This window comes from Telopea speciosissima, chromosome 8 (genome assembly GCF_018873765.1).
Source record: "Telopea speciosissima isolate NSW1024214 ecotype Mountain lineage chromosome 8, Tspe_v1, whole genome shotgun sequence".
In the NCBI taxonomy this organism is placed as follows: Eukaryota; Viridiplantae; Streptophyta; class Magnoliopsida; order Proteales; family Proteaceae; genus Telopea; species Telopea speciosissima.
In genome coordinates, this window is record NC_057923.1 from 45,355,106 (window position 1) to 45,427,194 (window position 72,089).

The 72,089-nt window shown below is 40.8% G+C and overlaps 2 protein-coding genes and 1 non-coding gene across 5 annotated transcripts in view; 2 read left to right on the forward strand and 1 right to left on the reverse strand.

The window, feature by feature from the left end:
* The first annotated feature begins 1,543 nt into the window (after nt 1-1,543).
* Nucleotides 1,544-56,168, forward strand: LOC122672809 (uncharacterized protein At2g34460, chloroplastic). Of its 3 annotated transcripts, XM_043870304.1 has the most exons (11): nt 1,544-1,803; nt 1,843-1,950; nt 5,482-5,594; nt 5,794-5,847; nt 5,970-6,054; nt 6,699-6,804; nt 7,255-7,341; nt 10,706-10,803; nt 32,556-32,665; nt 55,934-56,066; nt 56,103-56,168. In XM_043870304.1, exons 1-10 carry the CDS (start codon nt 1,629-1,631, stop codon nt 55,997-55,999), a joined length of 1,002 nt encoding a protein of 333 aa, XP_043726239.1. In that variant the 5' UTR covers nt 1,544-1,628; the 3' UTR covers nt 56,000-56,066; nt 56,103-56,168. The 3 variants fall into 3 exon arrangements, with proteins under 3 accessions (XP_043726239.1, XP_043726237.1, XP_043726238.1); XM_043870302.1 differs by having other exon boundaries at nt 1,544-1,950; XM_043870303.1 differs by having other exon boundaries at nt 1,544-1,950; nt 55,934-56,051; nt 56,102-56,136.
* Nucleotides 56,169-57,731: 1,563 nt separating this feature from the next.
* Nucleotides 57,732-57,804, reverse strand: TRNAR-CCU. Its single transcript has one exon. It is a non-coding gene; the product is annotated as a tRNA-Arg (tRNA).
* A 4,748-nt stretch (nt 57,805-62,552) lies between these two features.
* The window catches only part of LOC122670606 (probable inactive purple acid phosphatase 27), an 11,220-nt gene continuing 1,683 nt past the window's right edge, over nt 62,553-72,089 (forward strand). Inside the window, exons 1-10 of the mRNA XM_043867546.1 lie at nt 62,553-62,916; nt 63,012-63,099; nt 64,978-65,244; nt 65,367-65,475; nt 67,869-67,983; nt 68,404-68,536; nt 68,655-69,029; nt 69,131-69,198; nt 71,683-71,776; nt 71,934-72,089. The exon at nt 71,934-72,089 is cut by the window's right edge and continues 33 nt beyond it. Of these exons, the coding sequence (XP_043723481.1) occupies nt 62,558-62,916; nt 63,012-63,099; nt 64,978-65,244; nt 65,367-65,475; nt 67,869-67,983; nt 68,404-68,536; nt 68,655-69,029; nt 69,131-69,198; nt 71,683-71,776; nt 71,934-72,089 (1,764 nt within the window). The 5' untranslated portion in view covers nt 62,553-62,557. The remainder of the gene's footprint in view (nt 62,917-63,011; nt 63,100-64,977; nt 65,245-65,366; nt 65,476-67,868; nt 67,984-68,403; nt 68,537-68,654; nt 69,030-69,130; nt 69,199-71,682; nt 71,777-71,933) is intronic.

A 72,089-nucleotide genomic window follows, 5' to 3' on the forward strand; every position in this document is an offset into this window, starting at 1 on the left:
CACGCCCTTGGATAGACGTTTACACTCTTGTGCAGATGACTGGGCAATAAATGAATGGTTTTAAAGGTCTCTATCTTAAGTATGTCCGCACTTTTGAAGTAGGCGTCTGCTTGATAAAAGGAGATACCTGCACACTTTAGTGGACGACCTCATAGTAAGAGGCATGTTTTTTCCAAACTGAGTCCCTTACTTGAAGAAGTCTGCACTCCGGATTTGTTTTTTTTTTTTTTGTGGGGGGGAGGGGGGGAATCTTAAAAGAAATTTTGAATAGGAGAATTTGAATAAATATAGAGTCAGTATAGGGGAGTGAAAATTTTCTCTTTCCAAATCAGTACACACATGTTGTGTTTGGTTGCAAGGGAAATTAAGGGGAAGGGAAGTGAAAAATTTTAAACCTAAAAAGAAGACTTTGGTAATCATTATCCAACATAATTGTATATACTTAAAATTTTCTTACCATATTTAATAATGATGTTTTTAGGATGTAATTTTTATTTTACTTTTCAAATCCAAGGGATTTAGATACAAAGTAGTGTGAATTTCTATAACAACAAAATGAATGATTTAGAGTTAATAATAATCAAGTGGGATAATTGTTACATAAGTTTTTTTATTTATTTATTTTTAAGTTTGAAAACTTCTCTTCGGTTCCCTTAAATTTCCCTTGCAACCAAATACAGCCTAAGTCTTTCTTTTGCCATATGGAAAAGTGATTGTGGCAGTTTTGACCATTAGATAGTATAGGCCATGTGTCAAAAGACCATATGTGTTTAGGGATTGATACTTTTTATATATGTCAAAAGGTTTTCATGTTCAAAATAAAGGTTTACTTTGTTTATCTCATTAAAAAAAAAAGACGTATCGTTCCGATTTGCGAGCCCAGACACATTTAGAAATAGACAGCTTGTCAACAATTGTGACCTCCCTCTTATATCTCTCCCATCCCTACCTATTTGAGGTATCATATTTGATTATGTTTCTGCCCCATCCCTGTTTTTTGATGTATCATCCTTTGGTTAAATATTTTTCCCTCCCTTAGTTTTGGATGTATCGTCATTTTCGTTGTTTGTAGTTCTCATACGGGTCCCCTATTGTCTTGCCTTTGGGCTTCGCTCTCTTACTCTGTTTTTTTTCCCTCTTGATTAATTTTTTCATTTAACACAAAAAAAAACCCCCCCCCTCACTTCAGAGCTTATATTTGTTGAATCAGTAGTATCTATCACACAACCACATATTCTTGTTATCTTGACACTGTTGGGTTCAGTTTACAGTCCCATTACAAATGAATACAAGGTGGTGCCGATGTATATATATACTACAAGATAGGATAAATTCCTTACCCAAAAAAATTAAAAAAGAGAGGATAAATTGGATTATGTGGATGAGCTTAATTTGGCTAATGTGTGGGCTTTTGAAGAAGCTGGAGGAAATTCACTCACTCTTCCTTTCACTTTTTATTTAGGACATGAACTCAACAAACTAACAGTGACAAAGTGTTCCTGAGGCCAATATCCAAGTTTGGCATTAACCGCTTCCTCCCCTGTACAGTTATTACTTACCCTCTCTCTCTCTCTCTCTGAATCTCTGTTTGTGGAGAATCATCTCGTGGTGGGTTTAGTTGATCATTCATGGCTTCCAAATTCTCACTCAGCACTATCCCTGTTTTTTCAATCTCTTCCGCAAGATTCTCAACAAGCCCACGAAAGGTCCCTGTTTTTGTATTCCCGTTACTGAACTCTGCTGGGTTTTGTTGCTCAAGGAGCATTTCAACTCCCAGGGGAGATGCTTCAGTACGCCATGTAGTTTCAACTCCCAGGGGAGACCCTTCCGTACGCCAAGTAGTGGAGGAAGAAGAGATTAAATCCACAACCTCAGAGGATAGTCTGGACTCTCAGTCTACCCCTTCATCTTCAAAGCTCGTTCTTGTCGTCGGCGGAACTGGTGGTGTCGGTATGCACTTGTCCTCATTCCTCTGTTTTGAATTCAAACTTTATGGAAATTTTTTGGAATCCTATGTTAGTTTGATGAGTAAGCTGGGATTGAACCAATAATTGAGTCAAATTGAACCTTATAACTGTACTAGGAGAGGGCACAAAACCGTTGAGGCTACGGACGGATTTGAATGTTCTGTTGATGACTGTTGTAACCCATCCGTGGGTTTGGTGGGTAAGTTAAAATTTGCACAATGAAATAGAGTTTGGTTTTCTATTGTACATCAGTAATTCTAAGTATGGAAACCATGTCATGTTGGGGGTACAATGTCTTGTATTCCGTTGTTTGGATTTGTGGGTTGATTGTGAAGGGCCGTTATGAGATCATAGGCCTGGGAATAACCTCTCCGCATGTACATCAGTAATTCTAATCATGCCCGGCCCACCTTGTGCGTTAATCTACTGTACTGGTGGGCCCTGATGAATTAGAGGGTCCATGCGGAGTTTTGGAGCGGTAGCCCCCAAGGAAAATTTTTTGAGGACTATATGGGTATATCGATAAAATTCCTTTATAGGGTTTCACTATAAATTTGTAGAAAGCGTTTTTTCTTTGTAATACAATCTGAGAGAGGGGTGAGGACGAACGCCTGTAAACCTGTAACCCTATTCTCAATTGATAGTGAAACAAATCTCATCTCACTGTGGACATATGCAATCTTGCCAAGCCACGTAAATCCTTGTGCACTGTGTGATTGTTTGTTTGCGATTTCCATTCCTTTCTGCATCGTTATAGGTTTCGTTTTCTACATGTTATTCTTCAAATGTTGGTAATTCCTTTTTCTTAGTTTATGATTGTTTGGCAGAAAAGTAGAGAAGTAATGGTTCCTCGAAGCATATGAAAGGCAACAGAAATTTCCTAAGAAATTGTAAATATATGCAAATGAAAATTATGATAATGTCTTCAAGAAGCATGAATAAGATTGGGAAGCCCTGTCATGTAATAAGTCAACAAGCACAACAGTTTTCAAGTAGAATTTCGTGGCTCGGATCTGGATGAAGCTGGTACTGTGAAACTTGAAAATTGGTGTCAAGGAACATAAACATCAGTTTAATCTTTTGAATTGCTTAAAATTTATTTGCATTGATCAGAAGTACCATGGTATGAGATTTTAGTGAGAGATTCTGCACTGCTACTATCATATTGTCACCTGGAACAAGATAACTATTTATATTTAGTAGTTTCTTTTGTCAAAACTGTTTTATAGCTATTAATTCTAAATATTTTTCAATGCACTGATCTTTCTTTTATTTTTTCTCTCCAATGATTGATTTGTTTACTTGAAAGGTTAAAAGTGGCCTTCGAGAAGGGGTATGTCAGAGACCAAAATGGATAAAGATTGTTTTTATCCTTTCTCCCCAATAAATTCTTCATTATATAAAAAAAGGAATGTGGAAAAATTAAAAGAAAGATCCCTCCCAAGTAAACAACGTTATTTCTCACCTTTAGAATTCTCAAAATCCTCTGTCTTGCCCTTATTCTTTGCTTATATTGATGTTGTTTTCTGGATTTAGGTTAGCTGAAAACCTTCTCTTTTCCTTTCTTCTTGGTTTTATGCTTATTTTGCCTTTATCTGTTGAATTGGGATAGTTCATAACTAGAGTTTAGCCACAGGGAGTCTTGACTCTTGTTTTGTCGAGGGGACAGATTTGTAAACCCTGTTTCCACTAATAGTTTCTACTTATAGAGTAGAAAACTGTCCCAAAATTATTTGTCCTCCCTTTATCATTTTCAAAAAGACTTGACATCTCGAAGTTTTCTTGCCAAACTGCTCTACTTGCTTCACAATCGCCTCAAGTTGTAGCTGCCATTATCAAGAGGTCAGGTTACTTTATTTTGATTTCACTCCAGTTTCCCTTGAACATTGTTAGATTGATGAAATGATGGGTACAATTTGGAGAAGGAAAACCTCCCATGGTCCATTAGTTGGGAAAACGAAATATTATTTTATAGTCCAATTAATAACCCAGGTTCTTCTAAGGGCTTTCTTGAGAAATTTATATTGCCTTGGTTTGTGAATAAACACAGGGAAAACATAGGCAACACCGTCCAGGTGCCTTGGTAGCCTTGGCGGGCACCTTGGACACCTTGTTGGTGTTGCTTGACATTCAGGCCCCCTCCAACGCCTTGGGTCACCTAGACACCATGATACCTATAAGGCAAAATAAAATTAGTGGAAGCAAAGGATGCCAGACCTTCCACGTTCACCCATGGGAGGTAACTCATTGGAACTGATTAATCACTTAACATTTTTTAGAAGTAGGTCAAAGGAGAATTAATGCAAGTCATATTCTAGATGAAACTTTCATGCTTATGGTTTGATGATTTATTTTTCAAAAGTTAGCGGGAATTGGAGTTATTCCCGGTGTCTGGTAGGGTCTGGATTTTTGTGTGAATATCTACATACAAAATTTGATGGAATTGATTTTTACTTTGATTAATTTTCGAAATTGATTTTTAGTGAGTACTTTCAATCAGAAAATATATTAAATACTTATTTTACTTTTATGCAACTTAAATTGGAAAAAATGGAGGAGCCATCCTCTATTTTCTTCTTTGATTTTTTTTGGATGATCACAAAGAGTAAATTGTGTGTTTTATGGTGTCAGACTAGTTTGATAGCCATCTAGAATCGGTAGTTACTCTATTTTGAGATGCTAATCTAGGGAGTGTTTCTCAAAGTAATTACTGTAATATAATATTGGGAGATCTTTCTGGGATTTCTTTAAGTTAGTTAGATGGGTACGACACCGGAGGGCGGACCTCGGTGCAACGGTAAGGTTGCTCCATTGCGAACTAGTGGTTGCAGGTTCGAGTCAGGAAACAGCCTCTCTGTGAAGCGGAGTAAGGCTGAAAACATTATGAGCCTCCCCAGACCCCACAGTGGCAAGAGCCTCGTGCACTGGGTACGCCCTTTTTTTTAGATGGGTACGATTCCAGTGAAGCCTAGAAACTGGAGGCTCTGCCACTTTGAGAATGTACCTGTTTATACCTTAAGTAACTTTTTTTGATATTTCTGATTTTTGTTTCTGCATTCCTATTTCTCTTTTGTCAGGTCATTTCTTTTCCCTTTGGATTTGCTTGTCTTTTTTGTGTGTTATTCCATTCCCCATGTCCTGTACTGTCCTTGCATTTAATGAATTAGAGAAATGAAGTTGGCATTGAGTTCCTTTCATGGTTTTCTAATTAATCTACACTAAGAACCTACCATATAGTTTCCCTCTAATACATTTAAACAATAAAAATGAGACCCAGCAGCTACACCCTACTTTTCCTTGATTTATTTCTGTCATATGTAAGCGCTTTTAAATATACAATTCAAGTGCTTCGATGAATCATATATTTGTGTTCATAATTAGTACCATGTAGGTTTATATTAATCTTTTCTAATGCTAAAATGTACTGTCCTGTTGATTCAATATATCGGAGTTCAGTTTGATATAATTGTATATTACTCTACCTTATTATTTTTGTCACTTCTTTCTTTCTCAGGGCAGTTGATTGTAGCATCATTGCTCAACAGGAACATCAAATCACACTTATTACTGCGGGATACTTTGAAAGGATCAACATTGTTTGGTGAACAAGATGAGCAAAATTTACGGGTACCAAACTCTACAATACCACATCATAAATTTCCGGTTCATTTTGGAACTGTTCCTCTCTCCTATTTATTCAATTTTCTTTGTATAATGTTTATTATATGATACTCTTATGATCAGAAAATATTTTTTCCCTTCATAATAATTATTATCTTCTTTGGGTTATACAATTATATGTCTAAGGAGCTTTTAAATTTTGTAGGTATGGAAAGGTGACACACGAAACCCTGATGATTTGGATCCTGCTATGTTTGAGGTTTGTGTTGTTAACTCTTTGAGCTATTTGTGAGATTTATAGATTAGAAGTGGTTTCATAAATGCATGGAACATATAACTAGGCATTCTCTCTATGTTAACTTGTACAGAGTTATCTTGTAGGGAGTTACACATGTAATTTGCTGCACCGGAACTACAGCCTTTCCTTCAAAGCGATGGGGAGGAGATAATACACCAGAAAGAGTAGGTCGGAGATAATGCCTTGTTGGAGATTTCCAGTGTTTCACAACTTTTTCCTTTCCAATTTTTTTTTACGAAAATGGTTTGTGGTAGTGATCCCTTCATGGGTCGGTCCTTGTTTTATTTGGCACTTTCATCATGCTACAGGGCAAAGTTTTAGCTCATTCAGATGCAGAACTATCATGGGCAAAAACCGTTTTGAAGGATCATCCTTTTAGGGACACAATCAACATCTCTCATCACTCCGCTCTGGTTGGGGTGGTGGTGGAGGAGGAAGATGTACCATCCATCTATTAAGAAAAATATTAATAAACAGAATTTTATTACAGGGAATGAAACAGAGAAAGGGTAGAAAGAAATTTACAGATTCAAATCAAATGAGGTTGAGAGCCCACTTATTTATTACTTCTCCATATCATGTCTCATAAATAACAACCTCTTCCAGGCTTTGTCTCATGAGTCAGAGTATGGATGTTGCATCCAAGATCCTTTTCATGTCTTCCCTTCCATCTGTCATTCTGTTGACTGTTTTTATGATTTCATTTTTTTTCTGAACTTAGGAGACCCTAAGTTAAATGGTGAACTTCTTGAACTGTGTACCTTCAGTATCTATACCTGAACCTCTCTTTAACTATAATTTTCTCTTTGAAGATTGGGAGGGAGTCCGGAATCTTGTATGTGCACTGCCTCCATCCGTGGAGAGATTTATTCTTGTTTCGTCTGTGGGGGTTACAAAGTTCGATGAGTTGCCATGGAGGTACCTTAATTACTTAAGTGAAAAATTAAATTTTCAGTGTAATCGTTGAAATTTCATTTGGAATTGCAGGACAATCATTTTTAATGGTAGGATACATTTTTGGATAGGGAAAAGTTCATATGGTCTACATATGTGGATAGAGAAAAATTCATACTCGTTGTTTATCTCTGAACAATCTTCAAGATGTTCCCCTAGGGCAAGTGAACATATGCAATTGATTATCTTTCCAACCAGTATGTTATCAATTGCATGCATTTGACTTCCATTTTTAGGGAGCCGTTTGGTTCCCAAAACCACTCTGAAGAGTGCATTGACTAGTAGCAGTAAGGCTGAAGTTAGTCTGTGACCTGCTCATGACTAGAACTCAGACATATCTAATTTTAACTTGTAAAGTGAGGATGAATGTTTCATTGGGATTTCTGATCCAGTGGGAAATTTTTTTCTCAACAGTATCATGAACCTCTTTGGTGTCCTGAAGTTTAAGAAAATGGGGGAGGACTTTGTTCGCAAGTCTGGTCTTCCTTCTACAATTATCAGGTATAATACCTTCTTTTTTTTTTTTTTTTTTCTCTTTGCTTCTGCTAGTCATTTCAAGATAAATTGTTCTTCCATTAACTGTTGGAAACATTCTGTCCTATAAATGTATAGTGTTTTAATGTAGGGCTAGGTCAATGATGTCTTAACCTACAGTATGGTCATAGGCGCTGATAACAGTAGGCTTTAACAGATGGTTCCAGCAACATGATGATTGGAAACCACCCAAAATAGTAAGCTGTCAACAGTGTCTTTGACACACAAGACACTTCAGTGCCTGAAACTCACTTCTAGATGATATTCTGTCACCGAGAAACTGAACAGTATAACAGGTTATGCTATCGGTAGAACAGGGAATGAATAAAACCCAGAAATAGCAACTGATTCAGATTTAGAAAGTAAGCATCTCAGATGGGACTCATCTCCCAGTCGAGGGTAGGGATCTTAGGACTGATTAGCACTTCAAAAACTCAGCCAGTTCTGATGGCTAGATGGGAAGTTATGCTATGATCTCAGAATTAGTAAGTGCAACACAAAATTGCAACTTACAACCGATAACACAAATCAGCCAATGGATCAGTCTGAATCTTCTATCAAAGGAGAATGCTGGGATGGTAATTGATCTCTCAAAATCTGGACTGAAGATGATGGTTGGATCTGAAGTTACAAGGGCCTGAAGAGAATTTGCACAGAACACCAACACTCCAATGCCGCAGGCTTGTATTGAGTCTTCAATTAAGTTCTGATGAAAGGCTGAGTAATGTAGTCCTAGATAGGTAGGAGAAATACTAGGAGCTAAACAACCAGGACCTGTTGAGCTGCTAGTTCGATGGGGGCAGAATTGAAGTTTTAGGCCAAATTTAGGGTTAGGGTTAGGGTAATGGGGATGTATCTTATATGGTAATGCTAGGCAGGTTTAGGGGAAGCTAACAGTGAAGTTCTAATGATGTTTAGATGAGTGGAAGTTAAAACAGAAAATTAAGGTTTCGGGTTTTGGGAAAGATGAGAGTGAGGGGATCTAAGGTTTAGAGTTGGAATTTTTGGGCAGGGATTTTGATCGAGCTTCCTTAATGGTGAGGAGAAGATTTGAACCAAGTTTGGACAGAATCTGATGGTGGGAATAGGCTAGGGGGAATTTTAGGGTTTTGGGTTTTAATGGAGGTGAGGAGAATTAGGGTTTAGATGATGAAATGGGCCTGAGGTTAGGATCGAGTGGGGGGAGTGTACTATGGATGCTGTGGCTTGATTTTGAAGTCATTCTGATGGTGGAATGATGCCGAACAGATTTGTGAATGGCCTAGGGTTAAGTGGATCGATGGGTTTTAGTAGAGGGTGAAAAGGGGAATCGATGGGGCTAGGTTTAGAGGATTAGGAGAAGAAGGGTAATGGCTAACAACAGTAATAACTTACTTAGAATTGCAGGTCTTCAATGGCAGCAGCTTGAAGACAACTAGAAACAGATCCTTTCGATCTACAAGATGCAAGGAGTCAACTAGACATCCATCAGTCCCTTCACCTTGATATTACTCACAAGGCAACACTCACGATTGAGCAAGGCAGCAAGCAGAAAATATTTTTGAAATCTGAATTGTGGGGGAGCCTCCCACGAATTGTATTATTTATAACTTGGAGGCCAATGGCCTTAATCCTATTCTGCCTATGAATTTGAATCATTTAGGCTGATTCCTATTACAAAAACTAATGACTCCCTCTACAGAAATCGTGGAGGGGTGGGACAACTTAAATAACAGCATTCCCTAACAACCAATAGAATTAAATCACTTAAATTGGGCCATGGTCTGAACCGGTTCAATTTAAGTTTACAATTAGACTGAAAAATAAACTAAGACTCCAAACAGGACCTATTCCTAGGGCTTCTTCTTCTTATTCTTGCAGATGTAGGCCCTTGGATCTGCATCAGCTCTCCCAGACTTAAAAACATTCATCTCCGATGAATGGGTGAAGGCCATGTAATGATCATACAGATCGAGGTCAAGCTTCTTGAAATCATCTGCATGAATCCATGTACTGTCCTGGCGTGGGCGACCTTTCCATTTGAGGAGAAAAGAATGGTAACCTGTTGCATGTTGAGTGGTCTTGTGCATGTCATCTAGAACCTCCTCGATCACATCTTCAGTAGGTGGCTTGAGTTGGGGCAGCCTCAGCATTTGTTCAGAATCACCATTGTCTGAGTGATGTCCCACATATAAGTAAAGATCAGCCACGTTAAACACTTTGCTTATGCTCATATCAGCAGGCAACTCTAAAACATAAGCATTGGGTCCAATACGTTTCAGCACTTTGTACGGACCCATCTTCTTCGGATGGAGCTTGCTATTGACACTTGGTTGGTGTCTCTCTAGGTTAACCCTGACCATGACCATGTTTCCAGGCTTGAACTCAACATATCTGCGATGCTTATTGGTTGAGCCTTGTAATGATCAGTGCTGAGTGCTATTCTTCTTCTAACATCTGCATGCACCTCAGTGATGTGGCGTAAGAACTCATCTGCCTCTATGCTAACCCTAGCTTGAGGGGGTAAAGGAACAAGATCAATGCGATGCCTTGGTTGAATCCCAAGTAAAATCTCAGAAGGGGTATGTCCAGTGGTCCTGTTCACAGAGCTATTATAGGCAAACTCAGCAATATCAAGTATGGAGGGCCATGTCTTCTCATAATCTCTAACTAAACACCTCAATAAATTACCAAGACTTCTGTTTACCACCTCTGTTTGCCCGTTAGTCTGTGGATGGAAGGCAGTAGAAAACAGCACCTTGGTATTGGTTTTCATCCATAAGGCCAATATAGGGGATGAAGAAGAATAAGGTTGGGAGGGGGGTGATATGACCAAGGCTTCTCACTTATTGCCTTGGTCTCTCACCATTGATATCTCATCACAGCTGAATCACACAGCACGAAGCAAAGCTTTCCTTTTTTTTTTTTTTTTCAAAACTCAAATCGTGACCACAATATTGGCCTCTCCTTTTATTTATAACGATTAAAACCATTACAAGAAAAATAGTAATTCTCGATGGCTATTGGAGAGTTACCAAAATAAAGTTGCATTACAAAATAGAAATCTATTAAAAACAACTACTTGTTGGCCTAAGAAAATAGAATTAGAAACTAAAGAAATAAAATCTAACATTGTCATTGACTAAGTACACAAATTAGTAACTAAATAAAATTGGCAGCATCTCCATCCATGCCAGTTGTCCACAGGGGCCCACAAAAGATTTTCATGAACAGTACCACATGAACAGTATTCTTCCCTAATTCTGTTTTGGTTTTTTTCTTCTTCATGCTTCGATCTACATCATGCTTTCTTTGGTTTGCTTTGAAAATGTACCTTTATTTGGTGTATCAGACCTGGAAGACTGACAGATGGACCTTACACCTCATATGATCTGAATACTTTGCTTAAAGCAACTGCTGGGCAACGTCGTGCAGTTCTGATAGGTCAAGGTATTTCTCTTTTATCCTTCCAAAGAAGGAACAAATAGAAGCTTCCTCTTTGATTTCTCTGTAGCTTCAGGGGATCTCTTAGATTTTTAAAATATTAGCATTGACAATAATAATATAATCAGCTACAACATTGGCAAGTTCTATTAATTTTCCACTAAGGGATTACTTCTAATACTTGATCAAGTTTGGGTGTTTGGTATGTTAAAAGTCAAAAATGCAGAGTCCTTGTATGTCATTCTTAATTGTTATTTCTTGGCATTTCTGCCTTTTCATCTTTTTTTTTTTTTTTTTTTTTTCTTTTTTGGGTGCCATGTTCAAGGCCCCACAAGAGGCCATATGCCTTTTCATCTCAGTTCATATACTGTGAGAGTTTGAATAAATCTCATGAGATGACAATGATTATTTGTAGTTTTGTACTCACCAGGAAGTCAGGAACATGATGAGTACATTTGAACAATTGTGTTATGACTGTGTAATGATCTTCTCTTATAAAGAAAATAAACTTGTTTATACACTGGTCGCACCCCAATGCCAGAGCAGTGATGATGACTGAGAAAATTGGTGTGTTTGAGGCCTGACAGTTGTGTGTTATATTATTAGTAATCACTTAATTTGGCAAGAAAACAAGGACTTGCTATTGCAGTTTTATATGCAGATGCCTTTAAACGGGTACTATTGTAGGAGCACAATTACCAGCATTAGATGTGGTTTGATCTTTTATTTTGGGCTTGTTTTGATAATATTTTGGCTATGGGATTTTGTTTTTAATGTTTTTATTTATAATGGACTCATTTATAAGTCTTAAATTTAGGTCCATAAAGGGTACACGAAATTATAATTTTTGTTAGGCAGTTAGTATTATTAGAGGGACACATTAGCTATTAGTTAGGAAGTTATCTTGTTAGATAAAGTTTATCCTATTTGTGGGATCTAGTTTAGAGGAGATGAGGTTAGTTTTGAATTCGCTTAGGACTCTTTCCAAGTCCTGGAAACAGCCTCTCTGGATACAGGGGTAAGGCTGCATACATTTGACCTTCCCCAGATTCTGCTAAATGCGGGAGCCTTGTGCACTGGGTACGGCCTTTTTTTTTAACTCTTTCCAAAGAGTGTACGCATGGAAGTCGTTTTTTATCTATTTAAGTTGTTATTTCTTTATTATTTAATTGTTTGAGACAAGTAGGAAGCTCAGCTTAGTTAGAGTTCTATTTTATGTATTTTTTTGGTTTTATAAATATATGTATGTTGAGAAGTGTACCACGATAGGGGGAGTGTCCCTATTGTGGTTGAGTCCATTGTGGTTTCCTTTATTGTTTTATGTCTTTAATTGTTAGGAGTCAGTTTCCTAGCCTAAGTTAGTTTCCTTATTAGATTAGTTTCCTATTTTCTCTCCTTGGCTGATAAGGAGTTAGTTTCCTTTTTCTAATATAACTTTCTATTGATTTTATTATAAATAAGACAGAGGGAGAAGAGACTACTCTCACGTTACTGAGAGCTAACATAATCTATTGCACAGTCTTCTTCCATCTTCTCTTCTCTAAAGTTACTGGTTACAGGTCCTAGGTTTTCTACAATGTAAGAGGTTGAACCTCACCATTGTTAGTAAATTTGGGTACAACAAAAGGGTACGGATACGTACAGGCATTAAATGAACTAGACATCAATAATAATTTTTAAAAAATTCGGTGCAAAAAAGTGTGCATGGAAATCATAGTATGCGTTTAATACGTGTTTAATATAGTTCCTCTGTAAAATCTAGGGGCAAAAATACGGGCATATATTCACTCTGCAACAAGCACGGTAACCTAATAAACAGAATAATAGCATGTAGACTATGATTTTATCATAAGGAAGCTTCACAACAGAAATAAACACAATATAATAGCTGAATACTTAATCCCTGTTACATCCTATAAGATTATCATAGAACACATCAATGTATCAATGGCATATCATTTCATCAAACATAAAAATAATGGATCATTTGTTATAGAACAATGAAAATCCCACAAAATATTAGCTATATAATAAGCAAAGGTATATATTATCCATCATACAACTCATGAATTCCACAAAAAATAATTCATAAATCATAAGAAGAAAAGACTTCAATCGTTCACATCCAATGTTGCTTGTGTCTTTTAACCATATGTGAAAGTACTCTCTAGATATTGCGTAGAATAAGAACTTTTATGCAGGAAAGTGATTATTGGCTTTATATACTATGTGAGAGAGAGAGAGAGAGAGAGAGAGAGAGAGAGAGAGAGAGAGAGAGAGACGAAGGGAGACGAAGGGAGGGTAGAAGGGTTTGCACTTTGCAGTGGCGGAACCGTGTGGACGAAGGGAGGCTTGGAGGACCTAGTTTATGCTTTTACTCTAGCGATTAGTGACCTGTTAATTGCAGAGAAGGGGAGCTTGGTTTGAAGGAATGGAAGAAAGGTTTCTGCAGCGAAGGAACGAAAGGACAGAGGCCGGAGGGTTTTGGTACTTTTGTTTTTTATGTTTTAATGGCAAAAAGCACGTATATTACATGTTTAATACAGTATAGTATAAAGTGCACGTATTTTTCCAACTCTTTGGAAATATGTGGATAAATACGTTTTTTAATCTAAAGATACGGGGACGCGTATAATTTGTGTATTAAACACGAATTTTACTATGAACCTCACCCACAAGTTGGAATTATGGAATAGAGTTGTTTTGTTTTTTGAAAAGCAAGTTGCACGCTCTCTGTCCCCCATGATCTCCTCTTTGCTATCCCCATGATTGAACTTTCTGGTTTCCTTATTTTTTCCCCCTCCCTCTTCTTCTCCTCTTTCAATCTGAATCTACCATCAACAAACCATCGATTGGATCTGCATCAGTAACCCTTGGGCAATGATTAATTCAACATCAAATCTTTTTCCCGATCATATGACTCTTGCACATTTCCTGCATAAGTAGATCTGGACAGTGAACCAACTAAGACTGAAAGAAATGGTAGTGACCGGGTGAGTAGGCAAGGGAGATTAAGGCTTACACAAGTCAAGAAGTGGAAAAGAAGCTCCATGAACAGAGCTCCCTTAGAAATGTGAATGAAGGCAAGGTGTGGGTTGAGTTAGAGATAACTTTTGAACTACTAGAACATAAGAAAGCAGAGTAGTTGGATCTTGGTGCAATTTATCCTAATTTTAAGGACCCAACATGTGTAGCATGCAAGCCGTAACTTTTGATCCCACTCTTAGGTGTGATCTGAATCAGTATAGCATCTTCCATTTTGACATTGCATAAATTTTCCCATTATTTGATACCATTATTAGCTAGTGTATGGCGCATGTAGAAAGATGAATAATACCATGTTTTATTTTATCCAAACAATCCATATGGCTCTCCTCTTGTTTGAAATGACCTCAATATTCCAAGAGGTTGCAATACATGGTGTAAATCCAAGGACAACAAGAAATACTTTTCCCAAAGGTAATCTAACCCTGGTAAATAGTAACAGAGATAATGGATCATTAATTTCCCACTCTATACAAACTTCTATGTGTCAATGCATCTGAACTCAAGCTTTCTTGGATTCAGAAAAGATCAAATTTTCTGGGTGGGATCCTCAAAATTTATCTCTCCAAATTTGAGATCCGACTTGTTTGACTTAGCATACTGTTTATATAAATGCTGGTATATGAGTAAAGTGTTAGAGTTGGTAGAAGTTATGTAATAAGGGTAGTTTAGGAACTAGCTTAATGTTTAGTTCCCTCTTTATGTAATTTCTGTTTTTTATCCTTTGTTTCCTCCCTAGGGAGTTGGATGTAATTATCTTTTATCTAGTAATGAAGTTATTTTAGGTGTATTGAGAAGTCTCTCAATACACAATAGTTCCTACCGAAACACTCTCCTGTCTTTTCTCTGTCTCCTTCTCCTTCTTCCTCCTCCAATCTCTTCCCTTCTTCGTACCTGCTTTCCTAACATTAAAACTTAACTTGGTATTAGAGCTAAGGGTTTGAGAGTCGCATCAGCTTTCCTGTTTCTATTTTTTCCCTCTTCTTTGGAATCCTAGAACTCAAGGGATTCCAAGGAAGAGGTTCCTATGTGAATACCTTGTTGCAATGGTATGAGATAGGTTCTATACAACCTATTTCATTGATTGAAGAGGTCCTTTGAGCTACATTGAAGGTTGTATGAAGCTTTGAAGACAACCACGATTCTGCTAGGGTTTCTTCCAGCTTTCTGTTGCAGTCCCTGGTTTGTCTACATCTTGGCATGTATTTGGGTTTTGAAGCAACTCACTAGGAATGTTTTTTGGTCCTCTTTATGTCTCCTATGCTCCTCCCTGCTGGATGTTGCTTCCATTTGAGTATAATTCAGTCTCATGGAGGTTCTTCTCTGCTCAGGTAAACCCGATATTGCTGGAATCTACTAGTTCTTGCCTTTAGAGCATAATGGGCTCCTTTTGTTGCTGTGGGGTGATTAGAGACACCTCTATTTGAGGTCTTGGCATTGATTTGAGTTATCCTTTACTTCTAAACAATGTTGGAGCGAAGTTCTGTTTTTTTTTTTTTACCTTGCTGGAATTTTTTTCTGCTTGTGTTGGAATCCTTATTTGGGTTGAGTGTGTACTCCCCAATTGGATTGGTATCCTAGTATATGGTCAAGTGCTTTTTTCCCTACAAGATGGGTGATTCTGAGACTCCTAGGCTTGGTTCGGTTGACTCACAGCCTGCTCTCACAGACTCCTGGCTCTGATACCAGGAGATGGTTTGTATTGTCTTTCAAAGGATGCCTTACAATGAAGAGGAGGGTTGCTATTTATAGCTACCCTATAGACACTATTACAACCACCCTAGATACTATTACACCCACCAATGGTAACTATTACAACAACCACACCAACTTAGTTACTATTACAACAACCATACCAACAATGCATGGGAGACTATTGATATTCTTCAAGATCCGGATATCCACAGCATCATGGAGAACCATGAAGATTTCTTGACACAACATTATATTGATGGGCCCTACGACAGTGACACTGGTCCAGATACTGGTTGATTTGATTTGGTTTGGTTTGGTTTGGTTTAGTTTGTAAAAGTAACTATGGTTTGTAAAAGTAACCATGGTTAGTTGGTGTGGTAGTTGTAATAGTAACTAAGTTGGTGGTTGTTGTAATAGTTACCATTAGTGGGTGTAATAGTATCTAGGGTGGTTGTAATAGTATCGATAGGGTAGCTATAAATAGCAACCCTCCTCTTCATTGTAAGGCATCCTTTGAAAGACAATACAAACCATCTCCTGGTAGCTTAAATCTTTCTTTGCCATATCCAAGGGAGCTTTGCTTCTTTAGTTAGATTTCTGAGTTCTTTCTAGTCATCCGGTGAGTATGCTCTGAGGTTGCCTCTCTGAGGATCCCCCTCATCAGAAAACTCTGGATTGACAGATCCGGTAAAATAGGATTCTTGCTGATAAAGTCCATTGAGATTAGGGGTGGGTTTTCAGGCGAAAGGCCGTTTTATGCCCTGTTTATCTCGGGAAACCTTCAGCAAGGATATTGTTTTCTCTAACATGTCCAAACTCAGATATCTACCATTGTGAGCATCTCTCAAGGATACAGGTCCTCCTCATCAATCATGTTATAAGCACCACGTCCAAGTAATGCCTCCACTAGCTCAGAGGTTATACTTCGAACCTCCAAGTCCACTAAGGTTGATTACCTATACGAAATCAACTACACTCTAGACTCAGAGAAGATCTACTCTTCGAACTTCCCCATCATTAACCCATACAGTGTTTTTCCAAAGAACCCGACCTCCTTCACCAAAAAGATCAGATCCATCGTTGCTCCTTCAAAGACTCCAGAATTGAAGGAATATGTGCAAGCTTCCCCTTTTTCCCAGAACCAAGTTATTGCTTCAGGCAAAGAGCAGTATTTCCCCATTGAAATAGCCCCGGAGCTCATCCGCCAGTGGATAACTCTTGGCTATACGCATCTTTACATTGGAGCCATTCGGATAGCTCTCATCTTTCACGGTCGCAAAGGCTTACCAATTGCCTAAAAAATTGATCTTCTTGATACCCGGTTCAAGAGATATGCTCATGCCACCATCACCAATATTCAGACCACACTCAACTCCGGAACTGTATTCTTTATGTTGTATCCCAATTACAACATTGCCCTGAGTGATCCAAAGCTTCCAAATGCTTTGCAGATTTTGGTCCAAATCACGGATGCGCCACAGATAGAATCATCAATAGCGGCAACTCTCCACTACCAGATGTGCAATAGGTTGCAGAACCACTCATTCTGTTACACCCGCACCCCAGATATACCCCTATACCCCGGGGCAGTTTAGACCTTTACCTATGGGGCAATGCCACGGTGGCACTAGCCAACACCTGTAACCTTAGACTTAAAATATTACTAAAAGTATCCCTTCGAAGACCCGGAAGTGTGGGCCAAAGCCCCGCAATTTTCCTTGAAGTTTAGGCCTTAACAGCAGCACTGGAGTCACGAACGGACTCACTCTTACTGAATCCGCTCAAGAATCCGCCTATGCTGTCATCTGCCTTTTTGGATTATTTTCTTGTGGGACCCACATCCCCTTGTCCCGGACACCCTAATCGGACCTTTGGACGATATGGACCCCTACCCTTACCATTAGATAGATAGTTGAACCATAAAGGTGGGCCCACAAGGCTTAACTTAGGTGAATAATAGGTTTTATATACCCTAACCTAAACCAAATAGACCTTAGTGGACAATTAAGTCCAATGGACTTCAGATGCACCCCAAACATGACCTAATGGACCTAATGGTTATGACCAAGACCAAACAAGCCCTAAGGCCTAACTAAAACTCAGTTAAAGACCTAAGGGCCACTAAATGTTTGGGGATGCCTAAACCAAACATGGCCTAAGGCCCTTTTGACCCTTAAAAGGATAAGAGAATCCTTATTCTCTTATCTCCTCCCCTCCCAAGTAAACCGTGGAGGAGAAGAGACAAGAGAAGAAGGTGAAGAAGGAAAGAAGAAGTAGAAGTAGGAGAGGAATAGGAGGGGAAGGGAAGAAGGTGGAAGCCATGCAAAGATGGCTGGCTGCCCCACACCTCCTCCCCAAGCTGGCCGGACCCAAGGGAGAAGAGAAAGAGGAGGGAAGAGATGGAGAGAGTGGTTGGAAGGAGGAAGCTCACCAAGGTAAGCTCCCCAAACCTAGCTCTCCCCCATTTCTCTTTGATTTTGATAAATTTCCTTGAGTTAGGGCTGACCTAGGGTTCCATTTGGGACTAAAGGTGAAGCTCGACCCTAGTTTGGAGCTCTAATAATGCTGACCTAGGCCTCTAAGTACTGCATTTGCAGCCATGGCTGTGGAATCCCTGGCTTAAGCTTTCAAACCCAACCTTTGGACCAATGTGAGACCCATCCTTGTTGGATCTTGGATCCATAAGGTGAGCCTAAGACCTAGTGACCCTAGGAAGGCTTAGACACCTCTCCCTTGTCCATGAGAGCTTAGGGCACTCCAAACTTTATGCTAGAGCAAAAGCCCTCTGAAATCTCAGAAAAGACTGCCGGCGGACGAACGACCGGATCCACCAATCGTGGTACTGTCCGTCAGTCCGCCTAGTGTAAACCCTGCGATTTGGCCTGAGCGGACGAAGACACTGATTCACTCTGTTTGCCTCCACCCGGGGCCTGTTGCTCTCGGGTCTGTCTCAGGGATTGAACGGATGCAGGGGGGACTCAAGAAGCACATCCGCCCGTTGATCCACTCCCTTTTAGTTGTGCCTCAGGTGTCGAATGGATGCACGACCGGATTTAAGTGAAATGTTCTGCTCGTGAGTCTGCTCGCTCTGTTTTACTTGTTAGCCTGAACGGAGTCAGGGACGGATTCACCTCTGCTGAAACTGTCTGTGAGTCCACTCGTGCTGTCTTGGTTGAAATTTGATTTTAACCTTGAGGGCCTAGCATGGGACCCTTCTATGTATGCTTTAATGATTGTTTTTGTATTCCTAGGCTACCCAACTCGATGGATAGTGGGGAGCCCAGGTGAGATTCATGTCAACCACACACGGCGACACCCGTGTTAGGTGAGTGGGTTCTGGGTGATTTGTTGGGCTTAATTATATATTTAAATCTTAAGCATGCTATTATATATTTATAAGCATTGTGCGTATTGCATTATTATCCAAATGTGATTTGTTATGAATGTGCTAGCACACTCACCATTGTATCGGGCTACGGTGCCGGGTGTGCCGGTACCGGAACCCTAATTTATTTAATTATGAAAACTGCTGTATGTCATCCTGATCTATATGTGCCGTGCCGTGTTGGTATCCGGGTACTAGATGGAATGGGACGTTGATGCACCCGGAATACCTCTCGGGACGATAGGACTTGTATATAGTATATCTGCGGCTAGGATGCTTGTTCCCTTATGCTACGACCCTTGCCAACAGGGGTTTATGTGTTGGATAGTCTGAGCACCTGTGGTCTGTGGAGGTGGGAGAGGCCAGGACAGGGGTAGTGATGGCTATCGGGGTCTGCCACTGGGTGGTCATGATGGCTTCTACTGGCGTAGGGCCCCTCGTGATAATTGAGGTTTCACTGGGGCGAAAGGATAAGTGACCCCTAGTGTCTCCCGAGTTATCACAGTAGCATATACTTGACCGATAGAATTGTGTGCTAGGTGGAAAATGAATCTAACATTAGCATGCATCATTCTGATTGATACTGATTGTATGGTGTATGTGCATTCCCTTTTGCTCCCTCACTAGCTAGTGTAGCTAACCCTATTGCGCAACCCCTTTTAGTTGTTATGCAGGAGGTACTACTTAGATGAGCACCGTTGGATGCGAATCAAGTGGAGCCGGTGACTGTGACTTGGATGTAGATGTACACCCAAGATTGGTGCCCTTGTGGCAATTATTTAACATTAAATTCTCTGTCTTCATTTCCACATTTATGTATAAACTATGTGTTTAATTATAGGAGAGATTGAATGGTTACATTTATGAACAGTGTACTATGTGGTATCATTAGAGAACCGATGCTCTATAATTTCACATGATTTAATTTAATTTCGCTTCCGCTAACTCTGTATCTGGGACGACTTATTCCCTACTGGTATGTCCCTTTCTGTTATCAAGATGTGATGACAGAGTAGACTGTGGCTCGGGACATTGTATCTGTGATCCTGGTAGGTATTGGGATAATGAGTGATTGTCCCAGTCACCCCCTATGTGGCAGTATATATATTACATCGGGATGGGGGCGTGACACATTCGATCTTAACATTGGCCATACTGATGATGCACTATTTCTCGAGATAGATTCGGATCAGATTCCGACAGTCACCTATGTGCCTCGCCAACTCTCCACGGCTGAACTGGTCAAATTGATCCTTGAATCTTGGATCACTTCATATGAGCAGAACCAAGAGGCTGCTCCGCCGCCACCCCCTATGGTTGCGACCAATCCCTCTTACAAGCGGCTTGAAGATGGCAGAGTCTCAGTCTCTTTTCCTAGACCAACAGACATGAGCCCCGTGGTCCCATTTTTTCCAACCGACCCCAAGCCTCGCCTACATAATGTACCCATCAAGGCTTTTGACAATGCCGGTGAACAGATCTATGAGTTCCAAAGCCCCTCAGGACACAAATGGTTTGATGTCTACGATTGTGCAGATTGTTGCGCTGAATCGGACGATGATGAACCAAGGCGATCGCGATCTCGGAGAAAGAAAAAGAAGGCTCCGGATCCCCTTTGGCAACGGTATAAAGCAGGTTGCCCCAATGTTGGTCCCCTTGGCGACTATCCAGGCAAGTACCAGTTCATTGTTGAGTATGGTACACTAAAACCTTGCCCTTTGGGATGTTGCAATCCCCCAGAAAATCCTCCTTACCAAGACTCTCCTCCTTCACCACCACCACCACCTGAATCACCATCAGAGGCCTCCCTTCCATGCTATATGATGAACCAATCGTCCTCTTCTTCACGATCCGGTTCTTCTTCCTCAATCAGCAAGAACTTTCCACCAGCTGCTGATTATCTTGATCATGATCAGAGATTGCATAAGTGGAAGATAACACCTCCAAACACTGTTGATCAAAATGGGAACAAACCAGGCAATACTTCACTTGAAGCAGCATTGAATTGGCAAGCTGAGAATGCTATTGTCCAGAATCAGTACTTGCAAAAGATTGTCTCATATCAGGAACATTCGACTTTGCAATTCCAAGAGCAGAGCTTGAACATCAGCTATCTCAAGCAAAGGATTGAAGTCCTACACCATGAATTAATGCACATTGCTACTACTGTGAAGGACATGGCACATGCTTCTCTTCTTATCTCTGTCCGAGAAAAAGAAAAGAAACAGCTTGAAAATCAGCTCCAAACCCTGCAAGCCCCAATTCCAAAACCTCCCCCAACACAGACACCAGCCATGACAACCTACACCCCATTCTTCCCAGATTTTCCAGGAACTATTCAGATTCCAGTCTCTCCTACACCAGATGGACCCCACACATTTCCCACAGAAATGTTAAAGGAACTTCAGCAACAATAAAGAAGTTTGGCCCAGTCTAAGGCTAAAGCAAGGCCACACAGGCACCATTCCCGATCCCCTCAACAACAAAGGCCCCCTGCATTTCAGCTGTACCTTCCTCCACCAGCCCCTACTACAATGGTTACTACAACCAGTACCTCCTTACCCCCATGTAATCCCCTCCAGCCAGCAGCAAATCTAAATCCTCTCAGTGCTTTCCTCAGAAATCTGACTATCCAACCCCTTCAGAATCCTCCTAAATCCCACCCTTTCCTTTCTCTCTCCCCTGAGATTAACTCAGACACACCAGACCCAGCTCCTCTCTTTGCAACTCAGGAACAAAGTGATCATACCCAACACACTGAGCACCTCACTAATGAAGAAGACATGGCTGAAAATCTTCCTCCAGCAATTGATAATCCTCCACCGCAACAATTTTTTACCCAAGAACCCAGGCAATTCTTCACTCTGGATGATGTTCCTTATTCCAAATGGCCTCAAAGATTCTCAGAATTTAATGCATGGCTTACAACTGAAGAAGCCCAAGAAGGGTCATCCTCACAGATTGCATTGACTAAATTCTTAGTCCGTACTCATGGTAACTTGAGAGAATGGTACATGAGTTTGGGTCCTTACAGACAAATGCAATGGGTACAAATGGAAATTTCAGCATTCATTGTTGCCCTTTACAATGAACTTTTTGGCCCAGTGGAAAATAGCAGAACCAAGGCCAGAGAAGAGTACTTTCAAATGAAATGTTGCTCATTTCAAAGAAAAGATCTTGACAAGCACTATGTGTGTATGTCCGAACGTTTCTACGTTCTTGGTAGCATTGACGATGTCAATATGAAACAGGTTTTCCTCAACTCTTTTCCAGAACCACTGGGAAAAGAAGCAGCAAATCCACATCCTCAAATTTCCATTGTGAAGCTTGATAACAATAATTAATTGGACTAGTCACATTCCGTGAAACTTTCCCTTAGGAGCAAAGGGAAACTTGGATATATTACTAGCACTATCAAAGCCCCAGAGACTGGTTCTCCTACCTATGAGAAATGGGAGATTGAAAATTCCACAGTTATGACATGGCTAATCTTCTCCATGAAGCTCGAGATTGGGAGAAAGTTTATGAGAAATAGTGCCAAGGCAATTTGGGATAGTGTCTCTCAGACATTTGACAGGTTAGGTGACTCCGCCAAGGTCTATCAACTCCACCAGAAAATTAATTCAATGAGGCAGGGTGACATGACTATTTCTGAATGCTACAATGCTTATATTAGTCTCTTGGAGGAGTATGAGTGTATGACCACTACAGAGATCTTTAATTGACCAATTCAGAGGATGAAGCAAAGGTGTATGGTACCCTTGAGAAGGAACGTGTCTTTACTTTACTTAGTGGCCTGAATCCTGATTATGAGCCAGTCAAGCTCCAGTTCTTGGGCCGGTCCCCTCTTCCATCCCTTGATGGGGTTTGTAGCTATTTATAGAGTGAGGAGACTCAGCGTATTGCTATGGACTCAACTTCAGTGTCATCTCTTGAGAAATCAGCTCTCCATTCTAGTTCTTTCCAGGACACTCGTGGAGGTGGTAGAGGCCAGGGGCCTAACCATGGGGAAGACAGAGCAGTTGAAACAGGTGGCACTAGTGGAGGTGGCAGGGACAGGTTTAAATGTGATCGTCGTGGGCGATCTGGCCATACTAAGGATAGGTGTTGGACTCTTCATAGCCGTCCTCCTAGTACTCGGGGAGGTGCTCGTGGTGTCCGTAGAGGGGGTGCTCGAGGTGCGCACTCTGTTATGACTGACGCAGATGCTTCCCAGGATGACTCCACTCTAGCAGATGCAGTGTTTCGCGGGGTCATGTCACAGTTGAGCATATCTCCTACACCCACAGTGGCTAGTTCCTCATCATCCTCCGCTTTGCAGGTCTCCACCTCAGCTTCTACTGCAGCCCAGTCTTGGGTCATTGACTCTGGTGCTACTGACCACATGACTGGTACGTCCCATTATTATGATTCCGATACCATTTGTTCTGGTAAGGATAAGGTTCGGGTAGCTGATGGCTCCCTTTCCTCCATCTTTGGTAAGGGTAGTATCCCTGTTACATCATCCATTTCTCTTACTTCTGTTCTTCATGTCCCTAATCTTACCCTTAATCTCCTATTTGTGAGTCATTTGACTAAATCTCTGAACAGTTGTCACTTTTTTTCCTTCTTATTGTCTATTTCGGGATTTGGTGACGAAGAGGATTATTGGCAGTGGTCGTGAGGAGCAAGGCCTTTATCTTTTTGAACCTTTTTTGCCCACAGTTCAGTCTCATGTGTGTGGACATAATGTTAGTAGTTCTGTGGATTCTGTTATATTATGGCATCGTCGTCTTGGCCATCCATCTTTAGTTGTAATGAGGAAACAGTTACCTCACTTATTTTCTTCTATTGCCTCCTCTCATGTTTTTCAATGTGAACCATGTATGTTTGCCAAACACTGTCGTTCACCTTATCCATATTCTGGTAATAGATCTGCTTCTCCTTTTCATATTGTGCATACAGATGTTTGGGGACCTTCCCCCACTACCTCTTTATTTGGCTATCGTTACTTTGTTTCATTTATTGATGATTTTTCTTGTGCTACTTGGACTGTTCTTATGAAGCATAAAAGTGATGTCTGTGATGCATTTAAAAATTTTTATCAGATGATTCTTACTCAGTTTGATACTCGAATCAAAATTGTTTGTTCTAGTTAGATTCTAGGTTTAGGAAATAAGAAGGGAGAAGGAAGAGATTAGAGGAGGAAGAAGATAGCAAGAGAAGAGAGAAGAGAGAAGAGATTGTTTGGGCTGTAATCGATTGTGAATAGAGAGACTTCTCCATTCACCATATATTCATTAATCACAACTAATATGGAATTATATCCACCTCCCTAGGGAGGTAAAAGGGAAATAAAGAAATAAAGAAGAATTACATGATAAGGCAACTAGTAATAGAACTAGTTCCTAAACTACCCCTATTACATGACTTCTAACACTCCCCCTCAAGCTGGAGAATATATATCATGCATTCCCAGCTTGCTTAGGAAGGAACTAAACTGAGGAGAGCCAAAAGCTTTGGTGAAGATATCTGCCAACTGATCACCAGTCTTCACAAAAGGAGTACAAATACAGCCAGAGTTTATCTTCTCCTTCATGAAATGCCTATCAACCTCAATGTGCTTAGTCTGGTCATGTTGCACAGGGTTGTGGGCAATACTGATGGCAGCCTTGTTGTCACAGTACAATCTCATGGGCCCTTCAGTGTCAAACCCCAGTTCTTGAACAAGTCTTTTCAGCCAGATAAGCTCACACACTCCATGTGCCATAGCTCTAAATTCTGCCTTGGCACTAGATCTGGCCACAACATGCTATTTCTTGCTCCTCCATGTGACTAAGTTACCTCCCACAAAGGTATAATAGCCGGAGGTAGATCTCCTGTCTGTAATGGAACCAGCCCAATCGGCATCTGTAAAACCTTCCACTCTCAAGTGGTTGTGCCTTGCATACAACAGTCCTTTCCCTGGAGAGGACTTCAAATACCTTAGAATGCGATACACAACATCCAAATGGCCACTCTTGGGAGCATGCATGAATTGACTGACAACTCCCACTGCATAAGAGATATTTGGCCGAGTCATAGAGAGATAGATAAGTTTCCCCACTAGCCTTTGATACTTCCCTGCATCAACAAGAGAGGGACCACAATCCTCTCTTAGTTTGTGATTCTGCTCAATAGGAGAGCTAGCTGGTTTGTAGCCTAACATCCCTATCTCTGTCAACAGGTCAAGAATAAACCTCCTCTGACATATGTTGATCCCTTTCTTGGTCCTTGATACTTCTATTCCTAAGAAGTACTTCAAGGGACCCAGATCTTTGATCTCAAATTGCTGTGCCAGGTAGCTCTTCAATTTACCTATCTCAGCTGTATCATCTCCGGTGACCATGACATCATCAACATAGACAATGAGAGTTGTGATAGTACCATTACTCCGCTTGGTAAAGAGAGTATGATCAGCTTGGCTCTGGGAATATCCATTCTTCAGAATGGCCTGTCGGAAGCGCTCAAACCATGCCTTTGGTGATTGTTTGAGACCATATAGAGCCTTCTTAAGGAGACACACTTTCCCTTCAGCTGAGGGCATCTTGAAGCCTGTTGGAGTTTGCATGTACACTTCCTCTTCCAAATCACCATGAAGGAAGGCGTTCTTCACATCCAACTGATATAAAGGCCAATCTTTGTTGGCAGCTAAGGATTAAAGAACTCTTATGGAGTTATGCTTGGCCACAGGGGCAAATGTCTCCTGGTAATCAATTCCATAGACTTGGCTATACCCCTTGGCTGCCAACCTTGCTTTGTATCTCTTAGTACTGCCATCGGATTTATACTTGATTGTATAGACCCATCTGCATCCAACTGGGACACGTCCCTTGGGAAGGTCAACAAGTTGCCAAGTACCATTCTTCTCAAATGCCATCTCCTCAGACATGGCTTGGCTCCACTTTGGGTCAGACATAGCATCAATGACATTCTTGGGAATGGAAGCAATAGAGAGAGCAGTAATAAAGGCAAGGTCTGTAGGAGAAATTGCATCATAGGAAACAAACTGGGATATAGGATTAGTACAAGTTCTTTTCCCTTTCCTAATAGCAATAGGAAGGTCCAAATCAGATGGAGGAGAAGAAATGTCACCTGATTGAGAAGGATGAATCTCAGGATGTGGATCTGGACCTGAAGAGGACTCTTGGTAGGTCTTCTTTCTTGTATTAGGTAAGCCTTCACCTTTTTTGTATGTACTGTGGTAATCCTTTTCCTTACCAGAACCACTTTCAACAACCAAATCTGTATTCCCCCCTGGTTGATCATTAATCTCAACCAGATCTACAGTCCTGTGTTTTCCAATGTCAAGCAGAAAAGGAGATGTAGGTAGAGGAGAAAGGAAGAAATCATCAGTAGCCTGTTCACTCCCACAATTCTCCCCCTGAAGAGGATGCTGAGAAGGAACAAAGAAAGGGACAGATTCAAAGAAGGTAACATCCTTGGAAATGAAACTTTGGCGGGAAGAAGGATGATAACACCTGTACCCCTTGGTAGTAGAAGAGTACCCAAGAAAGAGGCACTTAAGAGCTTTGGGATCAAGTTTAGTGCGAGCAGATTTGTTAACATGCACATAACAAACACAACCAAAGACTCTAGGAGGAAGAGAAAAGACAGAGGCCTTGGGAGATACTGTCCCAAATAGCTTTGGCTGTTTCCTTCCTTATAAATCTTCTCCCAATCTCGGGCTTCATGGAGAAGATCAACCAGGTCATAACAGTAGAATATTCGGTCTCCCATTTATCAAAGGCCGGTGAACCAGCTGTGGGAGCCTTGATAGCACCTGTTATATATCCAAGCTTTCCCTTACTCCTGAGAGAAAGTCTCACAGAGTGTGACCAATCCAGGTAATTAGTACCATCAAGCTTCACAAAAGAAATCTGTTAATGAGTACTCTCATAAGCCAACTGAGGGGCAACAGTGGGAGGCTGAGAATCAGCAATACCAAACACAGATGTATCCGAACCAGCCATGATGGATACCAACAATAAACAATATCACCAAAGGCAAGTGGGGAGTACACACTCAACCCAAACAAGCAAGAAGTCCTACAAACAACCCTAGGATAGCACACGCCGAAGCGCCCTGGCAAAGAAATGTCTAAGAGGACTTAAATCAAACACTTCAAGTGCATTAAAACATCAGGCCTCACACTCTTCAAAGAGTAAGAACAGCTTACACAAGCTCCAAGATGTAGTCATAATCACCTCTCAACCAAACAAGAAGCCCAATATATCCTAAATGTAAGAACAAGAGAAATACAGCAGTATCGGGTTTACCTGGGCAGCAAAAAATCACCACAAAACTGAGTACTGCTCAAAAGAAAGTCTCATCCATCAATGGGAAACACAAAGGCCAATAGGACCCTTATACGATCCTAGTGGGCTGCTCCAACAGCCAAACCCATGCTGAAATGGAGCTGAGACATGGTTTAAACCTGCAACTGGCGGAAATCTGGGCAGAATAGTAGTCCAACGAAACTGAGTTATGCTTCAGCAGTGCCTTCATCCATCAAGGAAGCACACATGGAGCATAGAAAGGACCCTTGTACGATCCTATTGAACTATTCCAAACTCCAAAAACTGCCGAGAAAGAGAAGGACATGGCTGCAAGGCGGTGGCGAAACCTTCAATACAGCTTCAATGGAGCTTCACAGTGGTTCGAAGACCATCTTCAATCACCTAAATAGATTGTAGAAGACCTATTTCATATCTCTTCAGCAAGAGGTTTACATAGGAACCTCTTCCTTGAGATCCTTTGAGTTCTAGGATCTCAAAGAGAGGGAAAAAAATAAGGAAAGGAAGATGATAGGACTCTCAAACCTAAAGCTCTGATACCAAGTTAGATTCTAGGTTTAGGAAATAAGAAGGGTGAAGGAAGAGATTGGAGGAGGAAGAAGATAGCAAGAGAAGAGAAGAGAGAAGAGAGTGTTTGGGCTGTAATCGATAGTGCGCCCAATCGATAGTGAATAGAGAGACTTCTCCATTCACCATATATTCATTAATCACAACTAATATGGAATTACATCCACCTCCCTAGGGAGGTAAAAGGGAAATAAAGAAATCAGGAAGAATTACATAATAAGGCAACTAGTGATAGAACTAGTTCCTAAACTACTCCTATTACATGACTTCTAACAGCTCCGACAAAGGGGGGGAGTACATGTTTAGTGGCCTTTAATCCTTTTTTACTAATAATGGCATTATCCATCATCTAGCGTGTGTTAGCACGCCCCAACAAAATGGGGTAGCTGAGAGGAAAAATTGCCATTTATTGGAGGTCACTCGGAGTCTTCTCTTTGGCATGCATGTTCCTAAGACCTTCTGGTTTGAAGCTCTTCTCACTGCTTCTTTTCTCATTAATCACATGCCTACCAAACTCCTTGGTTCCAAATCTCCCTAAGAAACCTTATCTCCACAGCTTTCTGCTTTCTCTCTTCCTCCCAAAGTCTTTGGTTGCGTTTGTTACGTCCATGTTAACAAACCCCATCATATCAAACTTGATCCCAAAGCTCTCAAGTGTCTCTTTCTTGGGTATTCTTTTACTTCCAAGGGCTACAAGTGTTTTCATCCCTCTTCTCGTCGGTGTCTTCTCTCCAAAGATGTCACCTTCCTTGAATCAGTCCCTTTCTTTGCCCCTTCTCAGCATCCTCTTCAGGGGGAGAATTGTGGAAATGAACAGGCTGCTGATTTCCTTCATTCTCCTCTCTCTATCCCTCCTTTTATGCTTGACATTGGAAAACACAGGACTGTGGATGTGGTTGATACTGATGATCAATCAGGTGTGAATACTAAGGCTGTTGAAAGTGGTTCTGGTAATGAGAAGGATAACCACCTTCAGTACAAACAAGGTGAAAGCTTGAAGAGTAAAGGAAAGAAGACTTGACAAGAGTCTTCTCTGGATCCAGATCCACATCCTGAGATTCATTCTCCTCAATTAGATGACATCCCTTCTTCATTTGATTTAGACCTTCCTATTGCTGTTAGAAAAGGGAAAAGAGCTTGTACTAATCCTATAGCCCAGTTTGTTTCCTATGATGCTTTTTCTCGTACAGGTCTTGTCTTTATTTTTTCTCTCTCTACTGCTTCTATTCCCAGGAATGTTACTGAGGTTATGTCTGACCCAAAGAGGAGACAAGCTATGTTTGAGGAGATGATGGCTCTTGAGAAGAATGGTAATTGGCAATTGGTGGATCTTCCCAGGGGACGTGTCCCAGTTGGATGTGGATGGGTCTACACAATCAAATATAAATCTGATGGCAGTGTTGAGAGATACAAAGCATGGTTAGTGGCCAAGGGTTACAGTCAAATCTATGGAATTGACTATCAGAAGACATTTGCTCCTGTAGCTAAGCACAACTCTATAAGAGTTGTTTTATCCTTGGCTACCAATAAAGATTGACCTTTATATCAGTTAGATGTCAAGAATGCCTTCCTTCATGGTGACTTGGAAGAGGAAGTGCACATGCAAACTCCACCAGGCTTCAACATACCTTCAGCTAAAGGGAAAGTTTGTCTTCTCAAGAAGGCACTATATGGTCTCAAACAGTACCAAAAGCATGGTTTGAGCACTTCAGGCAGGCTATTCTGAAGAATGGGTATTCCTAGAGTCAAGCTGACCACACTCTCTTTACCAAGCGGGGCAATGGTACCATTACAGCTCTTATTGTCTATGTTGATGATATCGTGGTCACTGGATATGACACAGCTGAGATAGATAAACTTAAGATCTACTTGGCTCAACAGTTTGAAATCAAAGATCTGGGTCCTTTGAAGTACTTCTTAGGGATTGAAGTATCATGGTCCAAGAGAGGAATTAACATATGTCAACGGAAATTTGTCCTTGATTTGTTGACAGAGACAGGGGTGTTAGGCTACAAACCAGCAAGCACTCCTATTGAGCAAAACCACAAATTAGGAGAAGCTTGAGGTTCCTCTCTTGTTGATGCAGGAAAGTACCAGAGGCTAGTAGGAATGCTCATCTATCTTTCTATCTCGCCCAGATATTTCCTATGCAATGGTAGTAGTGAACCAATTTATGCATGCCCCCAAGAGTGGCCACTTAGATGCTGTGTATCGTATTCTCAGATATTTGAAGTCTTCCCCAGGGAAAGGACTGCTGTATGCCAGGCATGATCACTTGAGACTGGAAGGTTTCACTAATGTTGATTGGGTTGGATCCGTCACAGACAAGAGATCTACCTCTGGGTATTATACCTTTATGGGAGGAAATTTGGTTACATGGAGAACCAAAAAACAGCCTGTTGTAGCCAGATCCAGTGCAGAAGCAGAATTCAGAGCTATGGCTCATGGAGTGTGTTTGCTCATATGGTTGGAAAGACTAGTTTGGGAATTGGGATTTGACACTAAAGGCCCTATGAGACTCTACTGTGATAACAAGGCTGCCATCAGTATTGCTCACAATCCAGTACAACATGACAGAACCAAGCACATTGGAGTCGATCGACACTTCATCAAGGAGAAGATAGAATTTGGCAGCATTTGTACTGCTTTTGTGCAAACTGGTGATCAACTGGCAGACATCTTTACCAAGGCTCTTGCCTCAGTTTGGTACCCTACTATGCAAGCTGGGAATGCAAGACATTTATTCTCCAGCTTGAGGGAGAGTGTTGAGTTGGTAGAAGTTATGTAATAAGGGTAGTTTAGGAACTAGCTTAATGTTTAGTTCCCTCTTTATGTAATTTCTGTTTTCTATCCTTTGTTTCCTTTTACCTCCCTAGGGAGTTGGATGTAATTATGTTTTATCTAGTAATGAAGTTATTTTAGGTGTATTGAGAAGTCTCTCAATACACAATAGTTCCTACCGAAACACTCTCCTCTCTTTTCTCTTTGTCTCCTTCTACTTCTTCCTCCTCCAATCTCTTCCCTTCTTCCTACTTGCTTTCCTAACATTAAAACTTAACTTAAAGATATGAACATATTAGGTGATAGGAAACAGGAAATGTATGCTCCAGAACTGAAGAATGGTATTGTGTCATGTTGACCCCAGGTCCCCAATGCAGAAAGCAAGTTTAAAGTGTCTGGGTTTCATCTTTTCCTACCACAATGAGGAGAAATACCTGTTATTAAAAATCAAATTTCTTTTAAATTTACAATTTTACATTGCTGGGGAAAATTTCCTGATTAGTTCCACATAGCAATTGGATCATGAGCTTTTGAGAGAAAAAAATACAGTATGTATGACAGCCTTTCCTATTGTGTGGATAATAAGAACAATGGTAGAATCAAGGCTGGAGTCATCTATTCTATACATATTTGGAAGGTTCAAGGAAAATAATAACAGATTTAGAAGAAGATTCTCAACTCACTACTCCTTGATGATTTGTGGTGTTGGCAACCGTTTCACCTTAAAGGTCGAACTGTTAGGGAAGGGCAGCGTCAATGTATACATCAACACCCCCTGCACGTGCAGGCCAAGATCCCATGGTCCTTGCACGTGGAGCTCACGCGGCATTTCCTTCACGCAGCACTGAGGGAGAAGAAATATCGGGAAAACTCTTCCGATGCACTTCTAGGAGTCGAACACTTGACCTCCCTGCTCTGATACCATGTTCGCTACCGTTTCACCTAAAAGCTTGAACTGTTAGGGAAGGGCAGATACATCAACATGTGGTAGTGCCAGACTTTGTGACGCTGTTAAATATATCTGTCAGTCAATTTTTATAGCTGAATGGACTTGGATGACTTTTGAAAAGGTTTCTGTATACATCTGCTTCGAGATATATTATTGGATCATTTACTGAATATCAATCAGACCAATGAGGAATGAACAACCAAGCCTTTTTTGAGACTGCCTTCTATATATTCCCTTGCCAACTGAGATTAATCCACATCCAAGTTTAAGGATTGAGAATGTGACTGGTCAAAGACAGATTATTAAAAATGGACATTGCAGATCCAAAGGAAAACAAGTGAAAACTAAGTTTAGAAGGCTATACTTAGGAGTGATTAGAGAAATGATTGGAGAACAAAACTTTTCTTTGATACCATGTCAAAGACCTAGGAATGGGTCATTAAGTGATCTTCTAGGACTTAATAAAAATAAGGGAATTATATGTACAATATATTTTTCCTAACACTAATCAATCATCACTTAGTCTATCTGGTAGAAGCTGGAACCTTGGATAATAGAGCCTTATTTGATGTGTGGCTAGTTCTCTTGCATGAACTTACTACTCCCCCAAAACACAACGTTGTATTTTTAACTGATAAGTACATAATCTGTTGAAGGGAGATTGAATTTTTAAGAGCATGCCCATATATAACATCAGTACCCAAGATAACACTATGGTGCATGATTTTTTTTCTCAAGAATATTAACTGCTAATATCTAGAAACAAAATATTGCTTGGCTTGCTAATCTATAGATGATTTAGTATACAAATGGGGTTAGTATTCATATAAGTAATACAGTAGGATCAAGGACAACCTAAGAGTTTTTTTTTTCTTTTTAATCTCTGCTATTAACAGTTTTTTTTTTTTTTCATTGTAAACAATTATATGCCTAATTTAAACTCGTAGCCTTGAATTTATTCTTTTTGCAATTCGTGTGATTTCTTTTATTTTTGCACTACAATTTTATCATGGTTTTATAGGAGACAAACTTGTGGGAGAGGTTAGTAGACTTGTAGTGGCTGAAGCTTGCATACAGGCACTGGATATAGAATCTACTCAAGGCCAAATATATGAAATCAACTCAGTGGAGGTATTTGTAGTCATCAGACATGATAGTTGGATAATTAGATTATAAGAGGAAAAATTAATCTTGTCTTACTTTCAAACTCTCTGATCATTTTGCCAAGGAAAATGTATTGCTGTTCTTTATAAGCGTTCTTATTTATTTATTGGTTGATCATTGATATGCTTTTGTTTTGACTGTCATATGCTTCTTTCTTATTTAATGTGATTTTTTTGTACTATGGCAACATATCCAGAAGTTTCAGTTTTGTATTTGACATGTCAGAATCCTGAGATGAGGACTTTGGGATGGATGAGTGGCAAAGACTAGGAATGCAAATTTTAGGTCATTTGAGAAAGCCTAAGAGTAGCTCCATCATAAAATCGTGAAGGCCATTGATGCACCTGCTAGTAAAATAGAGAAGATTGAAGGCTCTAAAAGTTGGAGATGGGTCATCGTAAAAGACATGGATGAAGATTGTTAAAATATTTTGAGGACTTATTCAATAGGGATGGATTGGCTTTGATAGAGAGGAATACTACAACTGGATTCATGTTGCCAGCCCTAGCAGATGGACTATTGATGACACTAATGATGCTGACAATAGATCAAGCTTCTATTTTGGGATTTTCTAGGAGACTGATATCAAATGGACATTTAGTATCCCATAATGATATTTGGATCCAATTTAATAAGGGAAAAGTTTAGCTACTTAGTCAACAATGGCTACATGCATCATGGATCTTAACTCGTTTAACTGTGTGGTGGGATAACTAATGTTGTATTGATAGGGACCTAGATTAACCAGACATCATATTTCATTGCCCAACTCTACCATATGGTTCACTTCCCCCCTTGTATTCCTCTTTTTTTTTTTTTTTAAATTAAGTTGACTTCACTGCCACTTCCTAAAGCCCCACCCTCTATATTCACTCCAAGTGCTGTGAAACTTACCTTGTGTGTAGAGGGTGATGTAGGATATCACCTAAGCTGTCATGTATAAGATTTTGGGGCTTTCCCAAATTGGCTGCATGACCTGTGTGGCACACTGACCTCCCTTTCCAGAAATATGAGAGAACTTTCAGTGTTCAAGTGTGTTGCTTCCTATCTTGAGCTTAAATCATGAGAACTGAAGAATAGACTCCTGATCCTTTCCTAGTACCACACAAATTGATGTCAAAGAGCAAAAGCAATAGGAAAAGAAAAGGGGCTAAGTTATATCATGGGATACTGAGATATTCTTCCTGTTACTGAGTTGCAAAAGCTTTTAGGTTACAAAGAAAACAGAGAACATGTGTCAAGTATGAAATCTAGTTTCCAGGTCCAGTTGTAGTGTTTCTTGTTGCTTGTTCGTACCTGACGTCATATCTTTTTCCATTTTCTCTCTCTCTCTTTATGAAGATGCACTCTAAAAGGGGATTAGAAGCATCAGGTAGAAGTATAGTTCAAAATCTCGCGAAATTTCGGCGATATTTCGCCAAATTTTGTATATCTCGAGCTGTCCGAGATACGATACCAATCCGAAATGGAAAAATACCATATTTCGACGATATCTCATGAGATATCGACGAAATATCGTGGACTCACGATATATCGTGAGATATTGAAAAAGTCACTAAAAGTGTCACGTGCAATATTTCGAATATTTCAGAAATTTCGGTCATCTCGTTTTGGAAATTTCAGAAATCTCGGTAATTTCGGTAATCTCGTTTCGAAAATTTCGGAAATCTCGATCATTTTGGCATTTTACACCCACAGAAAAATACCATATTTCGACCAAATTTCGTCGAAATTTCGGTATCTCGGAAATTTCGATCAGACCAAAACACCGAAACGAAACGAGATTTAGTACCATGGGTAGAAGGGCAATGTCCTTTCTACATACTTGTTGAACTAAGCCTTCTCTATCAAGGAATAAGCAATGCCACTGCTTTATAGCTGTTATTCTAAACAATAAACTTAAACTATTCATTTTCATCAAAAAAATTAAGACAAATGGAAAACCATAGTTCTTTAGGCAACCAGAAACTTGGTTGATTTTGTCTTAATCATATTCCTTTGAATAGACCAAAATTTTTCCTACATGACAACGATCCTAAGCAACCAAGGAAGTTTCCTGTTGGATTTAAGAGGGGCTTTCACATTCACTAGTTCCTGGATAGCAATATGTTGAAGCATGAAATTAGTTAGAACAATCTGGTTAGATATAAGAGGGTTGGCTCCAATATCGAAGAACTTCAATGACAATGCTTCAAGATACCACTTTCGTGTTTGTTAAATTGTATGGTGTATACCGTGGGGGGGTATATGGGTACTTTTCTATGTAATTTTTCTTTTTAGTCATAGTAAGAGTACTTGTGTAATTTGCCTCTTTGAGGCTTCTATTATAAATAGAAGCTTGGGTTGTCTATTAGACTAACCAAGCATTCATCTCTAAAATTCTATCTCTCATCTTCTCACATGGTACCAGAGCTGAGAATCTGATCTAGGTTTTCAGCCTTTCTTCCTTCACTCTATCGCAAACCTCTCATCACACTTCTTCTTTCACCTTCTCTTCTTCCTTTTGTCCTTCTAAACCATGACAGGGCACCACTAATGAGGTGATTCTTATGAATCGAGTTGCTGCCCTATACCCACCTCAATGAGATAAACAATCTGTCCATGCAAGAATCGATTGGAGTTCTTCCTACTTTTCTGCGATTTCTGAATCTTCTTTTTTGTGGAGTTTGAGTCTACATCAACATTGAAGATCAATACTCCTCTCTTTTTGAAGATCAAGTACTGCACCTGTGGAAGAATCCATCACTGCTTGCAAGAGTGAAGATCATCTATCGACTTCAGTTTTTAGGGTTTTGGTCAAAAACCTAACTTCATCAATCTCAGCTTTCCCTTCTCAGATCAAGCTAATACTTTGAGGATAACTTCAGCAGCATAAAAGGGGAACTCGATCCCAGTTTCAGCTCTTTCTGCCCAGTTTTTGGTGTGAACCCTATTTCAGTTCTTAGGTTTTTCTCCTTAAACCTTGGGAAAATCGATCTCATTCAGCTCTCATCAACAGTACCTCATTTTTGGAGGAGTGTTTCACCTCAGCAATAGGAGTACTCGATCCAAATTTGAGCCCTTTCTATTGGGTATATTGGAGCTATTGCTGTGACTATTTTTCAGAAATCATTCTCAGTTTTGCTGCTGATTCTGGAGATTTTTTCTGATCATCATGACTGGTTCAGACCTTACTTTTGCTTCCTCTGGAACTGATGGACAACCTAGGAGTGATTATCTTCCTTATGCTGCTGCGATTAAGCTCAACAACACCAACTACTTGATGTGGTCCAGATCTACCTACTTGACTATTGCAGGTCGAGATCTCACTGGCCACATCACTGGTACTACTGTGAAACCTACTGAGGAAGGTCCTACTATGAAAAGATGGATTGCAAATGACTCTATGGTCATGTCCTTCTTACTCAACTCTAAGCAGTCTGATCTCTCTAGTGGGTACATGTTATTTAATACTGCTGCCCAGATCTGGGCTGGTGCAAAGGAGACATATGGTCAGGTTGGGAATGATGCCCAAGTATATGAGCTCCGTAAGAAGGTCCATGACACCACCTAGAAGGAATTATCTGTCTCTCAATACTGGACTGTCCTTCAAAGCGTATGGCCGAAACTTGATCATTATACCAACTACCAGCCTACTACTGCGCATAGTTGTCAAGGCGTCGCCTTGGCGTCCAGGTGCCTTGCCCTCGCCTTGAATTCTGGTGTTGCCTAGGCGACGCCGCAATGCCTTGTTGGTGTCGCCTTGTTTTTCAACCCCTTCAACTGCCTTGATTTGCCTAGGCGCCTTAACAACTATGCCACTAAGCAGACATTGCTTCATACCGCATGCATGTGGACAAGATTCGAGTGTATGATTTCCTTGCTGGTCTCAATGTCGAGCATGATCAGATTCAGGTTCAAGTTTTGAGCAAACCTCCTTTTCCTTGGAACAGTCCTATGCATTGGTCCATACAGAGGAGAGTCACCGAGATGCTATGTTGCACACTCCTACTATTGATCGATCAGCCCTCCAGGTTGGGGCCAGCCCTAACCCCACTACTGATAGTTTCACTCATTTGGGTGCCTCTTCGAAAGAGGTTGTTCGATGTGAGCATTGCAACAAGCCATTCCATACAGAGGCTACTTGCTGGAAGCTCCATGGGAAGCTTGCTAACTTTGAAGCCAAACGTGCAGCCAAGGATAAACCCCAAGGCTCATCACACAAAGACAGTTGCCTCTTCACCTCCTACCGAATTGGGTCTTTCTCTGGAGGAGCTTCAGGCCTTCTGTTGCATGCTGAGGACCTCATCTGTGTCCGTTGCATCCTACACTGCCTCTGCACTGGCCTCTTCAGGTTCCCATTTTGCTCGGTCAGGTATTCCTTTCGGTGGGCATTGTGCATCGGTTGTTTCCACTCCGTGGATCATTGACTCCGGTGCTACTAACCACATGACAGGTTCCTCCAACTTATTTCACAAATATAACCCCTCATCTGGAAAAGACAAAGTTTGAGTAGCAGATGGATCTCTCTCCTCTGTATCGGGGAAGGGTTCTATATGTTGCTCTCCTTCTCTTACATTGTCTTCTGTACTACATATTCCTAAGTTTACTACTAATCTTCTCTCCATTAGTAGTTTGACTCGAGATTTGAATTGTAAAGTAACCTTTTTCCCTGATCATTGTATTTTCCAGGATCTGGAGCATGAGAGGATGATTGGATGGGGTAGGGTGCATGATTATCTCTACTTGCTAGAGTGCTTCTACATCAATAGCCTTGCCTTCTTAGCTTCATTCAGTTTCTCCTTAGCTTCATTCAACTTCTTTTGTTACTTTGTATCAATGGCCCGCTTGGGCCATCCCCCCTTTGGGATCTTGTCTTTTTTATTCCCTAAACTTGTTAAAGAATGTAATCGAACTGAGTTTTTTTATGAGGCATGTGTTATAGCCAAACAAACTCGATCTACCTATTCTCCAGTTAATCAAAGAAGCAGTGTCGTTTTTCATTTGGTTCTTACTGATGTGTGGGGTCCCTCTCGTCGTACTTCCATTTCTGGTCACCGTTGGTTTGTTACTTTCATAGATTGCCATTCTCGTATCACTTGGGTTTATATGATGCAACATAAGAGTGAAGTATTCCATTGTTTCCAACTATTTCATAAAATAGTTCAGACCCAGTATCAAGCTACCATTAAAATTCTTAGGAGTGATAATGACACTGAATACACTGAGGCCCAGTTCCAAAAATATCTAGTTGATCATGGAATTATTCACCAAACCAGCTGTGTTGACACTCCTGCCCAAAATGGGGTGGCCGAAAGAAAGAACCGCCATCTTTTGGAAGTCGCTCGTGCACTCATGTTTGCTCGTCTTGTTCCTTCACAATACTGGAGTAATGCTGTCCTCACTGTTGCTTATCTGATAAGTCGAATGCCTACTTGGGTCTTGAGTGCTAGCTCTCCTATTGAGGTTTTGAAGGGGCCTTTCTCTTTTGTTGTTCCTCCCCGCACTTCTGACTGTGTGTGTTATGTCCACACACATTCCCCTAGCAAATTCGAACCTCGTGGTTTACAGTGTATATTCCTTGGGTATTCTCCCACACATAAGGGTTATAAGTGCTACTTTCCTCCTGCTCGTTGTACTGTGGTGAGTGTGGATGTTGTCTTTCATGAGTCAGTTCCCTATTATTCCTCACCACCTCTTCAAGGGGAGTGCAATAGCGAAGATGTGGCTGTCCAGGAACCTCTCCTCCCTATTTGTGTTCCTTCACCCTTGCCTGTCACTGACATAGTGACATTTCAACACAGGGGGAGCCTACTTCTCAGGTACAAAGATTGAGGCTGATTGATGTACCCAACCTCAAAGTCATTCACAGAAAGCAGCCAAAGAAAAAGCAAGTTGAGATCTCCACCACAACAACACCTGAACTTGTTCAGTTGGAATCCCCTGAGCCAAATCCGAGCTCCACTGGTAATCTCTCTTCTCTTGATCTTTATTTACCTATTGCCCACCGTAAGGGAATTAGGTCTTGCACTCAGCACCCCATATCTCATGTTGTTTCTTATTATGCATTATCTACTTCCTATCATACCTTTGTTTCTTGCCTTTCCTCTCTTTGTAATTCATAAAATTGGTAGGAGGCTCTTGCAGATGCAAAGTGGGTGTTTGTGGTTAAACAGAAAGTTGATGGCAGCATTGACAGATATAAGGCAAGACTTGTGGCTAAAGGGTTCACTCAAACTTATGGGATTGATTACCAAGAAACCTATGGGTGTTGAGAATTTAGGGTGGGATCTACAGCAACTTGATGTGAAGAATGCTTTCCTTTATGAAGAGCTTGATGAAGATGTGTACATGGAAGTTCCTCCTGGGTTCTCATCTGACACAACCAGTGGCAAAGCATGTAAGTTGAAGTGTGCTCTATATGGTCTCAAAAAGTGCCTTAGAGCTTGGTTTGGCAGATTTCATATGGCTATAACCTCTGTGAGGTTCAAACAGAGCAATGCTGATCATACTTTGTTCATCAAGCGCCATGGAAACAAGGTTACAATTCTTATTATATATGTTGATGATATAGTTTTGACTGGGAATGACAGGGAAGAAATGAATCGTCTCAAGGAGTTTCTCGGACGTGAGTTTCAGATCACAGATCTAGGACAGCTAAGGTATTTTCTCGAGATTGAAGTTGCCAGATCATCAAAAGGCATATATCTTTCCCAGAGAAAATACATCCTAGACCTTTTATCAGAGACAAGGTTGTTGGGTTGTCAACCTAGTGAAAAGTAATCCCTTTGCCTTCTGTTCGACGGAGCTCTGCTCCTTGGCCCCTTATCTGTGATGATGATGATATCTCCTTATGCAGCCTAAGTATGCTCTGCAGTTGCCGTCTTTGACGGATCCTCTGCATCAGAAATAGGTGTGTGTGGTGTACGGTGCTCTTCTCCGACCAGGTTGGTAACGTCCCTTGAGTAAGGTGTGGGTCTGCAGACAGAGATCGCTCTAAATCCCGGCACACTCGGGTTACCTCCGGTCTGGTCAGAAAAGGACACTATTCACCATACACTATGCTTACTATTCCCATCCCATGACAGATAAGAGTCAGGTTCATCTCTGAAGGACGGAAGACATCCCTCTTACCTCCTATCATGAGTTTACAACCTCCTTCTGCTCCGGTGACACTTAAATCTTCCCATGCCTCTAAGGTAGACTACTTATATGAACTGAATTATACCCCGGCTGAACAACAAATACACCCAGCCAACTTCCCCATCATAAACCCTTATGATGTTTTTCCCCAGTCTTCTACCTCGGTCATCAGGAAGATCCGGACAATCATATCTCCTAAAAAGACTCAGGGTCTAAAGGAATATGTCCAGGCTCCTCCTTTTTCCCGGAATCGATCACCGCTAGTGGAAAAGAGCAACATTTCCTGTGAACATCGCTCCGAGCTGATCCGGCAATGGATCCGATTAGGTTACACCCATCTCCATCTTGGTGCGATCAAAATAGCCGTTACCTTCCACGGTCGTAAGGGTCTCCCAAGAGCCATGCGCCTAAATCTTCGGACACCGATTCAAGAATTTCCCGCATGCAACTATTACGGACGTTCGACACCTGAATGATGGCACTGTTTTCACGGTGTATCCCAACTACAATATCTCTCTCGCAAGATCCGAACTGCCGATGCTTGGCGTTTACGATCTGATTGACAGTGCGCCTCGAAAGAGACAGAATAGCAGCCACTCTTCACTACCAGGTCGCTCTGAGACTCCAAAATCATGCCATGAACTCGAATATTGGATTCTCCAAGAATGATGCAGCCCTGTTCGTTCGATTGGAGAGGACCGAATCCCTACTATCACTTATGTCCTCGCAATCGACAGAGCGACCTCGCTCAAACTCATTCTGAGTCATGGATCACGGCTTACGAGTCTACTCATAATATCCCATGCTACTTCACCTCGACGGCTACAAATCCTGCTCTACAAGCCTCTTGAGGATGGCCGCACACTTGTCACGTATCCAAAGCCGCAGACATGTGCTCTATGATCCCTACGGCATTCCCGGCTGGATGGACGAGCGTCGATGATCTCGAGGAAGATCCTCCTCCTCCTCCACCTCCAAAGCCAAAGAAGAAAAAGCGCCACCAGATTCTCTATGGCTCCGCTACCAAGCCGGCTGTCCAAATGTTGGACCACTTGGAGAAGATCGTGGCAGATATCAATTTATAGTGGACTATGGCAACTACAAACCCTGTTCTTTGGGTTGCTTTGTTCTCCGCCACCAGCTCCATCTCCTCCACCGCGCCACGCCCATCGTAAACCGAGCTACCTCCGGCTCCGCCTTCCTCCAACGGATCCCCGTTGATGTTATAGCAGAACTCAAGTTCAGCATCCTATTCCATGTTTTATGGCTTCCAGTTCAGAAGGAATTAGCAGAAATTTCCCTCCTACTGCTGACTATGAAGATGCTGATCGTCGCCGCCACAAATGGAAAGCCACTCCCCCAATGTCCTGACAACATGGGCCGATGGCGCCAATTCCGCGTTGAAGCACGCTCAAGCGCGCAGCGGAAAATGCTTTGGTCCAGAACCGATCTCGAACAAGCTTCTTTCCTACCAAGAGCCCCATACTCTTGCACTTCGGCGAGAATGAATCCGACATCCGTTACCTTAAGACACGGATTGAATCTCTCCACCAGGAGCTGATGACTATAGCTATGACGGTGAAAGATTCCTCTTATGCCTCCTTTCTCATCTCTGGCCGAGAAAAGGAAAAGAAATTGTTGGAAGAACAGCTCAGGATGGCTCAAACTCAACCATTCCCATCCAGCCCTTCTCTCTTCCCTGATTCATTCACAACCCCATCTTACCATGAGTATGCCGCTCCACATAGTTTTCCCACTGCTATGTTCAAGGAGTTACAGGACCAACAGAGACATCTAGCTTCTCTCAAAGCCAGATCCCCGAAACCGAAGAGATCCCATACATCTAACCCTGTCTCTTCTCAACCTGTTTTCCAACCTACTCCTTTTTCCTTGCAAAAACCCATGGTTCAACCCACTTTCCAGCCTTTACCTGACCAACATCCAGGACCCCCTGGTTTTGTTCCTTGGGTTCCTCCCAGATCAAAACCCGATATCCCTGATTCAGCTTGTCCTGTTATTCCTCTCCCAGAGAGTAACACCCTCAGTACATTTCTCACTCAGTTGACCTTGACTCCACCCAAGACCATACCAGTTTTGTCCATAGCCAAAGTTGCCTCTGTCACCTCCTTCTCAGACACAGACTCGTCCACTACCCAGAGTCCCCTACCTGCTTACCAAACCCATCCCCCGGCGCCAGATGCCTCCCAGGCTCCAACTGAACCCATTATCTACAGCAGCGACAGTGAAGTTGATACTGCCCCACAGCAGCACCAGCCCAGAGCCGCCCCTGCAGCTCCTCATATTCCCCCTCAGGCACCAAATCCTAGTCCCTTTACCAATCAGGACCCGAAGCAGCTATTCACCTTTGATGGTCTCCCTTTTCATAAATGGCCTGAGCGGATTTCGGAGTTTCATGCTTGGCTCACTGCAGAAATGTTAGTTGCTGGAGCCACAGACGGTACTGTTATCACCAAGTTCTTGGCCCGTACCCATGGAACCCTCAGAGAATGGTTTATGGCCCTTGGTGGTTACCGCCAACTCCAATGGACTCAGATTCCTATTGACGTCTTCATCGCACAATTGTACAATGAGATGATTGGACCCATTGAGAACAACAGACTCAAAGCCCGAGAAGAATACTTCCAGATGAAGTGTTGCTCTTTTCAAAAGAATGATCTTGCTAAGCACTATACACGGATGTTGGACCGATTTTACATCCTTGGAGGATTGGATGACCCAAATATGAAGCAAGTGTTCCTCAATTCTTTCCCTGAACCCTTGGGCAAAGAAGCCCTAAAATCATTGCACCATTTTGGTCTCCAAATTAATCAAGCTCCTATCGGTCGTCTTTACCAAGAAATCCTTAGTGCTCCGCAGAAGTTATGTGATCAGCAAGTCTTCTTCAAACAATGGGAAAAGACCACTCATAGACTCACTGATGCGTGTGACACATCTCATCTTAAGATCAAGTGCAAAGACAAAGACTGTTCTTGTCCGTCCAAGAAGAAGTCCCACTTCAAGATCAATTCTCGCCCAGAAAGGTTTTCCAAGAGAAATGGAATGCACAGATCTCATCGGTTCAAACGCAAGCATAGGTCTCAGCAGCAGCCCTATAAGTTCTTCAAACGAAAGAAATTTCGGCAGAAGACCTCCACCAAATGTTTTGCGTGTGGAAAAATTGGCCACTTTGCTCGCAATTGCCCTGACAAAACTAAGCGAGGCCAAACTAATACATATGCTTGCCCCTTTTAGCAATGATGATCCGGATGCGATATTGAATCCTCTACTCTATAGATGATGATTTCTCCCGGACCTACTGTTTGTCCTTCAAAATGAAGAAGACAAAGTCTTGGATACCTCTTCCTCACCCGACTCCGAGTCCGATGGATTTGACCCCATCTACCCGATAGCCTCTCCTTTGTCCCCTCCTAACCCTTCTAAGTCACCAGCTCTTGCTATCACCAAGACCCCACTTCCTCAAGCCAGCCTCTCCATATCCCCTACCACATGGGACCGTCCTATCAAAGTTATTGGATACTTTGATACAGGTTGTTCCACAACTATATTAGCTCCCCATATCCTTCCTTCTGACTGTTGGAAACCTCACAGCAGTTCTTCTGCGGTGATGGTCAAACCTTTTGGTCAACCTCATCTCCAAACACCCTATCCGTTTCCAAATATTTCCCTCTCTTACCTTATGTCATACAGTCCTAGGATCCTCTCTTCCCGGTCGTGATGCCCTTATTGGTTTTGACATCCTTTGTCAGTTACCCCACCTCCGATGGAGTATACATGGTCTCAGCCACAAGAAGCATTTCATACCATGGACAACTGTTCCTAATTTGCTACTAATCACTCCTATTGCAGATATTAAAGCACAATTGTTCCTCCGATGCGGTGCTGAGAATCATGCAGATTTCCTTACCAAGTGTGATCATCCCCTCTGGCAGAACCAAAAGTTCTTCATCCGCCTCCCTTTAAAAAAGAATAAGGATGCAAATCCTACCAAAGCCAGTCACTCTGGTATGAAGCCTGAACATCTCACCAGTGCACGACAAGAAGTTGCCCTGCTAGAAGCACAAGGTCTTATCGAGAAGACATCTTCCCCTTGGGCTTGTGAAGCCTTCTATGTGAACAAAAGAGCTGAACAGAAGCGTGGCAAACTCAGGCTTGTGATCAACTATCAGCCCCTCAATGCATTTCTGGCTGATGACAAATTCCCGTTACCTACAAGGCCTGCCCTTCTACTTCAACTCTCTAAGGCGAAGATATTCAGCAAGTTTGATCTCAAAGCAGGATTTTGGCAGCTCGGAATTCATCCAGATGACATGTCCAAAACCGGATTCTGTATTCCCGGTGGACACTTCCAGTGGACAGTTCTTCCCTTTGGTCTCAAGGTGGCTCCTTCCCTATTCCAACAAGCTATGCTACAGGTCTATGCTCCCATTCAAGAACATGCCTTGATCTATATAGACGACATACTCCTCTTCTCCAGATCTGAAGAAGAAGATCATGCTCTTCTACTTGCGAGTTCTTAGACATTACTATGGCCTATGGTATAATGCTCTCACCCACAAAGATGGAAGTTGCAGTCGACACTATTGACTTTCTCGGTGTTACTATATCCAAAGGACAATTTCAGCTACAGCCACATATTGGTCTCTCCCTCCTCGACTTCTCAGATGGCCCCTTCACTCGGCAAGAGTTGCAGCAGTTCCTCGGCATCATCAATTATATGACCGAGTTCTTACCACACCAGGTCCGTTTCACGCATCGTCTTCACCGACTTCTCAGAAAAGATGCACCACCCTGGTCCTCTGTTCATACCCAGGCAGTCAAAGATCTGAAAGCCCTGGCTCAGTCATTACCAACTCTACAGATCCCATCCACAGGACTTCGTATTCTACAGTCAGATGCCAGTGATGCCCAATGGGGTGCAGTTCTACTTGAAGAATCTCCAGACAAGTTACGTGTATGCGGATACCGTAGTGGCATGTTCAAACCAGCTGAACAACACTACCACTCCACATTCAAAGAGATACTTGCAGTTCGTCGTGGAATCGAGAAATTCCAGTTCTTCCTTATTGGCCATACATTCCAGATCGAGATGGACATGACCGCTTTCCCAAAGATGTTACAGTTCAAGCAGAAACAGCTCCCTGAATCTCAGCTACTTCGGTGGGCACAATGGTTTTCACAATGGTCTTTCACGGTTCGTCACATCAAAGGCAAAGATAATGTCCTTGCCGATTTCCTCTCTAGGACCAAGAAGAAATTACCATTATCTTCTTCCATCCCTGTACTTTGCATGCCCCTTACCCCTGGAGCTTCCTCATCGTCCCCAGCTCCACCACCACCTGACCCACCTGACCCACTCCTTGATCTCTTACCAGATCTTCCAGCATCCCTCTTCAGTAATATTTCCCTTCGTACCCTCAAGACCAATAGCATCTCTACCTACCAGTCCGTTCTTATCTCCATGGTCCATAATAGTGGCCTTCAGTTTGATTGGGTAGTCTGTCATCCAGATTTCCCTTTCCTTACTCCTTTCACCATTAACCCGGCCCTCTTCGATAAAGAATGTGTTGTGTTCTTCTGGCACCTTCTTGCTGTTCACACAGTTGCTCTCACCTTCAACCGTCATACTCTCTATCACTATCTGAGTACAGTCTCCACCATTTTCTCCAATCCTATTGGCTCTGTTTACTTTCGTCTCCAACGACCCCAGTGTCTAGCCCGTTTTCTCCGTTTCTTTGCTCCCATACCTCAATGGCTTCTATCACTCTCTGCTCTTGATGACGACCCCTTCGTCACCTATATTTTCCATCGACCACCTGATTTCATCCATCATCACCTGGTCACACCTCCCATCCTGAATCACAATCTTATTGCCTATGATCCGACTTTCTCTCTCCATGGCACCAGTACCGAAGATCTCTTTGTTCACCGTGATGATTCTGAGGCTCACAAAGAACGATGGTACACCTTCATGACCACCATGTGCTCCTACAACCATGTTGATCCTACAACCCTGCCGACTTGCCTTCTCGCAGACCGCATGACTTGGGATGTCAACAACGAATTACAGACCCAATATTCGGCGAATCATGAGCGAACACCTGGAGTTCGAAGTGGATAATGCATTAGACATGTTCATCCCTTACACCAGTGACACCGACTTCGACACAGACTAGTGCTTGTCGTGTCTTTTCTTATTCTGTCCTGTATTGTATTAGTCAACAGGTTTGGTTTGTACTGTAACTATGAAAGTCTTCATGTAACTGTGGTTAGTCATAAAAGTCTTCATGTAACTGTGGTTAGTCATAAAGTCTTCATATAACCATAGTTAGTTTTAAAGTCTTCATGTAACCATAGTTTGTATTAAAAGTCTTCAATTAACCGTGGTTAGTAACCTTGGTTTAGTTTGTTTGTATTTAGAAGTTTTTCTATTTAAGCAGCTCGTCTGCTCTGGTTGTAATCAAGTTCCGCAATATCAATGAATACTCTGAATGTGAATAGTGGCAAAGCTGCGTAAGCTTTAGTCCCACATCGCTCGTCGAGGCTGTATACTCTAGCTAATATATGATCCTATACCCTCACTTGTGTAACCGGTTTTACGGGTCGAGGGCGCGGTCTTTATTGGTATCAGAGCCAGCGCTCGATGGGGGTGTGAATAGTGGCAAAGCTGCGTAAGCTTTAGTCCCACATCGCTCGTCGAGGCTGTATAGTCTAGCTAATATATGATCCTATACCCTCACTTAAGCTTTAGTCCCACATCGCTCGTCGAGGCTGTATACTCTAGCTAATATATGATCCTATACCCTCACTTGTGTAACCGGTTTTACGGGTCGAGGGCGCGGTCTTTATTGGTATCAGAGCCAGCGCTCGATGGGGGTGTGAATAGTGGCAAAGCTGCGTAAGCTTTAGTCCCACATCGCTCGTCGAGGCTGTATACTCTAGCTAATATATGATCCTATACCCTCACTTGTGTAATCGGTTTTACGGGTCGAGGGCGCGGTCTTTAAAACCGGTTACACAAGTGAGGGTATAGGATCATATATTAGCTAGAGTATACAGCCTCGACGAGCGATGTGGGACTAAAGCATACGCAGCTTTGCCACTATTCACACCCCCATCGAGCGCCGGCTCGATACCAATAAAGACCGCGCCGACCCGTAAACCGGTTACACAAGTGAGGGTATAGGATCATATATTAGCTAGACTATACAGCCTCGACGAGCGATGTGGGACTAAAGCTTACGCAGCTTTGCCACTATTCATGAGGGGCTGATAGTTGATCACAAGCCTGAGTTTGCCACGCTTCTGTTCAGCTCTTTTGTTCACATAGTGCTCCGTCGAACACAGACTAGTTTGCTTAAATAGAAAAACTTCTAAATACAAACAAACTAAACCAAGGTTACTAACCACGGTTAATTGAAGACTTTTAATACAAACTATGGTTACATGAAGACTTTAAGACTAACTATGGTTATATGAAGACTTTATGACTAACCACAGTTACATGAAGACTTTTATGACTAACCACAGTTACATGAAGACTTTCATAGTTACAGTACAAACCAAACCTGTTGACTAATACAATACAGGACAGAATAAGAAAAGACACGACAAGCACTAGTCTGTGTCGAAGTCGGCGTCACTGGTGTAAGGGATGAACATGTCTAATGCATTATCCACTTCGAACTCCAGGTGTTCGCTCATGATTCGCCGAATGACGGTGCCGTAATTCGTTGTTGACATCCCAAGTGACTGGTCATGGAGAAGGCAAGCCGGGGTGGTTGTAGGATCAACATGGTTGTAGGAGCACATGGTGGTCATGAAGGTGTACCATCGTTCTTTGTGAGCCTCAGAATCATCACGGTGAACAAAGAGATCTTCGGTACTGGTGCCATGGAGAGAGAAAGTCGGATCATAGGCAATAAGATTGTGATTCAGGATGGGAGGTGTGACCAGGTGATGATGGATGAAATCAGGTGGTCGATGGAAAATATAGGTGACGAAGGGGTCGTCATCAAGAGCAGAGAGTGATAGAAGCCATTGAGGTATGGGAGCAAAGAAACGGAGAAAACGGGCTAGACACCTGGGGTCGTTGGAGACGAAGTAAATGAGCCAATAGGATTGGAGAAAATGGTGGAGACTGACTCAGATAGTGATAGAGAGTATGACGGTTGAAGGTGAGAGCAACTGTGTGAACAGCAAGAAGGTGCCAGAAGAACACGACACATTCTTTATCGAAGAGGGCCGAGTTGATGGTGAAAGGAGTAAGGAAAGGGAAATCTGGATGACAGACTACCCAATCAAACTGAAGGCCACTATTATGGACCATGGAGATAAGAACGGACTGGTAGGTAGAGATGCTATTGGTCTTGAGGGTACGAAGGGAAATATTACTGAAGAGGGATGCTGGAAGATCTGGTAAGAGATCAAGGAGTGGGTCAGGTGGGTCAGGTGGTGGTGGAGCTGGGGACGATGAGGAAGCTCCAGGGGTAAGGGGCATGCAAAGTACAGGGATGGAAGAAGATAATGGTAATTTCTTCTTGGTCCTAGAGAGGAAATCGGCAAGGACATTATCTTTGCCTTTGATGTGACGAACCGTGAAAGACCATTGTGAAAACCATTGTGCCCACCGAAGTAGCTGAGATTCAGGGAGCTGTTTCTGCTTGAACTGTAACATCTTTGGGAAAGCGGTCATGTCCATCTCGATCTGGAATGTATGGCCAATAAGGAAGAACTGGAATTTCTCGATTCCACGACGAACTGCAAGTATCTCTTTGAATGTGGAGTGGTAGTGTTGTTCAGCTGGTTTGAACATGCCACTACGGTATCCGCATACACGTCGTAACTTGTCTGGAGATTCTTCAAGTAGAACTGCACCCCATTGGGTATCACTGGCATCTGACTGTAGAATACGAAGTCCTGTGGATGGGATCTGTAGAGTTGGTAATGACTGAGCCAGGGCTTTCAGATCTTTGACTGCCTGGGTATGAACAGAGGACCAGGGTGGTGCATCTTTTCTGAGAAGTCGGTGAAGACGATGCGTGAAACGGACCTGGTGTGGTAAGAACTCGGTCATATAATTGATGATGCCGAGGAACTGCTGCAACTCTTGCCGAATGAAGGGGCCATCTGAGAAGTCGAGGAGGGAGAGACCAATATGTGGTTGTAGCTGAAATTGTCCTTTGGATATAGTAACACCGAGAAAGTCAATAGTGTCGACTGCAACTTCCATCTTTGTGGGTGAGAGCATTATACCATAGGCCATAGTAATGTCTAAGAACTGCTGAAGTAGAAGAGCATGATCTTCTTCTGTACTGGAGAAGAGGAGTATGTCGTCTATATAGATCAAGGCATGTTCTTGAATGGGAGCATAGACCTGTAGCATAGCTTGTTGGAATAGGGAAGGAGCCACCTTGAGACCAAAGGGAAGAACCGCCCACCGGAAGTGTCCACCGGGAATACTGTAATCCGGTTTTGGACCTGTCTATCCGGATGAATTCCGAGCTGCCAAAATCCTGCTTTGAGATCAAACTTGCTGAATATCTTCGCCTTAGAGAGTTGAAGTAGAAGGGCAGGCCTTGTAGGTAACGGGAATTTGTCATCAGCCAGAAATGCATTGAGGGGCTGATAGTTGATCACAAGCCTGAATTTGCCACGCTTCTGTTCAGCTCTTTTGTTCACATAGAAGGCTTCACAAGCCCAAGGGGAAGATGTCTTCTCGATAAGACCTTGTGCTTCTAGCAGGGCAACTTCTTGTCGTGCACTGGTGAGATGTTCAGGCTTCATACCAGAGTGATTGGCTTTGGTAGGATTTGCATCCTCATTCTTTTTTAAAGGGAGGCGGATGAAGAACTTCTGGTTCTGCCAGAGGGGATGATCACACTTGGTAAGGAAATCTGCATGATTCTCAGCACCGCATCGGAGGAACAATTGTGCTTTAATATCTGCAATAGGAGTGATTAGTAGCAAATTAGGAACAGTTGTCCAAGGTATGAAATGGTTCTTGTGGCTGAGACCATGTATACTCCATCGGAGGTGGGGTAACTGACAAAGGATGTCAAAACCAATAAGGGCATCACGACCGGGAAGAGAGGATCCTAGGACTGTATGACATAAGGTAAGAGAGGGAAATATTTGGAAACGGATAGGGTGTTTGGAGATGAGGTTGACCGAAAAGGTTTGACCATCAGCTGCAGTGAAGAACTGCTTGTGAGGTTTCCAACAGTCAGAAGGAAGGATATGGGGAGCTAATATAGTTGTGGAACAACCTGTATCAAAGTATCCAATAACTTTGATAGGACGGTCCCATGTGGTAGGGGATATGGAGAGGCTGGCTTGAGGAAGTGGGGTCTTGGTGATAGCAAGAGCTGGTGACTTAGAAGGGTTAGGAGGGGACAAAGGAGAGGCTATCGGGTAGATGGGGTCAAATCCATCGGACTCGGAGTCGGGTGAGGAAGAGGTATCCAAGACTTCGTCTTCTTCATTTTGAAGGACAAACAGTAGGTCCGGGGAGAAATCATCATCTATAGAGTAGAGGGATTCAATATCTGCATCTGGATCATCATTGCCGGAAAAGGGGGCAAGCATATGTATTAGTTTGGCCTGCTTAGTTTTGTCAGGGCAATTGCGAGCAAAGTGGCCAATTTTTCCACACGCAAAACATTTGGTGGAGGTCTTCTGCCGAAATTTCTTTCGTTTGAAGAACTTATAGGGCTGCTGCTGAGACCTATGCTTGCGTTTGAACCGATGAGATCTGTGCATTCCATTTCTCTTGGAAAACCTTTCTGGGCGAGAATTGATCTTGAAGTGGGACTTCTTCTTGGACGGACAAGAACAGTCTTTGTCTTTGCACTTGATCTTAAGATGAGATGTGTCACACGCATCAGTGAGTCTATGAGTGGTCTTTTCCCATTGTTTGAAGAAGACTTGCTGATCACATAACTTCTGCGGAGCACTAAGGATTTCTTGGTAAAGACGACCGATAGGAGCTTGATCAATTTGGAGACCAAAATGGTGCAATGATTTTAGGGCTTCTTTGCCCAAGGGTTCAGGGAAAGAATTGAGGAACACTTGCTTCATATTTGGGTCATCCAATCCTCCAAGGATGTAAAATCGGTCCAACATCCGTGTATAGTGCTTAGCAAGATCATTCTTTTGAAAAGAGCAACACTTCATCTGGAAGTATTCTTCTCGGGCTTTGAGTCTGTTGTTCTCAATGGGTCCAATCATCTCATTGTACAATTGTGCGATGAAGACGTCAATAGGAATCTGAGTCCATTGGAGTTGGCGGTAACCACCAAGGGCCATAAACCATTCTCTCGAGGGTTCCATGGGTACGGGCCAAGAACTTGGTGATAAAGATTGCCTCTGTGGCTCCAAGAACTAACATTTCGCAGTGAGCCAAGCATGAAACTCCGAAATCCGCCAGGCCATTTATGAAAAGGGAGACCATCAAAGGTGAATAGCCGCTCGGTCCTGATTGGTAAAGGGACTAGGATTTGGTGCCCGAGGGGGAATATGAGGAGCCGCAGGGGCGGCTCGGGCTGGTGTCCTGTGAGGCAGTATCAATTTCACACTTCTGTAGATAATGGGTTCGCTTGGAGCCGGGAGGCATCCGGCGCCGGGGATGGGTTTGGTAAGCAGGTAGGGGACTCTGGGTAGTGGACGAGTCTGTGTCTGAGAAGGAGGTGACAGAGGCAACTTTGGCTATGGACAAAACTGGTATGGTCTTGGGTGGAGTCAAGGTCAACTGAGTGAGAAATGTACTGAGGGTGTTACTCTCTGGGAGAGGAATAACGAGACAAGCTGAATCGGGGATATCGGGTTTTGATCCGGAGGAACCTAAGGAACAAAACCAGGGGGTCCTGGATGTTGGTCAGGTAAAGGCTGGAAAGTGGGTTGAACCATGGGTTTTTGCAAGGAAAAAGGAGTAGGTTGGAAAACAGGTTGAGAAGAGACAGGGTTAGATGTATGGGATCTCTTCGGTTTCGGGGATCTGGCTTTGAGAGAAGCTAGATGTCTCTGTTGGTCCTGTAACTCCTTGAACATAGCAGTGGGAAAACTATGTGGAGCGGCATACTCATGGTAAGATGGGGTTGTGAATGAATCAGGGAAGAGAGAAGGGCTGGATGGGAATGGTTGAGTTTGAGCCATCCTGAGCTGTTCTTCCAACAATTTCTTTTCCTTTTCTCGGCCAGAGATGAGAAAGGAGGCATAAGAGGAATCTTTCACCGTCATAGCTATAGTCATCAGCTCCTGGTGGAGAGATTCAATCCGTGTCTTAAGGTAACGGATGTCGGATTCATTCTGCCGAAGTGCAAGAGTATGGGGCTCTTGGTAGGAAAGAAGCTTGTTCAGATACTGGTTCTGGACCAAAGCATTTTCTGCTTGCCAGTTAAGCTGTGCTTCAACCGTGGAATTGGCAGCCATCTGGCCCATGTTGTCAAGGACATTGGGGGGAGTGGCTTTCCATTTGTGGCGGCGACGATCAGCATCTTCATAGTCAGCAGTAGGAGGGAAATTTCTGCTAATTCCTTCTGAACTGGAAGCCATAAAACATGGAATAGGATGCTGAACTTGAGTCTGCCATAACATCAACGGGGGATCCGTTGGAGGGGAAGGCGGAGCCGGAGGTAGCTCTGGTTTACAGTAGGGCGTGACTGGTGGAGGAGATGGAGCTGGTGGCGGAGAACAGCAACCCAAAGAACAGGGTTTGTAGTTGCCATAGTCCACTATAAATTGATATCTGCCACGATCTTCTCCAAGTGGTCCAACATTTGGACAGCCGGCTTGGTAGCGGAGCCATAGAGAATCTGGCTGGCGCTTTTTCTTCTTTGGCTTTGGAGGTGGAGGAGGAGGAGGATCTTCCTCGAGATCATCGACGTCGTCCATCCAGGCTGGGAATGCCGTAGGGATCATAGAGCACATGTCTGCAGGCTTTGGATACGTGACAAGTGTGCGGCCATCCTCAAGAGGCTTGTAGACAGGATTTGTAGCCGTCAGAGGTGAAGTAGCAGCTGGGATATTATGAGTAGACTCGTAAGCCGTGATCCATGACTCAGGAATGAGTTTGAGCAGGGCTGCTCTGTCGATTTGGCGAGGGACATAAGTGATAGTAGGGATTCGGTCCTCTCCAATCTGAACGAACAGGGCTGCATCATTACTGGAGAATCCAGTATTCAGGTTCATGGCATGATTTTGGAGTCTGTAGCGACTGGTAGTGAAGAGTGGCTGCTATTGCTGTCTCTTTCGAGGCGCACTGCCAATCAGATTGTAAACCGCCAAGCATCAGGCAGGTTCGGATCTTGCAGAGAGATATTGTAGTTGGGATACACCGTGTAGAAAACAGTGCCATCATTCAGGGTGGTCTGAACGTCCGTAATAGTTGCATGCGGGAAATTCTTGAATCTGGTGTCCAGAAGATTTAGGCGCATGGCTACTGGGAGACCCTTACGACCGTGGAAGGTAACGGCTATTTTGACTGCACCAAGATGGAGATGGGTGTAACCTAACTGGATCCATTGCCGGATCAGCTCAGAGCTGATGTTCACAGGGAAATGTTGCTCTTTTCCACTAGCAGTGATCTGATTCTGGGAAAAAGGAGGAGCCTGGACATATTCCTTTAGACCCTGAGTCTTTTTAGGAGATATGATTGTCCGGATCTTCCTGATGACCGAGGTAGAAGACTGGGGAAAAACATCATAAGGGTTTATGATGGGGAAGTTGGCTGGGTGTATTTGTTGTTCAGCCGGGGTATAATTCAGTTCATATAAGTAGTCTACCTTAGAGGCATGGGAAGATTTAAGTGTCACCGGAGCAGAAGGAGGTTGTAAACTCATGATAGGAGGTAAGAGGGATGTCTTCCGTCCTTCAGAGATGAACCTGACTCTTATCTGTCATGGGATGGGAATAGTAAGCATAGTGTATGGTGAATAGTGTCCTTTTCTGACCAGACCGGAGGTAACCCGAGTGTGCCGGGATTTAGAGCGATCTCTGTCTGCAGACCCACACCTTACTCAAGGGACGTTACCAACCTGGTCGGAGAAGAGCACCGTACACCACACACACCTATTTCTGATGCAGAGGATCCGTTAAAGACGGCAACTGCAGAGCATACTTAGGCTGCATAAGGAGATATCATCATCATCACAGATAAGGGGCCAAGGAGCAGAGCTCCGTCGAACAGAAGGCAAAGGGATTACTCACAGGCTGAAGGAATGTGGTAGAGAACCAGTTGACAAAGGTCGTTATCAGAAGTTGGTAGGTAAGCTGATCTACCTATCTCACACATGGCCAGACATTGCCTTTGTTGTGAGCCTGGTAAGCCAGTTCATGCATGATCCCTATTCCACTCATATGGAGGTTGTTCTTCACATTCTTCAATACTTGAAGTCAGCACCAGGAAAGGGAATTCTCCTATCTCCACATGATCACTTTCGAGTTGAAGCCTATACAAATTCTGATTGGGCTGGCTCTTCTGATTGCAAGTCAATGACAAGGTATTGTACTTTTGTTGGTAGCAACCTAGTCACATGGCGCAGCAAGAAGCAAAATGTGGTGGCTAGATCAAGCGCTGAGGCTGAATTTCATACAATGGCCCAAGGTATTTTGTGAGTTATGGCTTCTGGGGCTACATTAAGATATTGGTGTTCCTATTTCTCTTCCCATGATGCTATATTGTGACAACCAGGCTTCAATCAGCATATCCCACAACCCAGTCCAGCATGATCGTACTAAATATATGGAGATTGACCGACATTTTATCAAAGAAAAGGTTGAGAGTGGCCTTGTTCGTATTCCCTTCGTGAAGTCTGAAGATCAGCTCGCTGATGTGTTCACTAAGGGATTGAGTGGAAAACTATTTCATCCTTTTGTATCCAAGTTGGGCATGATAGATATCGATGCTCCAACTTGAGGGGGAGTGTTAAATTGTATGGTGTATGCCGTGGGGGGTATATGAGTACTTTTCTATCTAATTTTTCTTTTTAGTCATAGTAAAGGTACATGTGTAATTTGCCTCTTTGAGGCTTCTATTATAAATAGAAGCTTGGGTTGTCTAATAGACTAACCAAGCATTCATCTCTAAAACTCTATCTCTCATCTTCTCACAGTGTTGCTGCCTCAAGTCTTCTAGCATTTGCGTTACTCATAATTCCTAAGTAATGGAACAAGAGGGTAATTGATTTAACAAGTGATGTAGGTTTTCCATAATCGGCCAGTTAGAGGAAGAAGTGAACCATGAAGTGAACCCTAAACACCTAATTGAACTTATACGATACATTTTTAGTTATCCCTACATTTCTTCCATGAAAGACTTCACACCTACAATAGATGCTAAGATTGATTATATCCTTTCTATACATCTTTGGAGATTTAAGCACAATTTTACTAACAGCCATTAAGAATTTAGCATTATACACATCATTGATAATATGAATGTCCCCAGGTAAGTGTGAAGGTCTTTGCTTTCTTGGATAGTGTGAGCAGTATTCCTTGGCAGAGTTCTTCTTCTTCGCAGCTTAGACCCGTAAATTGCCACCATTAAGTGCCAAACGTTTAACGGATAGGATCCCCTGTTGGATAGATCCCATGCAAGAGATCAACTAGGTCCAAAACATCTCAACAGATAACTGCTATCATGCACTTTTCTGTTTCTTTCAGAAGGTGGCCAAAAAAATAATAATAAATAAATAAGCTTCAAATGCTTTAAGTGGTAATGCTATGCATGCTATGATTAACATCAACTAGAAAAGGGGAATAGGTTTTGGGTCTTATATATATTTTTCAGAAATTCAAAAAATTGCACAATAATAAAAAAATAAAATAAAAAACTCATAAAATGTATTCTCTTCTTTTCTTGTTCTTTGTGATATTTACTGGAGTTTTCTGAATACATTATCTTCTTTGTTTATTTCCATCCTACAAGGTTCTTTTAGAATACAATTTAGAAATGTTATGAACCATTTCCTATATTGTTCTGTTTCTTTGAGATAATGTATTTCAAACTTCTTGAGGTGATACCACATGATCTACCCATTTGTCAGTGAATATCCCTCCATTTTTTTGTTTCCTATAAACTAAATCAAAACTATGCAGGGAGAAGGACCAGGAAGCGATCCTAAAAAATGGAGGGAGCTCTTCCAATCTGCACAAGTCCAATAGCTAGATTTATTAGTCTTCATCATGAACTCTACCAAAAAAAAAATTTTGAAATTCAACTCATTTGTACAATGAAGATAGTTTTTTTTTATTTTTTTGGTAAGCTTATGAAGATAGTTGAAGCTGCAACAACTTCAACCTTAAGTACAGATAAAATGTTTGAAATCTGTTACATGTATATGCACTTCAACCTTAAATATATTGTAAAATATTTGCAATCAACATTTTTTTCTCTTATGGTTATTATGCATATGCATGCAGCAAGTTAAACTGCTTATATTAATTTTCTTTTTGCTTTGAATCATTTATGCTTGTATCTTCCAGTTCTTCAAGCCAATAATACCCCCCATTGGTTGAGTTGCTAGCTCCAGAAAAGTTAGCTGTGCCCATCCTCGTTTTTATTACTGCAATTCATGTAGATTGGTCATGGGTAAGGATGTCAATCGATTCGGTTTTGGTATGGTTCAAGATATAAAATGAAGAAATAAAAAATAAGAACACATTTTCAAAACTAAAACTGAACTGACTCGGTTCGATTCGGTTTAAGTCCTATTTTAGGTATTTGGGATAACTTTTTTCATAGTCACCAGCAAAAAAAACCTTGTTGGGGTCATAATTCACCCAGATAAAAAAAATTTAAAAAGGAATGCAATTTATCAGTCATATTGATTGAAATATTAAAAAATATACATAATTTTATCCAGTTCTTTGAAAATAGATAATTCGATTTAGTTCAATGTTTTAGTCATGAAATCCAAAACTAAAGTAAAATAGAACCAATTTACTTCTAATCAGTTTTGGTTTCTGTTCTAAATTGACACCATTAGTCATGGGTGCTTTAAGTTCATGACAATATTTATTTTTTATTTTTATTTTTTTGATAACAAGAAAAACAAGGAAAAATTGACTTACAAATGAAACAAGATACATTTTTACATTAGTCCTAATTTTAGTTTGTCTAGTCACGATCGGAATGGGACTTGGCAAGGTTAGTCAATGACAACTCTTAATGGGAATAATCCACCAAATTTTTATCAAACATTAAAAATGAGGTTGAAATATTAAAAAAAATATAGTTAATCCAATACCAAGAAAATTAGGCAAGAAGTTCTATCTTTTGTTGATTCTCTTAGCGTTAACTTGTTTTTCTCGTATTGAGAAAGCAATCGTGCAGTTGATTCCTTAGTTGACCATGCTTGTTCTAATTTGACTAACTCCATGTTTTTTGAAGGGATAGACATTCTTCAGAACATTAGGCAAATCCTGTGTGAGGACAAAGCTGGTCTTCAAGTGTTCAGATTGTAATCCCTAATGGGTTTGGCCGGTGTTAGTCTATTTTGAGTGAGCTTAAGTGCTTTCGGGTAAAAAAAAATTTTAGATTTTGAAACGAAAATCAAATCAAAGCTGGTCTTCCCGTATTCAAATTGTAATCTCCTAATGGGTTTGGTAGGGGTTAGTCTGTTTTGAGTGAGCTCAAGTGCTTTCGGGTTTGGGGTACCATTTTGTATTTCCCTTCATATTTTTCTAATAAAATCTTAAGGGCCAGCCTGGGTCCCACATAATATTCAAGTGAAAAAAAAAAGATTTTAATTTTGATACCAAAATCGAACCAAATCACGGTGATTCGGTTTTAATTGATCGGAATGGTACCTGGCAAGGCTAGTTAATAATAAACCTCAATTGGGAATAATCCCATACTATATGTTTCACTAGAAATAGTAAAAAATTTGTAAAGCGCGCCAGGTAGGGGTCGAACCTACGACTTTCTGCTTAGGAAACAGACGCTCTATCCACTGAGCTACAGGCGCATTGTTGTACACTTAAGCTAAAACAATAAAACAAACACTAGGCTATGACATAGGTTAAGAGTTTTTGAAATATAAATTTGGGGAAGGTTTGTTATGTATAAGATAATCTGAAAATAAAATAAAATAAAAGAGAGAAAATAGGGAGAGAGAGAGAGAGAGAGAGATAATATGGGATAGGGGTTTTGGGGCTATACGGACGAAGCCGCCGGACGTCTGGCGCAATTGGGAGGCCGTCGATCCTCTTCTCAAGATAAATCTTATGAGATAATTTAGGATAATCAATCTTCTCCTTTCAAGTATGTCTACTTGCATTTAAATAGGGAAATACAACCTAAAGATAACTACTTGATAACTACGTAATTCACTTCTATAATAACTTCTACCACTTACTAATAACTTCTCCTCACAACTTTAACGTTGATAACTCCCAACACAATACTTAAAACTACTTTATATTAATTAACTATTTAATATTAAATAACTATTAAATAAGATAAACAAAGAGTACGTAATAGGATCCATGCACAGATGTTTTTGGGGAACAGACTTTAGATGACAATGCATGAGGAGTTTTGGTCATTTTTCACCCTTGTTTATCCCCATCCGATGCTCATGAGCATGGTCGTGCACTTGCATGACAACGCATAAAAACTTTTGCCTAGTAGGAACGGGATAGGCACAATATTCTTGTGTGATAAACTAGTGGGTGATTCAATGGGGGTGTGAGATGAGGTATCATAAAAGAGGGGCAAGGGTCACTTCAAAGCGGGAAAAAGAAAGATAAACACAGTGGGTGCTAGCTTCTAGTACACCGAGGTGTGCCAGCCTTAGGGGTGTCAATGCCAGGCCCGCATCGGCAGACCCAACCTCTTAAACGATCGTTCCCGGTGCTGGAGGTGACACCGCCGGGTGCCCGATGGACCCGCCCGTTTAAAGCCCAGACCGAGCCCGACCCCCTTTGCCCCGTTTAAACCCGACCCCCTAAGCCCGATAATTATTACCTATTCTACCCCCAACCCCAAGGCACGGCCATGTCCAAACAGCCAAAAGAGAAAAGACCCAAACGCAAACATTCCAACTCCCTAACGACCTAGGTAACCTAACCCTCCTAAATGACTAAGTAACCATTAACCCTAATTATTTACCCAAAAAAAAAACCATTAACCCTAATTAACCTTCCAAATTCCACCTCTTTTTTTCTTTTTTCTATTCAGTCTCGCAAAATCAAAATTTCAGTCTTTGAGTAATTGTTTGTGGATTCAATCTAACACGTTTTCTCATAGGGTTTGTTTTATGATGGGGTCTTATAATCTAATGAGGATTACATTTGGAATTAAGGTGGCTTCTTTAATTAACTTCTACCAGAATCTAATTAGTGAATGAACCCAGACATATTGGTATTTACGCTCGTGTTCAAGGCAGTTGTGCACTTTATTGCATTTGTAATATTTAAATTTGAGCAATGCTAGGAGGACATTATCTGCCCACACCATTTAGTGCCCGTTTAGAGTTAAATAGGCCATTAGGCCGACCGAGGCCCGTTTACCTTGAATAAGGCTACTCCGATTAAAGATCGAACACCGACCGACCGAAATTAAATAGTACCATGTCCGCCCAATGCAAGTCCGAACACCTAAACGGTCGGACACAGTGTAGCCTATAAAATTGGTGAGGCCCGTTTAGGCCCGACCGAGACCGATCGAACCCGACCGGTTGACACCCCTAGCCAGTGTTATCCCAAATTTTAAATAGATTAAAGGATTGGTTTTCCTAAAGTCATGGTGAAAGGAAATCCCTTGAATATGGAAAACTTTCTCTTAGATCAAGTGCCTAAAGATGGGCACTTAGCATTGATCTGCTGAGACTGATTCCAAAACTATTTCGGAAATTTTCCATTGAGATTTATCTTTTTGGGTGCTCACCTATACAAAGCTATAGAGAATTTCCTCGAGAGGGACTGTGAAGGGAGATGTAACTAACTACACATGGTAGCCTTGGTTAGTTGGTTGGTACCGAAATCATCATTTTCAAATTGCTATGCTGCAAGGCATATGAGTTGATTGACCCACTAAAGCTGTCTTGGCCCAATCCAAATCTATACTTTTTTTTTTTATGAGAAAAAAGAGAAATAAAAATTAAAAAGAGGAAAATACAATAGAGTTAGAGTTAGAGTTCAGCGCCTTTATGGCCAGATTAGAAGCAATTGCATAACAGAAAGGGTTTCCTAACTTTTTAAATTTTAAGTCTAAGTCCTGGCCTACAGAGCTGATATACAGAAGGTCTTGAAGTAGATGCCACGGTCAAGGATTAGTAGTTGGTGATGGAAGAAGATCAGGGATCTGTTGATTTGCACACTACACTTCTTTCATCTTTAGTCCTAAATTGGAAGCATGATCGAACCCTGTGTGAATAGATTTGAAATCCAAATCAATACTTGGATTTTAACATTCTAGGTGCTTCTGATTTCTAATTCTTTCAAGCTTGCAAAGAATAATGGTTTTCTAAAGATAACCTAAAACCAAGGACCAACTCATTCTTAAGAGAGAGAGAGAGAGAGGGCAACCCACAACCTTGGCGGTATTATCTTGGGCTTCTTGGTTGGGCTTCTTACTGAATAGAAGGCCCATACCTGACTTGGGGTTAAACCCACTTTGATCTACATGGCAAATCCAACTTTAGCCCTCAAGTTCTGGGCTCATAGCTTTATTGACTTGAAAATGAAATTCAAACTTCAAATTAGAAATTTTCCTGCTTGCCATTCCACGAGGTCCAATGCTTTTAAGTGTCACTCAGCCGTCCAGTTTGAATAGTCTTCTATGTTGACTTCATAGACTATACAAAACTCTTCTTAAACATCCAATTGATAACAGTTAGCTAGATCCCTAAATAATTGATGGGTAAGAGATGGTTGTCTAGTCGTGCAGTGTGTGCCTAGTGTGTTGGCCAATGAGAGCACGTGTAGGGAGACCTATCTGATTGAATAGGATTTTTTATTTCTTGGGGATTTAATGATTAATACATGCAGTCTTGTGTCTCAATGCAGAAACCACGGGATCATTTAGGCTCCGTTTGGTTGCAAGGGGAATTAAAGTGAAGGGCAAGAAAAATTTTCAAATCTAAAAAAGAAACTTTTGTAATCATTACCCCATATGATTGTATAAACTACTTAAATTTTTTACCATATCTAGTAAAGATACATTTTACATGTAATATTTATTTTACATTTTAAACCGAAAGGAAATGAATGCAAAGTAAATTGAAATTTGATAACCAAATATGGAATGATTTGGAGTTTAGATCTATTGTCACATGGTGTCATATGAGGGGTAATGATTAAAAAAATTCCTTTTTTAAGTATAAAAATTTCACTTCCCTTCCCTTTTAATTCCCTTTGCAACCAAACAGAGCCTTAGTGTTTTTTTTTTTCTCCTTAGTAATAATTTACACTTCTTTGGTAGCTACGTTGTACACTAAAAAAGGGGGAAAAACCCACTAAAAATCTCCATTAACAAACTCATCAAGGCTTTTGCATCCACATCGTATATTTGGAGATCAAAGGAAAGAAATCCACTAAAAATCTCCATTGAATAGTAAATTCATGTGGTCTTGCGTCTGAATGCTGAAACCATGGGATGGTTTAGTGTTTTTTATTTTTCCTTAATAATGATTTACACCTCTTTGGTAGCTACGTCGTACATTAAAAAGTAAGGGAAAAAACCCATTAAAAATCTCCATTATCAAACACATCAAGGCTTTTGCATCCACATGGTACGTTTGGAGAAGGAAACAAATCCACTAAAAATCTCCATTAGTGAACAAAACAAGGTTTTGAAAAATTGGCAACCATAAAAGGCTTATCTAGTGCATGAGGCTCCTATGACTATGAGGTCTGGGGAGGATCATAATATATTCAGTCTTACCTTCACTTTCGCAGAGAAGCTGTTTTCAGACTTGACCCTATGACCACTTGTTCACAATGGATTAACCTTTACTGTTGCATTAAGATCCGCCCTCTGCATACCCAATGAAAAACTGGCAACCATGTAATGTAATAATCGTCAATGGACTTATCCATTGGTCTAAGGATCGTGATCTTCTACTGCCAGGCAGCCATGCGGTTGGCATATAACCTCACACAAGCAAGGGCGAAATAACCGCCCCACCAACTGCCCAAGCACCTTGCCCGTGCCTGTATGAGGTCACACGGCTGCCCAGCAGCAGAGGATCCAAATTGTTGGTCCAATCCATTGGGCTTACATATGTCTAATATCTCATGATGATAAAAAGCCAAAAATGTAGTTGTGCTGTTGTTATTATGCATTCCCATTTCTCCCCGGCATCCCCCAATGTTTACTAAGTATATATCCATTTAATGTGTCAAAAATTTGAAGCTTAAGTTAAAAACAAATTAGGCAAAAAAATTACGTCTGTGTCCATAGATCAATAGACACATAAATTGACAACTTATTATAATAATAAATGAAGGGTGGCGGTGTTACACGACTTTGTACTAAAATCAGGAGACCCAAACAATAATATTGTGCGAACAGAGGAAGGAAGATTCCATTTTTTTTTCTTTTCTTCTAAACAAACGTGTGGGGTTTCATACTTTGGTGGGGAATCTTCCAACTAATATTAATAAAGAATCATGTGATGACCGCTAAGAAACCAACTTAAATAACCAACCTAATAAAATCCCCAGCTCACTCTTCTTCTTCATCTTCTTCATCTTCTTCTTTGTCTTCTTTGAATCATGTATTCACTTTTCTCTGCAAATTTCACTTCTTTCTTCTTCATATTTGTGTTCTTGTTTGGGTTATCATCAGCAAGAACACTGTCTTCTTCTTCTTCTTCTTCTTCTTGTTCATCTTCTTTTCAGATTAATAGAAGTATAGAAGAATTTGAAGGTTACACAGCAATATCAGAATTTCGGGTATTGAATAGAAGATCTTTGAAGGAATGTAATGATCCAAATCCATATATTCAAATCAATATAAGTGGAGTTGCAGCATCTGGAATTTCAAATGATCAAAATGTAACAGTTACTGTTAGTGGGGTTTTGAACCCTTCAAAATCTGATTGGGTTGCCATGATCTCACCTTCTTATTCCAGGTAACTTGAAATTACAATCAAACCCATTTTCATTTAATTTGTTCCTTTGATAATTAATTTTCTTTTCTTTTAATTCTGTTTCTGGGCACATGCAGTGTCTCAGGTTGTCCTTTGAAGGAGGCAATGTATCTTCAGACTGGAGATACTAGTAAGCTTCCTCTTCTCTGCCATTATCCTGTTAAGGTAAAACAAACCCAATTATTTAATCCTATAACACCATGCTTCTAAATTTAGATATTCTACAATTTGGTGGCCTCAACCAAACTTTCTACCATGCTTCTAAGTTTACATTGTTTACAATTTGGTGGCCTCAACCAACTTTTGGCGTACCTAGTGCACGAAGATCCCGTCACTGCGGGTCTAAGGAGAGTCATAATTTGCGCAGCCTTACAATTGCTTTTGCAGAAACATTGTTTTTAGAATCGAAGCCAAGACCATTTGATCACAATAGAACAACCTTTAGCGTTGCACCAAGGCCCGCCCTCAGCCTCAACCAAAATTTTTTTTCCCCTTATGTCATTCCTCGGCTGGAGATTTTCCTTAATTTGTTGATTTTAGTTAATAAAATTTAGTTTTGCTGCCAAAATTAAGTGAAACCTTTTTTCTTTTCATTCCTAATATATCTTTCTTTGTTGATAATAAGTTATGTTTCTTTCCCTTTCTCAACAATGGTTGTTCTTTATCTTTCTTTCAATCTTATGTCTTATTATTTCTCTGGAAAAATCTTCCCCTCTAACGAACACCAGGGACTGGTGATACCAAAGTAGAGAACATCCTTGATGACCCCTATCAAATTTGGGCCAACTATCTCAGTCATAGCATGTATAAGTCAAAGTTTAATTTTTGGACTGTTTTTTTTCAACTGTGTTCGTGTTCCACGGGTGATGTGACTAATGATCCTAATCTTGTGTCATCATTACACTCTCACCCCTTATTTATAAATTGCAATTATCCTTTTCTAAATCCTCTTTTATCATGTGTGGAAAGAAACTCGGTCTTTTATTATTCATATTATTGAACCAACTTAATTTATTTTTTAAGATAAATTACACATCACCTCCTGATTTTCAAACGAAACTTAGACCACCCTCTGGTTTTTGAAAAAACCTCAAATCAGTCCCTCTACAGTAATGGTGTTAGTCTACCGTTAGCTATTGTTGTGAAAGGACTATTCTACTTTTGTACTAAAATATTAGAATTAGATTTACAGTACTACCCTCTATGTTTGGATGTCAAGGATAGTTTACGGATTTAAATTTATTTAACTGGCTGACAGTATCAATTAACAGCATTCATATTGGGGTCAAAATCAGGGGGTGATTTGAGTTTTTTCAAAAATCAAAGGGTGATCTAAGTTTTATTTGAAAACCAGGAGGTGATGTGTAATTTATCCTATTTTTTATGCAATTATTAGGACTTTATAATGAGACGGAGACGCATCAAAACAATCAATCAATCAATCTCTCTCTCTCTCTCTCATCCCCAACCTCAAATTTTTTTTAAGGTTATCTATTTTAAATGTATTTATTGATCTAAAATCAATAAAAATTCAATAATTTTTTTAGTTAACAACATCTTTTCCCCATTCATCAAAATTTTTTTCATTGCATGAGTTTATTTATTTTTTACTCTTTTTTTTTTTGGGGGGGGGGGGGTGGGGGAGGGGGTGGAGTATAGATCTGCTACCCACATGGAGACGGGTGGGGACAGATCTGAACCCTCCATGGGGGTGTGGGACCCATGTTCCATGGAGGTGTTAAATCTGTCCCCACTTGTCCCCATGTGGATAGCTGATCTGGATTTGGGGGGTGGGGGGGGGGGGTGGGGAGAAGTGGGGTGATGTTCTAGTGCTAGTTATGTGAAAATTGAAGATCTAATTTCTTGAAGATATGAATAAGACATGAGTTTGTACCAAAAAAATAAGAATAAGACATGACTTCATGTTATATAAGAAATAATAGGTAATGAATAAGTAGATGAAGATTTCCAATTAAATGAACTGTGACTGAATTATTAGACAATACTGATGGATGTTCTTAATTTTTGTGGAACTATCTACAGGCTCAGTATGTGAGCACCGATTCAGATTATCTTGATTGCAATAAGCAAGAATGCAAGAAACACATTGGTGGCTCCTGTGTAGTGAAAACCTGTACTGCTTCATTAACATTCCATGTTGTTAACATCAGAACTGATATAGAGTTTGTGTTCTTCACCGGAGGGTTTGAAACACCTTGTATATTAAAACGAACCGGGCCAACGAATTTCGCTGAACCAAATAATCCTTTGTATGCTCATCTCGCGAGCATAGATTCGACCGGAGAATCGGTAATTAATTAATTTGGGTTTTTAATTAATTTCATGATTTCATAGCTTGCTAGAATTGGTTTACATTAATATGTTTTGAACTAATGTATGAGATTATATGTTTGTGTTTATTTCTATGACAGATGAGAGTAACATGGGTGAGTGGAGACCAAAACCCTCAACAAGTTCAATATGGAAATGGAAACAATCAAACATCACAAGTTACTACTTTCACACAAGATGATATGTGTGGTGAGTCCTTATATCACCCATGCAGTTCCTTTAACTCTCAAATATATGCTTTCCATGAAGGTGGGCCTTAGTGCAACGGTAAAGTTGCTATTTCCATTGTGACTAAGTGGTCACGAGTTCGAATTTCTGGAAACAGCCTCCCCCTGAAGAGGGGATAAAACTGTGTACATTATGATCACCCTCTCCAAATCCCACAACGGCGAGAGCCTCGCATTGAGTACACCCTTTTACATATACTTTTCATAATATATATAAGTCACATAGTTTAATCTATTAAATTCTGGTTATGTGACCGTGAGGTCTTTAGTTAACTACTCTTGCAAACAAATAGGGTTGTGTCTACATCATAGTTACCTAACTATCTTAGATATATACAAGTTACACTCTTTATAATATTACAAACCAAGTTGACGCATTGACAAATTATACATGAACCCAAATGTGGCCAAAAAAAAAAAAAAAAAAAAAATCTTATATCCATGATTAAAATATTCTGTGAATTGCTAACCATAAAAATGGAATCAAACGAAAGTTAAGTAAAACATAGTTCAAATCAATTTTCCTAATTGAAAAGACCTCTTAACTCAAAACATTTATAATGAACCGTAGAAGTGAACTAAAAGTCTTTCTTATGATATAAGCAATATTCTATTTGCTTTATGGGTTTTTGACTTATATGTTATCCATTTCATGATGACCAGCCGCCATCATCGAATTCGGATACACCACGCCATCATCTACCTAAGTCATAGTTTCACACACACACCACGTAAGTCGGGCTATAGGGTCAATAAATCCAACATTCCAACCCAACAAGCTAAACTCTGTTTCTTAACCTTAACCGACTCATTCCCCACGTTTGGAAGCTTTTTCAATCCTATTCCCACTAGTGTTGTTTGGTACAAGTACCTTGGTTTTTTGGGAAGGTGTCCGGTGTTTGGCCGATTAATTTCCTTAGAGCACTTGCATGATCTTGCAACACACACGAATCGGGAGATACTAGAACCCCCATTTTCACCGGGGAGTTTTCTCTTAGGCGGGTGGCCCCAAGGGAGGAGGCGGAGTTGAACTCAGGACCTTTAGCTTCCTTAGGTCTCCTCCCTTGCCGATTGCGCTGCCTTTTGGGGTTATGGTTCAAGTCCTTTGTTCTTACCGTTACCCTCTATTGTATTGAGCTGTCCAATGGTTGGTTCGGTCTGATTTTTTGAGCGGTTTTTTGGTTTTATGAATATATTGGGTCAGATAAAAATCAGACCAATAAAATGTTTGATTGGTTATGATTTGGATTTGGTTCGATCGTTTTGTTCCGTTTTTATTGTTTTTTTAAGTCCCTTTTCGGTCTATTAACTAACTGGTCTGGGTTTTTTCATACTGAATTTTACGGAGCCTTTTTTACCCTATTTCACTCGGACGGGTCAGAGATGAATGCAGGATTGATTGAAGACCTCGTCAAAACCGAGGAATTGGATCTTTTCTTGTTTTGATCGATTGATTTCGGTGTATTCGAATCGGTCCCCCCTATCATGTTATGAATCTGGTCCATTGCCAACCCTAGTCTTGACTTATGAACTATGTTCTTAGTTAGCTTAATTGATATATAATTTGGCACCAATTCTTATTTCACTTCTTGCTTAAATGACCCTTGCAATTGCAATGCTTTCTTCTTCCTCCCAAGTGATTGACCCCACAAATCGTTTTCAAGTTCAGAGTGATCGATCTGATCAATTTTAACCATCTTTATTTGATCTTCTTAATATATAAAGAATGGACTAAGTTTCTCTCCATCCATAAAGTACGGTTCACCCCATCATCCTAGGATTCACAAACCTCTCCTAGGGTTTCAATATGTTTCAAAATACTTCTTGATACCCTTTCTTACACTCTGCAGCCACACGGTGAAAGGGATCCATGGTTTGTAATTTTGGTATCAATATTGGTATCGGATCGGGATTGCTCAAAAATGAGCCAAATATGACATTTTTGCTTTACCTTTTTACCCTTGGCCATACATGTGGATCAGATCGGTCTCAGCCGATATCGATCCGACCTGACCAAAATCGACTGATTCAATCCAAGATTACGAACTATAATGGGATCCCATTCACCGTAGGTGAAGGGAAACTCAGTCCTTTTTTTTTTTTTTAGATAAAATTATCAAATTAATATTTAGTAATTGCTTTAGAAGCATTCTTTTACCAATATTTCAAGTAATCAAAATTACTGATTGATACCATCAATAGTCAGTAGCTGTGAATAGAAAGTGAAAAAGTAGTTTACATTTTTCATTCATTTTTTTTAATTGGGTGTTTGAGTCTTTAAGGTGATCATAACTCATAAGGAATTGAATATAATGACACTGATTATTGTTTAATCCAAAATTGATAATTTTATAGGGTCCAACATTACAAGCCCGGCCAAGGATTTTGGATGGCATGACCCTGGTTACATTCATACTGCAGTCATGACTGGACTTCTCCCTTCAACAACTTACTCTTACAGATATGGAAGGTAACAAAAATGTAAACAATTATGAAGATATGGAGAGAAAGATAACTTGGGCTGTCCTTATTTTAAAAGCCCAATCAAGCCCAAGTTTGTATGTTTATTGGGCTATTCTTATTGAAGCAAAATCAGGCCCAACCCAATTTACATGGGCTGGGCTATAGTTAACCACAACTTTTTTTGAAGGGAAAGGGCACAAAGTGAAGACAGGAGAGTCGAACCCATCATTTCCTAGGAGTCTACACTCTACCGGTAGCACGCACGGACGCATGCATTTACACACACACATCACATCACACACACACAGGCCAAAGGGTTGTATTTCTAATGAATGAACAAATTGTGTACTAAAATTAAATTCTATTTTCTCCATCTAATGAATTGAATTAACCAAAAAAACAAAAAAACCTTATTCTCTCTCTGCAGTGATTCAGTGGGTTGGAGTGATCAAATTCAATTTCAAACCCCACCAGCAGGAGGATCAACTGAGCTCAAATTCCTTGCATTTGGGGACATGGGGAAAGCTCCTCGTGATGCATCTGTTGAGCACTATATTCAGGTGATTTTCATTCTGTCTTTATATTCTAAAAGTGATGGAGAGATCTTAATACATATATATATTTATTGTGAAAAGATAAAACATAATCAAAGTTTTGTGTGTATTGAAATAAATATAGCCAGGATCAATATCAGTGACAGATGCTATGGCCCAAGAAGTTGCATCAGGCAAAGTAGATTCCATTTTCCACATTGGAGACATCAGTTATGCTACAGGTTTCTTAGTAGAATGGGATTTTTTCCTTCACCAAATTGGATCTATGGCATCTCATGTTTCTTACATGACTGCAATTGGAAACCATGAGAGAGATTATATAGATTCTGGATCAGTTTACATATTATCTGACTCAGGTGGAGAATGTGGTGTCCCTTATGAGACTTATTTTCCTATGCCTACTATTTCTAAGGATAAGCCATGGTATTCTATAGAGCAAGGACCTGTTCATTTCACTGTCATCTCTACTGAGCATGATTGGAACCCTAACTCTGAACAGGTAATTAATTCTTCTATTAATTAAGATTATTTATCTCTTTCTTCCATTCTTCTTTAATTAATCATATTTTAACAAAAATAATATCTGTTTTAATTATATAGTACCAATGGATGGAAAGTGATATGGGTTCGGTTGATCGATCAAGAACACCTTGGTTAATTTTTACAGGGTAAATATCTATTACAACCTCCTTTATTATTTTTCTTAATTCATTTTCTTATTACTCAATCAAAATTGTAAATAATTAATCACTCCCTCTCATGTGTAGCTTTAGGATATACATCTTAGGACCACCCGTCCGATGAATAAATTCCCACCATCCTAGGGTTGGCAAACCCCTCCTAGGTTTAGGTTGAACTATTTTCCTCAAAATTTCTCCATGTCATCTGAAACCCAACCCTTGGTGAATGGATTTGCGCATGGTCCTACATCTTAATTATGAAGGAGAAGAAATAGATCTAGCTTTGATATCATGTTAAATAAAATGGGTTGCCCTCGAAATACCATTATGGGGTCCAATCCAAAAACTTAAGCTATTATGAGTTAGAGATACATACTATAATAGTATATGAAGACACATCTATGATCCATTAATTCGCAACATCTCAACCCTTGTCTTAGGAGTTGATTTTTTTTTTTAATTTTTTTGTAGAAACAAACTATTTATAATCGAACCCATTTAGTTGAGATAAAACTGTATTATTGCTGTAGAAATAAACTATTAATAAAAATAGCAATAAATACAAAAAAGTGCATGATAGCTGCTCTCTACTGTCTAGCCTACTATACTATCAGAAAAAAAAAACTTAAAACATCTATAACTGAAGAGCTAAATTAAGCTATTATTGCCCATAGTTGGATGGTTAAGGAGTTCCATCAATTCTTACTTTTCGACGCCACAGAAAAAGCCGTATATGCAAAAATGGCCAAACCGACCAAGCCGGCCAAGCCAATCAAAATACCTATTTTAATATCATCATCATCATCAACAACCTGTGTCTTCGTTTGCTTCACTTTCTTCCTCGACTTTTGTGCTTTATTATTCTCCATACATGGTTCCTTAAGTGTCTCTCTTTTCTTCAAACGGCCCTTACCGGCGAAATAATCTTCAAGATTGGCTATTCTACGTTCCAGATTTATTTTTCTTGAGTGAAGTTCATCCCTCGAAAAACTCGTGATGCTCTTATCTATACGTTCCTCTAATTCTTTAACTTCTCTTTAGAATTAGAGATGATCGTCTCCAGTGCACTCCAAGGAATTGGTCTTCATCGACTGATTTAAACAAATCATCCAATATCATATCGTCCATGGCTGCCTACAAAATATGAAGAAGCAGAAAGAAGCTAAATAGAAATTTGCAATTTGCAATTTGCAATGAGATAAATAATGAAAGAAATCCAACTTATATATATAATAACTTAAAAAGAGTTTAGTTATATATAGATAAGGATACGATCTCAACTCTCACACTTTTTTTTTTATGGGATTGCTTGGGGAACACGTCTGGGTATTTATCCAGGGGTAGAGACGTCATTTTCCTATTCATTATTATATGTCTAAGTTTCCTTTCCTCCATCATACGGTGAATGGTACAGTCACCATCCTAGGTTTTAATATTTTTCCCAAAATACCCTCCGATACCGTCTGTGTGCATCTGAACCTACCTAGGTGAATGGATTCTCATCGTTAGAACTAATTAGAAACCAAGTTGTTTATTAAAGATAACAATTGAGAAAGTGTTTAGATATAGTAGGAACCCGGCGAGAGAAGAGAAGTGAATACGGTTAGGGTAACCCATTGCACACCGACTGCTAGAGTCCAAGTTACAAGAAAGATTAGGATAGAGATGATTAAGAGAGAATATGATAGAGAGGAGAGGTTCTTATCCTAATAACTTACAAGAGATCACGCAACACCAACGAGATAGGATGTATGAGAGATTATGTTTATAAAAATTTGTATAATTAGAAAACCTGATAAATATAGTTTTAAGGAAAGAGAACGAGAGAGCAGAGAATTTTTATCTTCTTAATTACACTGCCCGTATTTGACCTCAAGTACATCTAATAGAGGGAGGTGGACCCTACATAGATCCCATCTCAAGCAGTGTGTTCAGGCAGGTGGTAGGATAGTAATTTCTACCTCTTCTGTTAAATATACTTGATGTCAAGTACGGGCAGTGTAATTGAGAGGATAAAGATCCGAGAGTAGAGCATGTCGCCGCTGCACCGAGACACAAGGGTACACGAAATGACCGCCGCATCCCTTGTTAGTCATTTTCAACTTTTCGAGGGTATGTCAACCATCATTACGCACACCACTGTGTCTGGGTGTAGGGATGGGGTGCGCTACGTGATCGGATGACATTCTTTCTCACATATTTTTATTTTAGACATTAGAGGGAATCATCTATCTTTCAAGATTCGAGATGACTTGTATCAACAAGAATGGTGGCAGCAACAATAAACCTTAATTTTACATTCTCTGGACAAAAAAGAAATTATAATTTTCTGTATCTTATCATTTGATTAATAATATTTAATTGATTTAATTTTAATCACTATTATCTTGTTTTTTTTTTTTAAATTTATTTATGTCAAATTAATTACTTCTTGCATTGAGATATTGTCTATTGAAACATTTCTTAATGCAGACACAGGCCAATGTATTCTACTTTAGCAGCAGTAGCAACAAGTGTAGATTCAACATTTGTAGAAAAAGTAGAGCCTTTACTAATGGATTATAAGGTAAGAAAAATTTCAGAATATTGAGATTAAAGGGTGGAATTTTAAGATCAATTAATTTGTTGACTAATTTTAATTTTAAATCAACATTAATCATGATTTTTAGGGATTCATATATTTAAAAATGGGACACTAATTTGTGATTAAATATATGAAACAGGTGGATCTAGTTCTTTGGGGTCATGTCCATAACTATGAAAGAACGTGTGCTGTTTATCAGAACAATTGCATTGCTATGCCTACAAAAGATGGAAATGGGACTGACACATATAATGGTACAAATTACACAGCTCCAGTTCATGTAGTCATTGGAATG

Coding starts and splice junctions, on each gene's coding strand:
- LOC122672809 (XM_043870302.1), top strand. CDS start 1,629: ATGGCTTCCAAATTCTCACTCAGCACTATCCCTGTTTTTTCAATCTCT. Junction 7,342..10,705: donor CTTCCTTCTACAATTATCAG/GTATAATACCTT, acceptor TTGGTGTATCAG/ACCTGGAAGACTGACAGATG. Junction 32,666..55,933: donor ATGAAATCAACTCAGTGGAG/GTATTTGTAGTC, acceptor AAAACTATGCAG/GGAGAAGGACCAGGAAGCGA.